At 37.8% G+C, this 72,089-nt stretch overlaps 1 non-coding gene and 1 pseudogene across 1 annotated transcript; one reads left to right on the top strand and one right to left on the bottom strand.

Moving 5' to 3' along the window:
• Nucleotides 1-42,263: 42,263 nt before the first annotated feature.
• Nucleotides 42,264-42,370, bottom strand: LOC141634691 (small nucleolar RNA R71). The gene has a single exon (XR_012539416.1). It is a non-coding gene; the product is annotated as a small nucleolar RNA R71 (small nucleolar RNA).
• A 27,115-nt stretch (nucleotides 42,371-69,485) lies between these two features.
• On the top strand, nucleotides 69,486-70,843 carry LOC141630813 (protein FAR-RED IMPAIRED RESPONSE 1-like; annotated as a pseudogene).
• Nucleotides 70,844-72,089: the final 1,246 nt, after the last annotated feature.

Genomic DNA, 72,089 nt, shown 5'->3' with positions numbered 1-72,089 from the left:
CAAGCAATCTAAGTCTCAGGTCAATGCAAGCATAGTCTATGGGGCAGTGAATATCTCCTTCCGGTCTCAATTCGCCCTAAAGCACAAATAGCTTAGCTTCCGCTCTCACTACGGTTCCCTAATATTCACTACAAGTCTCACCCTTTCCAACCTTCCGGTCCAGGTCAAGGTTTATTACGATTAAATGACTAATTGCGTCGACTCAATTAGACATAAACAATTGAATGCACGATTAACAACATAAACTACACAAGCATTAAACCTAATATAGCGATTACTATTCCTTTATAATCATGGATTCCCTAGTCTTAGCAAAGAAAATTAGCTACGTATCATCATCGTATCAATAACAATAATGCATAGATAATAGAAATTAAACATGATAATAATGCAAATAGAGAGATTGAATTAAAAGCAATAATGAAGAGCAATAAGAGAAGGAAATAATTAAAATAGCAATAAAATGAGATTAAGATTAAGGAATGAAAAGGAGTAATGTACCGATTACAAGTTCCGAATCCAAGGGAAGAGTAAGAGAGATTAAGAGAGTAAAGGGCAGAGTAGAAGTGAGGAAGAGAGACGAAGAGTAACGCAGTCTACTCTGTAAAGTAGCACACCAAATTCCTCTTCCTAAACCTAATCCAATAGCTTAATTAAAAAAGCCCATAAGGAATAAGGCAAAAACATAATTACCGGACAAAACCTCTCGATCTAGTGGAAATAAACCACTCGATCGAGTAACTAAGTATCAATTCCTCTCGATCGAGCGGAAAAACCGTTCGATCGAGGACTTCTTATAATGGCCTTCTCGATCGAGTATGAACACAACTCGATCGAGTATGAACACAACTCGATCGAGTGAAACTTCAAGAGATAAAGCATTCGATCGACTGAAAAGAGGTCGATCGAGCTATAATAGCGCATAAGGCACTTTGACACCTTCCGAAATCAGCTTCCATAAATAGCATCACCACTCTCCAGACTTTCCTTCTCACCTTAGTGCGGCTTCCATAAATAGCATCTAATCTCATCTGCAGCCATTGCTCTACACTGGTTATCACCAGAGAGTTATACACACAATCTGAGAATTCATGAGCATGAGTTTCTTCTCCCATTTCACACATCACACATTTATCTGTATCACTAATTCCCAACTGGAACAATAATTTAGCTGTAGTATTCAGAGCTTTCCTTTGAATCAACCAACCAATCACACTCTACTTAGGCAAAACCCAATTGTCCCACACATCCTTGTACCAATGGACAGGTGGGTGTGAGTCCTTTATGTGACACCCCGCGATAAAGCGGAAAATATAACTAATAAATTAAAGCGGAATTTTATGAGATTTTAAAAACTTTTAGATTTCTAGTTAAATACTAACACGCGGGTGCCAAAATGAAATGAAACAAATACAATAATAGTCAAAATTAGGTTATTACAACCCAAGTCTAGAAGGCGGGGAAATGATATCCCACGAATAAACATATAAAGGGTTTCTAAATTAGAAACTAAGGTCCAAGGGTTTAGTTCTCGCTAGCCCACACGTCTTCCCCACGTAAGCATCTTCACAACCTGTCATTCATGTAAACATGAACGCCACAGTCAGTGGGGAGTAACTCAAGGTTCTCCCAGCCACAATATGTCGAAACGAACATAACAAAGAACATAAACAAACAATCATATTAGATAAAAAAATTAATGAATCGAACCATAACTAAACATGGGATCATACGTGTTTAAACCAACAAGGAATAAAGAAATGATGGAATAAACAGGTAAGGCATAAGCAACAATAAATGGAGGAGAAAGACAAGGAAACAGACACGACCACTTAGCCACGAGCACGTATTTCAAGGATATATGACCAAAGTAACCATCCAAATAATGCAAGACATTTACTACTTCTAGACTCTAATTTCCCCGGGTAGGACTACGATAATGATACGGTCCTAGTCTAAATCTGCAGATTCTTGGGTGTACATCCCGATTCGACGTGCGCCAGCACAACACGCACCCAAGACTCGACTACTAAGGAGACCGAGTAACCCAATCGCCAGAACAGCACGAAAGTGGCGGAAAGACTAAGATAAGACTCAATTGCCAGAACAACACAAGTGGCCAAAATCCGTACTTGCAAGAACAGCACAAGTAGGTCAAACCCATGCTTGCCAGAAAAGCACAAGCAGGGCAAAAATGTATGTCAAGCATATACGATGGTAATATGTCTTTTCTACAAGAATACGACTCTTACAAGTAATTATTTATAATAACCTTTTCATGCTTGTAACGTATAAATAAACATTTCATTTCATAATTATACATGGCGGTTAAATAGAATAAACAAGTACATGGGACGGGATTATTAATGTCACACTCATACTTATGGCTTACATCTCACCATAAGTACGGATGGGAACATCGGTCCCGACGATCATATCGCAACTAGAGGGCCTATGGCTCACCCCTAGTGTCCGATAGGACCACGACTCACACCACCGAACAATACAAGACATTATCAAGGATATGACCCTTCACAAATAATTATTTAACAATAAATATCTCATACTTGTCTTATGCAGATAAATATCTCATTTTATAAATTAACATGCCGATTAAATAAGACATAATGAATGATAATGAATAATTTACGTGATAAAATGTAACTAATAACAATTGGGTCACTCGTAAACTTACACCATTTATGTGAACATTATTTGCGCACATTTAGTCCCCTAATTGAGCCTATTTTGCATACTATTATAACATTCCATAGCCATTTTATCCATCAAATGCTTTCTATTTTGCTTTCCTGGTGCATTTCATATGTTTTGTAGGAAAGAAGATAATTAGGCGGAATTTCCCGTCTTCCATGCATATTTGGAAGCTTATTGATGATATTTGACGGACTAGTATGAAGAGGATGCGAGAACTAAAGACTAATCCTACAAGAATAAGAAGAAAGTAAAGAGAAGGATTCTGACGCAGAACCCGAGCGTCCAAAGGGACAAGACGGCCGTCCAAGATGATAATCCGAGCGTCCAAGCCCCGAAGCCGCTCGGATTCCTCTTCTACAATCCGAGCGGATTTGCAGAAAGATGCTCGTCCACCCCTGCAAGAATCCGAGCATCTTCCCCTCCTGGACGGACGGATTGTGGCGTCTTCAGCCGAGATGCTCATCTCTTCAAAAAGACTAGCATTTCCCTGCTTAAAACTCAAAAATGTAATTACTAATTTAGCCTTAGTTAACCTAATGAAGCTCTACTATATATACCCCACTTGTAAATAATAAAGGTATGAAGTTTTGAGAGTAGAAAGCCTCCACATTAGAAATTCCTCTTAGATTAGATTAGGAATAGATTAGAATATATTACTCTTTAATCTTTCCACAAAATTCACATTAATCTCTCCTTAATTATTGTTCAAGTTTGTTACTTTTGGGTAATTGAAGATTATTGGGTTATTATTGGAGGATTGACAACCCTTCATCAATCAATCAAGTTCTCTTCCTTTGTTCTTTGCCTTATTATTTTGGAATCTCCATAGGTATAATTCTCTTAATCCTTGTTTTAATTATTGCTAATCTTTCTTACTTGTTCATCATGTTTTACCTTGTTAATATGATTGACAACCTTGTTAGCATGTTAAACTTGATAATGAGTGAGTAGTCTCTTTAGCTAGGATTAGTGGGTAATTAGGGGAAACAAACATGGGTAATGATTCATTCTTAATCCAATATGTTTTCATAATTAGTTTGCTTGCTTGTTGAGATGTCAACCTATGCACATGTTATGTTTGATGAAATGCTAAGCCTATGAATCCTTGCATTTACAACCATCCCTTATCTACTCAACTTGACTTGTAAGATATAAACCAACTCGAGTCTTGTTAGACCATGCATAGAAGTTGAATAGGAGGAAAGTAAGTCGACTTGTAGGTGTTGTCGATCTAATCGATTCGGCTCCGGGACCCAACTCTTCCTATGAACCGTAAGACATAAACCAACTCGGTTCCTCCATAACTTTAATTGCTTGCAACTTTGTAAACATGTTTGTATGATCAACTCCCATGATTTCCCTATGACCCCATGACATCCTAGTGCTTTTAATCAATTGTTTACATCCTTCCTTTTATTACTTGTTTTACCTTATTGTTTGCATTAGTCTAGACACAACTACAAACCCAAATCAATCGTGACACTTGCATAAATTGAGATAGATAGACTTAGAACCCAAAGCACACCGTCCCATGGATCGACCTCGACTTACCGCTAACTAGTTGTTTGTTGAGAATTATAAATGTGTTTGATTGGGTGTACAACGACATGCCTACGGCAAAATGGCGCCGTTTCTGGGGACGGTGCTATGTGATTAAGTTCTTACTTGTTTGTCTATATTTATTTGTGCTTTAATCTTGAGGAACTTGTTCCTCAAGGTTCGTTTTTACCATTTTCTTGTAGTTTCCTTGCTTGTAGTTGTTTCCTTGTCTTAGCTATGATGGCTCAAGACTTGGTACATGGAGTATGTGGTGGATCTTTTGAGTATGACTATGGGTATGGGGAGTTTGAGGAGCAAGTCAACACAAACCTACCTTACACCTCATACAATGAAAATCCTAACTACTACCCCAATTTTTCCCACCAAAATCACCTCATGCAATATCCACAACATCCACCCACCCAATACCCACTTCATAATGAGTTTCAATTACCACAATACAACCACTTTCACACCTACCCACAACAAGAAGATGAACCCATTCAAAATGTGATTTTCCAAATGATGAGAGATCAATAAAACTTCTTCAAACAAATGCTAGAGGAAAGCAAAAAGAGGGACAATGTTCTTCAAGGCATTGTTGCCCAAGGTGAGGAATTGGAGATTCAAATTGCCCAAATGAAAGAATCCCAAACAATCACTCCCCACCGTTCTTTGGACATTGATCATGAATGTGAATTTGAAGTAGTAACCTTTGATATGGAAAATGAGACGTGGGAAGAGTCAATCTCCTTGAGCTCTTGTGAGTATGAAAGTGTGGTATTTGATGAGGAATATTTGAGGTTGAGTAAGCCAAATACTCTTAACCTTTGTGAGTACGAGGGTGTGTCATTTGATGTGAACATTGAGATGTTGGATGGAGAATTAATGAAGAATGAAGCCCCCATTCATGATTCATATGAAGATAACAACAATGATGACGAACCTAAGGGATGAACTTGTAACATCACCTTGCTTGAGAAACCTATTCTTGAGACATTTGAGATATCCTATCATGAAGGTGAATGTCCTTTCCCTATCTCCCATGAAGACTACTTGACACCTACCATGGAGCCAATGATTGTTGAAGAGGATATGGTGGACCTTCTCCAAAAGGTCAAGGTATCATACAAAAGCTACTTGGTGGAAAAGCTCAAAGAGAAACTTGCACGTGAAGCTACTTGTGGAAATTTGGCACCCACATTGACAACCTCTAAGGAACTCAGTCATCAATGCCATGAGAATTCTCATTCTACTCTTGAAGGATTGACAAATTCAAATGCTATCATCATCACTAAAATTGAAGAATAAGTTGGTGAGTGGATGTCTACGGATTAAAATGAACCATACTTCATGCCTGGTGTCGACAAGAATCATGGGCTTATTGGTTTAATGCATTGGGCAAGCTCTAGTGCCGTGGACAAGGCGAAAGAAAGAACATATGACAAGCTTCCTTGGCCAAATTTCATGTTCAAATGGAGCAAACCATACTTGTGTTTATTTGGAGCTTGTTCACAAGCTTTTGATCTCCTATTAAGAGCCTTGAGCTCTATGGACAAGAATTTCTACAATTTGAACTAGTTTGGTGGAGTCCTATCTTAAACCACCATTTGTAAGAAATTTCTTGGAATCCTTACTTTGTATAATATTGTACATTTTTGCATTTGTATTTGATTTCTTGCATGAGAGTAGTGAGAGAGAGTTTGCTTACATTTTTATTGAGCAAAATTTCAGAAAAAGATAAGGAGGAATAACAAATTGGTGAAAGGGTATGATTGTGCAAAGAAAAGAAAGAAAAGGAAGGAAAGCAGTGAAAGACGCTCGTCCCGAGGGCCGGACGCTCGTCCAAGGCCCTCTCCAGATTACTGTTCAGCGCTGTCACACAATCCGAGCGGATTGCACCAAAGACGCTCGTCTTCAATGAAGACGCTCGTATTCTACACGGGACGCTCGTCCTGAAAGACACCTGAAGCAAATTTTTGAAACTGTCGCAAAATCTGAGCGGATTTTTGAGAAACCGCTCGTCCAAAGAAAGACGCTCGTCCCAAAACAGAAGACGCTCGTCTTCTGCCTACTCCAGAATTGCTAAGATCCTGTCATGAAATCCGAGCGGATTTTAAGGAAGACGCTCGGATTCTGCAGAGGCAAGACGCTCGTCCCGCATAAAAGACGCTCGGATTCAGGTGTTTTTCTCGAATCATCCGCCCAGGCCCCACCCATATCCGCTCGGCTTCCCCTTTTCTTCTATAAAAAAAACCCCCTTTCTCCCTCATTTCTTCACCTCATCTAACCCTAAAACACTCATCTTCATCCCCAAAAACACTCCCCTCGCATCAAAAGCCAACAAAAACCCCCATTTCCTCAACTTCAACATGATGAATCTCAAAGGCAAGGCTAAGAAATTTGTTGAATCCGCTGGAAGGAAACGCAAGGGTTCATCCTCTTCAACCCTGCAAGAGGTAGTGCTGCCAAGGAACTTCCGTCCCATCATAAGAGGAGGAATAGAGCAACTTGAGTACTTCCAAGAGGTAATCTTCGCCTCCGATGCGCACCGCAAGAAGTTTGTCGAATTGCTGTGTAAGAACTATATGAACCCACTCAATTCATAGATACTAAGGTGTTGGAAGTCCTTGGGATAAGGTACCACACCGAGATGTTCTTTGATGGCTTAGGGATTGGAAAACTTTTTCATGCCCATGAGGAGACGTACCTTAGTCTCACCCTGGAATTTTTGAGTAGCCTTCGTATTGTCACGAACACTAGAACCAATGTGAGCATGGAGTTTAGGTTATGCAACCTAGACCATAGCCTTACACTTGATCAATTTGCCCACATTTTCGGTCTTGTTGTGCCAACCAACTATACCGATAAAACCGCTGATTTCGATGTGGACCTACTTTGGAAGGCTATTTCCGGGAGGGATTTTACCCATCTAAATCAATGCTATACCTTCGTCATCCAACATCCGGTGATTCGGATCACCGAACGCTTTGTGGCCGGTACCATCAATGGGAGGTACGAACAAGATAGGTGTACTCTCATTGATTTAACATTTCTTGAGTCCTATTTAAATGTTCGGGGGACGAGGCGCTATAACTTCAACACCCCCCTTGAGATACTTACAAGGTTTCATGATTTCGCTCAAGGGACCACCCAACTCAAGACCTTCGTAATGGGAGGTCTAGTTACTATTTTGGCCAATTTCCTTTGCCCCGGGTTCAACTCCCATGGGATTTATGCTCCTCTTGAGGGGAGTACTTTGATTGATGAACACGCCGTCTTCATCCACCACCGGTGGTGTAACTACACTCAAGAAGGGAGTGTAGAATGGCTCACAAAAGGGTGCACCTCCATCATTCTTTCGGGTTGGAATATATCGGGCACCGACCCAAGATTGAGCCCGTATTCACCTACGCCAAGCTACCTCCTTGATATCCAAATCATCGGCAATCCCTCTCAAAGGGAAGAGGCACCCCGCCAACAACAAGTAACTCGTGGGATACCGGCAAGGCCTACTCACCCACCTTCCTATGTGCCTATCCCACCATACCCTACTCCTTATACCAAATTCCAACCGGAAATCCCTAATACCCCGGTTATTAATGACTTGATGAACCTCATGAATAGAGTGGACCTCGGGGTACATGAAGGGAGGGTCAACAACTACTTGGCCTTTTATCCCCAGTACTATCAAATGGCTCAACAAGGGTATATTGACCCCAATGGTCCTAAGCCCTCTTGGGCCCAACCACAACATTTGTTCCCTAATCAAGGGGACCAAGCTTGGAATTTTGGTGGCCAAGGTGGAGGATACTCGGGTCAAGGAGGAGGGTATGACCAAGGAGGGTATGACCAAGGAGGGAGTTCTCACCGGTATGGCTACCCCCAAGATGAGGATGATGACGAGTGAAAGAGGCCTACCTCATCACCTCCATTTGTATGATACTTTTCTCTCCCTCTCTCTTTTGTATATACATTGCCTTTAGTGTAGCTTTCACTTGCATTTGTATTATATTTCATATTGCATTTACATTAGTTAGTTCATATAGTATAGTTGCATTGTATTATATTTCATATGATTCATGTAGATAGTTGCATATAGATTAGAATTCATGCATAGTTACTAATGACCAATCCTATTCATTTTTACACTAGAAATAGTGTTTAAATCGGTTTGGGGAGGTTTGATCATAGGTGACCATAGCTTAATAGAAATCATGCATCATATAGTGTAGTTTAGATTGCATTCATTTATTATATATAATATGTAGAAATGCATTTAGTTAGAGCATGCATTCATCCATATCATATTGCATTTGTACTCCAATTTCCATAAAATCAAAAATCCAAAAAACATGTATTTCTTTTTCATTCCTACTCCTACATGTACATTGAGGACAATGTCCAAAATAAAGTGGGGGATGGGGATTTATATTCCAAAATGCATAAAAATTGAAAAATTTCGAAAATCACAAAAATATGTCTTTTTATTTCATAAAACAAAAACCCATAAAAATTTGAAAATTTCAAAAACCAAAAACATGTTCTTTAATTTAGTAGTGTAGAATTGTATATACTTGTGTTTTTATTCTCTTCTCACATAGATACAACACTACATTTGAGGCATTAGCAAGGGAAAATGAAGACCGCATGGTATGATCGTTCTAACCTCTATTTCCCTTCCATTTCTTTTTCATTATTCATATGAGGAGGATGGGCTTACATGTCAAGGAGGATGTGGTGTATTTTTTTTGTTGCGGTTTGTGTATCTATGTGTTGTTAGGAGTTGCATTTAGTTTATATGACATACTAGTTGGTAGAATCATATGCATTAGGTTGTATATATGTTAGTTGCATCATGGCATGTAGTTTGCATGGTTAGAAAAATTTTGCGAAACCGTCTACTTGGGAAGCTTGACAAGTGTATATAGGCCCTAGTAGATGCTTTTTCTTCATAAGACTTTGCTTGTTAGAATACTTGTAAAACACCCTAGGATGTGTCATGTATCCTTTGACCCATGGATTAAGGCCTAGTCAAGAGTACCTTGTGGTGTGATAACTCCTTGGCTGCCGTTTATTCCAAGGTGACCCTTGAAACCATGCAACCATCATTCATCCATGTTCTACCACATTTTGTCATCAAAGGGAATGGGCACAAAAACAAAAATTGTTCAAATTTGAGTTCAAGTATCGAAAAGAAAAGAAAAAATTTGCAATTGCATCAAATGAAAAGAGGAGCAAAAATAGACTCCTAATGCTTCAAATATAAGGCACCCTCACTACATATGGGGTGACTTTGAAAATGTTCAAAAAGAATATGCAAAAAGCTGAAAAGTTGTCAAGTATTGAATCGCCAAACATCAAAAGAAATGGCAAAAGAAAGTGTTCTAAAATGTCAAATGCCACAAGAAATTGGGAGGAAAAACAACAACAAACGCAAACTCCCAAATGAAACTCAAATTCTATCGATCCCTTTATCCATCGTATCCATTTTTGTGCATGGTAGAGAGGGGACGACCCTTCTTCTTGTCTAGGCAAAAAGGGGAATTCCGCGATCCTCCAGTGTTTCTAACACCATAGGGAGTCTACTCTTGACAAAAGCATTTAACGATTGAGGACAAAGGTACCCTAGCTTGACACAACTTGGAGGTGATTTATTGGTATCCTTCTAGGCTTAGTAGTTTGAAGATATTGCATCTATTAAGGAGTGTGTACCCTTGAATTGCTTCCCTTGTAGATAATTTCCGCCACTTAGATGAGGAAAGTGGCTATTCTTTTGTAGATTCATCCATTACATGATTTTGTGTGCTTTAATGATTGGATGTGTCGCCATTTTGGCAAGACCCACCTTGCCTTGCAAGAAGGCATCTTATCTCATGGTTGTCTTGTTGTAAGTTGAAGGGGCGGAGTGAGACCCGCTAATTGTCTCATATTGGTTATATTATTAGGATAGTTTAAATAAAGGTCTAGTTTTTGTCACCTCTTTACTCGAGACGAGTAAAGGTTCGGTTTGGGGATATTTGATGTGAATATTATTTGCGCACATTTAGTCCCCTAATTGAGCCTATTTTGCATACTATTATAACATTCCATAGCCATTTTATCCGTCAAATGCTTTCTATTTTGCTTTCCTAGTGCATTTCATATGTTTTGTAGGAAAGAAGATAATTAGGCGTAATTTCCCGTCTTCCGTGCATATTTGGAAGCTTATTGACGATATTTGACAGACTAGTATGAAGAGGAGGCGAGAACTAAAGACTAATCCTACAAGAATAAGAAGAAAGTAAAGAGAAGGATTCTGCCGCAGAACCCGAGCGTCCAAAGGGACAAGACGGCCGTCCAAGATGATAATCCGAGCGTCCATGCCCCGAAGCCGCTCGGATTCCTCTGCTACAATTCGAGCAGATTTGCAGAAAGACGCCCGTCTACCCCTGCAAGAACCCGAGCGTCTTCCCCTCCTGGACGGACGGATTATAGCGTCTTCAGCCGAGATGCTCATCTCTCCAAAAAGACTAGCATTTCCCTGCTTAAAACTCGAAAATGTAATTACTAATTTAGCCTTAGTTAACCTAATGAAGCTCTACTATATATACCACACTTGTAAATAATCAAGGTATGAAGTTTTGAGAGTAGAAAGCCTCCACATTAGAAATTCTTCTTAGATTATATTAGGAGTAGATTAGAATAGACTACTCTTTATTCTTTCCACAAATCTCACATTCATCTCTCCTTAATTATTGTTCAAGTTTGTTACTTTTGGGTAATTGAAGATTATTGGGTTATTATTGGAGGATTGACAACCCTTCATCAATCAATCAAGTTCTCTTCCTTTGTTCTTTGCCTTATTATTTTGGAATCTCCATAGGTATAATTCTCTTAATCCTTGTTTTAATTATTGCTAATCTTTCTTACTTGTTCATCATGTTTTACCTTGTTAATATGATTGACAACCTTGTTAGCATGTTAAACTTGATAATGAGTGAGTTGTCTCTTTAGCTAGGATTAGTGGGTAATTAGGGGAAACAAACATGAGGAATGATTCATGCTTAATCCAATATGTTTTCATAATTAGTTCGCTTGCTTGTTGAGATGTCAACCTATTCACATGTTATGTTTGATGAAATGCTAAGCCTATGAATCCTTGCATTTACAACCATCCCTTATCTACTCAACTTGACTTGTAAGATATAAACCAACTCGAGTCTTGTTAGACCATGCATAGAAGTTGAATAGGAGGAAACTAAATCGACTTGTAGGTGTTGTACAATCTAATCGATTCGACTCCGGGACCCAACTCTTACTATGAACCGTAAGACATTAACCAACTCGGTTCCTCCATAACTTTAATTGCTTGCAACTTTGTAAACATGTTTGTATGATCAACTCCCATGATTTCCCTATGACCCCATGACATCCTAGTGCTTTTAATCAATTGTTTACATCCTTCCTTTTATTACTTGTTTTACCTTATTGTTTTCATTAGTCTAGACACAACTACAAACCCAAATCAATCGTGACACTAGCATAAATTGAGATAGATAGACTTAGAACCCAAAGCACACCGTCCCATGGATCGACCTCGACTTACCGCTAACTAGTTGTTTGTTGAGAATTATAAATGTGTTTGATTGGGTGTACAACGACACGCCTACGTCAACCATCCTATGAGGTTGGCCCAATAACAAAGGAATATAAATTAATCCAATTATAAGACAAATAACTATGGCCCAACAATAAAACATGTAAACCAACCCACTTATAAAACATGGCAGCATTCTCAAATTACAAACACCATTACCATAAGGGAAAACAAAGGGAGTAAGACGACCCATTACAACCGTGACAAACTACCCGAGTCACCAACCGTGGTTAGCGCTACGTCCAACCAACCAGGGCCGGCATCACAGCCCACGGCCAAATTCTGCCCGACCTCCTCACGACCACTCCAACTCACCCAAATCAACACACATGTAAACCAAAAGCCGGTCATAAGAACAAGCTTTAGACGGATATTATACATATATGTATATATACACACCCATCCCAGCCAATACCTAAGCCAATCAAGCCGCGGCCAGGCCAGGCAGCCGCTGCCCAGACCACACGACACCACTCAGCCTCCCACAAACAACCACCAATGCAGCCACGACTAGCTCCTATGACCACCTGAGTCAGACAGCCACCATCCTATCTCAAAACAGTCCCATCTTGGTTTCTCAAAGACCTGACACAGTCACTCATTTGGAAACGAAATTTAGACGGAAATGTTCTCGTCATTACGACCCGAATCAATCGTTGGTGTATACTACAATAACCACCCACGACATTCAATAAAACGTTCCACAAAACAACCACCAAAACACGCCAAGCACGGTCATGTCGGGACCACCTGCTAAACCATTAAAACCTGACCCAACAAAGACCGTAACAGGTCGCCCGCGGCCACTGTCTCTACTGCTACAGTCGTGCGACACCAGTCCCGCGACCATTGTTATGACGGTCCCAAAAACAGAGGGCGAAAACATCCCAAAACAGTCCAATTTACCCGCTATTTGAGACGGAAAACTCAGCTAAAAACCATTAAAAACGAACCTAACCTGACATCGTGACGGACGTACGCAACCACTATTCAACAATTCATAATCAGAGGACGATACCATCCATTTCCAGCATTCATTCGAGACCAATTACCACACCAAAGATAAAGAAAGGTAAAGAATTAAACTTTATTAAAAAAAGAGTAAGAATATTATAAGTAGGACGAAATTCTCGACACGGTTGTCGAGTAACCTATCACCGTTACCTGTCTTTGCTCTCTTAAACGTCCAAAAGCATGAGCCTTTCTTCAGCCTTCAGCTTAAAAGAGGGAAAAACGAGTCGATTAAGACAAGAAACCGAGTTGTCGTTTGAGACGGTATTTTCGAACTTCTACAAAATCAAGACTTTATTACCTTAAAATAATGAGGGAGGAATGAGGAAGAGAATGGAGTAAGTATTATGTAATTTGGCTGAGAAATGGAGAAGGGATCTGAGCTTGAGTGTCGGCTAAAATGGTGAGTACGACCTCTGTTGATTGTTGTTGTTGTTTTGTTTGGTGCAGGTGAAACCAAAAGAAGAAGGAGAATATAGGGGGTGGGGTTGGGTCACGGTTCACATAATAATAATAATAATAATAATAATAATAATAATAATAATAATAATAATAATAATAATAATAAAAATAATAATAATAATAATAATAATAATAATAATAATAATAATAATAATAATAATAATAATAATAATAATAATAATAATAATAATAATAATAATAAGGGTTTTTTGATAACTAATACCTTTGTATTTCCCTGTTTTAAGAACTACTACCAAAATAATTTCCGCTTAAAAACTACTACCAATAAGTTTGAATTTTTTAAAAAACACTACCAAATCTTATCCAAACTTAATAAAACACAATCTAAGCCATTTATTTTGGAATTTTCATCCTAAGTTGTTAATTGTATCCCTTAAATTAGTTAATTTGATGATGTTTAAGCAACTTTTTTTACATTAATTACGTTAGATAGGTGAATTAGATTAAGCTAATTTAAAGTGATTTTGCCCCAAAATGATTGGCAAACGGTAGTATTGGTAGTGTTAAAGGGATAAAGTTTACAACTTAAGATGAAAATTCAAAAATAAATGGTTAAAATTGTGTTTTATTTGGTTTGGATTAGATTTGGTAGTGTTTTTTAAAAAAATCAAACTTACAGGTAGTAGTTTTAAAACGAAAATTATTTTGGTAGTAGTTCTTAAAACCGTGTAGTACAAAGGTAGTAGTTATCAAAAAACCCTAATAATAATAATAATAATAATAATAATAATAATAATAATAATAATAATAATAATAATAATAATAATAATAATAATAATAATAATAATAATAATAATAATAATAATATATAAATATATATTTAAAGAGATATTTTAAAAGTAGAGTGTAGGATGTTAGGTGGGTGTGATGTGTTGTCGAATTCTGGTTGGTCCGGATTAAAGTATCTACAAAGTGAAATGTAACGGTCTATAGCTAGACGGATGTTGAGACGAGAATTATTATAACAATCATTATTATTATCCGACCAAAAATACGTATACATATATTATTATATAAATCATGCCTTAAAGATATAATTTATTCGTACGTATTTTTATATAAACAAGCTTTTATATAATACGTTTATGAAAATCGTGTTTGACATAAAATTAATTAAATTGAATAATTCAAAAATATATATTAAAGTGGTTAAATGGTTTTAATAAATTTTAAAGGTCAAAATGGGAAATTCGCGGGTGTTACAATCACCCCACCTTTTAAAAAGTTTCGTCCTCGAAACTTGAAAGTAGAAATGGAAGGTTATATAAAATAAAACTGGAATTTTGGAATCGGTAACCAAAACATTTAAAAGGTTACTTATCGTAAGAATTAAAATTCTTTCAAAAGTTTCAAATGAAATTTTCCGACAGAACCAGGTCGAAAGGTAAATCATTGTATAAATCAAAAATCAAAATACTTTCAAAAACAATAACGAAGAGTTTTCAAAAGAATAAGTCTCATTCATGGAACGAAATTGCTCTTGTCGTGCACACAAGAACGCTAACTTTCCAAGTCAAAGACAGACTTAAAACAAAATCGATTCGTCGAAAAGCGTAGAACAAGTTATTAAACGTCTCTAATAACGAGTTCTAACATCCGATCAACATTAAAATTAAAAGAAAAGGTAATATACTCAAATTTTCTTTTGCGAAAAGCCAAAATAGAAATAAAAGTTTCACTTTTAAACTCAAAAATGAGTCAAGTTGTGAAAAGATAGCATCAAACTTTGACAAAAACATCATAAATAGTTCAAAGTTAACAGAAATTGGATAAAATTTAAAGAAATCACAGGTTTAGCAATTAAAATCATGATAAAGAAGTCTATACTCAAGGAACAAATATGGAATTAAACCAAATTTTTACTTTCAATTCTTTAAAATAGGTAAGGTTTTTCAAAAGTAACATCAACTTTTAACAACGAATCAAAACTGGTAGCTTGAAATATTTAGGGATTGTATGAAATGAAAAGCAATTTTAGACAACATAAATACCGGGTACGCTAAAAGAGCCCAAACTTAACCAACAAAAGAGCTATGATGAACTTCATAGGGTAAGAATTGAAGTCAAAACAATAAGAATGTCAAGGGTAGAGTTTTTATAGGTCACTAGCATCAAACTTAAGGGAGGAGCAAGATGAAGCGAGGAAGAGAGGTATGAACGGTAACGCTTATGGTCAAAGAAGAAGATGAATTAGACAACAAGGAACGCAAGGTACTCAAACCTCGAACAACAACATAATCCTAAATGGTTTCGAAAACTTCCTAACAACAAAACTCATAATCACAACACTTCCAAGGATTTCCTCAAAACACTCATGTTACTTCATCCTATACAATTCCATGAAACAAGGTACTCCACTATAAGTGTGATTTCACCACTCCAAATCCTCAAACATCCACAAACAACTTCCTCAAGATCAAGGTCAAAGTTCCAACAAAGCTATACTCATATCCAACTAGCGTCAACCATGGGTTTCTAAAAAAGTAAAACCCTCAATCAAAAATTCCAATACCAAGCTCTAAATTCCCAGAAAAGGTTCCTCAAATACTCCACAAGGTTCTCATTTCAATACAAGGTAGTAACAAGTCAATCCAAAGTTTTCTTTCATGAAAGTCCACTCTACTACCCTCATCTACAACATCATCCCATCATCTCGAGTACCCATTACAACCTCAAAGTTTATAAAATCATAGGACAAATACTTCTCAATACCAAGTCTCTCTCAGCTCAAGAACCCTCATGAGTCAACTAATATCAAATCGCATCACCAATCCATTATGGTCACCAACATCCCAAAATGTTTTCTTTTAAATCCGATATCCTAGAGCTTTACTCACCATCGAGTTCCCAAAATACAAGGTCTTAGTTGTAACAACGCTTTATCACCTCATACTTTCCTCATTTTAACACCATAGATTGAAACTATGTCCTTTAACTTAACATTTGGCGTCAACCATACCATTATCCTTTCTAGTTACTAAAACAAGCGCTAAGACTGTCCAATAATGTAGCTTAGTCTCCCTCTCATACTATACCTCAAGTAGTAATCAAGATCACTCACTTAGACCAACTAATAATTCCACAATTAGCGTTTCTTACATGATAACATATACATTATCAAACTCTCAAAACCAGGGTTATGGGTCAACCACAAACAAACTCCACAAAACCAAATTTTCCAACCAAGGTCAACATTCCTCAAAAGAAAGAGTACCATCAAAAGGCGTTAAGGGAGGATAAGCAAGGAACAAAGGACAAGTTAGGAGTCTAAGAGTAACTTTCAAAGTAAATCAGAAGAGAGTTTAGAAGAAGGATAAGCACCAAGATATAAAGAATAAGGCAAGATACACAAGAATGAGAAACATCTTCGAGGAAGTATAAGCATTTTTCAATAGTTGAACAAATCTTCAATCCTCAGCAATAGGCACCAAATCTTGATCACCACATTGGTAAGTTTACAGTCATTGATCCACGGGCATAACAATTATTAAATGGCAATCAACAAACATGTTAGAACCTAGCAAAGAGCAAGCACACTACAGACTACCACTTTAGGTCCTTAAGTCTACCCATCTCTCATTCATTATTCAAGGTCAAGTTCACATTTAAATTTGGGGTACACGTGTGTGCGTCGGGAGCAACATAGGCTCTGATACCAACTGTGACACCCCGCGATAAAGCGGAAAATATAACTAATAAATTAAAGCGGAATTTTATGAGATTTTAAAAACTTTTAGATTACTAGTTAAATACTAACACGGGGGTGCCAAAATGAAATGAAACAAATACAATAATAGACAAAATTAGGTTTTTACAACCCAAGTCTAGAAGGCGGGCAAAAGATATCCCACGAATAAACATATAAAGGGTTTCTAAATTAGAAACTAAGGTCCAAGGGTTTAGTTCTCGCTAGCCCACACGTCTTCCCCACGTAAGCATCTTCACAACCTGTCATTCATGTAAACATGAATGCCACAGTTAGTGGGGAGTAACTCAAGGTTCTCCCAGCCACAATATGTCGAAACGAACATAACAAAGAACATAAACAAACAATCATATTAGATAAGACATGAGTGAATCGAACCACGACTAAACATGGGATCATACGTGTTTAAACCAACAAGGAATAAAGAAATGATGGAATAAACAGGTAAGGCATAAACAACAATAAATGGAGGAGAAAGACAAGGAAACAGACACGACCACTTAGCCACGAGCACGTATTTCAAGGAGATATGACCAAAGTAACCATCCAAATAATGCAAGACATTTACTACTCTGAGACTATAATTTCCCCGGGTAGGACTACGATAATGATACGGTCCTAGTCTAAATCTGCAGATTCTCGGGTGTACATCCCGATTCGACGTGCGCCAGCACAACACGCACCCAAGACTCGACTACTAAGGAGACCGAGTACCCCAATCGCCAGAACAGCACGAAAGTGGCAGAAAGACTAAGATAAGACTCACTTGCCAGAACAGCACAAGTGGCCAAAAGCCGTACTTGCCAGAACAACACAAGTATGTCAAAACCGTACTTGCCAGAACAGCACAAGTAGGTCAAACCCGTCCTTGCCAGAACAGCACAAGCAGGGCAAAAATGTATGTCAAGCTTATACGATGGTAATATGGCATTTCTACAAGAATACGACTCTTACAAGTAATTATTTATAATAACCTTTTCATGCTTGTAACGTATAAATAAACATTTCATTTCATAATTATACATGGCGGATAAATAGAATAAATAAGTACATGGGACGGGATTATTAATGTCACACTCATACTTATGGCTTGCATCTCATCATAAGTACGGATGAGAACATCGGTCCCGACGATCATATCGCAACTAGAGGGCCTATGGCTCAACCCTAGTGTCCGATAGGACCACGACTCACACCACAGAACAATACAAGACATTATCAAGGATATGACCCTTCACAAATAATTATTTAACAATAAATATCTCATACTTGTCTTATGCAGATAAATATCTCATTTTATAAATTAACATGCCGATTAAATAAGACATAATGGATGATAATGAATAAATTACGTTATATGAAAATTTACGTGATAAAATGTAACTAATAACAATTGGGTCACTCGTAAACCTACACCATCCTATGAGGTTGGCCCAATAACAAAGGAATATAAATTAATCCAATTATAAGACAAACAACTATGGCCCAACAATAAAACATGTAAACCAACCCACTTATAAAACATGGCACCATGCTCAAATTACAAACACCATTACCATAAGGGAAAACAAAGGGAGTAAGACGACCCATTACAACCGTGACAAACTACCCGAGTCACCAACCGTGGTTAGCGCTACGTCCAACCAACCGGGGCCGGCATCAGAGCCCACGGCCAGATTTTGCCCGGCCTCCTCACGACCACTCCAACTCACCCAAATCAACACACATGTAAACCAAAAGACGGTCATAAGAACAAGATTTAGACGGATATTATACATATATGTATATATACACACCCATCCCAGCCACTACCTAAGCCAAGCAAGCTGCAACCAGGCCAAGAAGCCGCTGCCCAGACCACACGACACCACTCAGCCCCCAACAAACAACCACCAATGCAGCCACGACTAGCTCCTATGACCACCTAAGTGAGACAGCCACCATCCTATCTCAAAACAGTCCCGTCTTGGTTTCTCATAGACCCGACACAGTCACTCATTTGGAAACGAAATTTAGACGGAAATGTTCTCGTCATTATAACCCGAATCAATCGTTGGTGTATACTACAATAACCACCCACGACAGTCAACAAAACGTTCCACAAAACAACCACCAAAACACGCCAAGCACGGTCATGTCGAGACCACCTGCTAAACCATTAAAACCTGGCCTAACAAAGACCGTAACAGGTCGCCCGCGGCCACTGTCTCTACTGCTACAGTCGTGCGACACCAGTCCCAAGACCATTGTTATGACGGTCCCAAAAATAGTGGGCGAAAACATCCCAAAACAGTCCAATTTACCCGCTATTTGAGACGGAAAACTCAGCTAAAAACCATTAAAAACGAACCTAACCTAGACCGTGACAGGACGTACGCAACCACTATTCAACAATTCATAATCAGAGGACGATACCATCCATTTCCGGCATTCATTCGAGACCAATTACCACACCAAAGATAAAGAAAGGTAAAGAATTAAACTTTATTAAACAAGAGTAAGAATACTACAAGTAGGACGAAATTCTCGACACGGTTGTCGAGTAACCTATCACCGTTACCTGTCTTTGATCTCTTAAACGTCCAAAAGCTGTTGGAGCTTGTGTCCTCCACAAATTAGTGTGATAACATTTGTAAATCTCTTACAGGTTCACAAGGGTATACTTCGTATTTTATCAGTTGATTAACGATTACCTAATAACGGTTGGCTTGCTAGAAAGTTTGACGTTATTATCATACAGATGGCGGTGATCAAATGGTCCCTAAAAGTCACACCTAAAGGATGTATTTGAGAGATCTGGTTATGGAAATGTAATCACATTGATACCTTATATGACTAAACAGTTAGTCAATGTGTTGATGAGACAATTATTTAATGCCGATTAAATAATATTAGTTGAGACGAATTAACTATCAATTCGTAAATTGAATATAATAAGTTATATTTAATTAATGTATATAATGTGAGCTTGGACGAATTAATATGTTAATTCGTAATTAAATGTAATCGGTTATATTTAATCAGCAAATGATAATTATACGATATTGTCATAATAAATTATTATTGACCCGTATTAATAAATCAACCGCAAGCTGTTGTGTGTAGACTTGTTAATGCGGAATAATATAAATGACAATTTATATTTAATACATTTTTATACATTTTGCATACTACCAAAATAAGAAGATTTAATCTCCTCATTTTGGTTAAGTAGAAAAACAGAAAAAGAGAAATTAATCTCTCTAATTTCGGTTAATATGGGCCGAAAATTTAAAAAGAAAAATATCTACCCTAATCACTTGTGTTACACGGTTTAAAGAAGATCAAGGGGAGAATTTTTCTAACCTAATTTTCTAACCTATTCTTGCCTCTCATCTCAACACAAAAAAATCGAAAACCCTAATTAATTTTACAGAAAATTTGGGGATTGATTCTAGCAAGAAGCAAGGGCATATCTCATATCGTCTTGGGTGCAACTGATAGGTGAATATCATTGCGATATTGTTTTAGGTCGATTTTGCTAGGACCGAAGGTTATTTCTTATTCATCTATGATTTTGTTTATGCAATTTATTTTATGACTAGTTATCATCACAATATATTCGTTATAATCCTTAAAGTTGAAGGGATGCATACAGATAAATCTCACAAGTGGTATCAGAGCCAAGGCCACGAATTTTATTTTGATGATTTTCATAAAATTGGATGTAAACATTTTTAGGGTTTCGAAAAAAAAAAAAAAAAAAGAGCACGGCTGAATTTTTTTTATGCTGAGTTGTTTTTTTTTTTGCAGCCGGTTTTGTTCTTGTTTTGTTGTTTTGATTCCATTTGATTTATTCATATTATTGTTTTAATAGGTTAAAATGATATTATAATGAATTTGTAGATGTGTTGATTTAATAAAATTTAAATTGATATGTAAATGGAATTGCTTAGTTTCATTGATGATAAATTATTTTTTGCTATATTGTTTTTGGCATAAATGGTTCTAAATTGTTGTTTAGAATCATGTTTCATGAATTTACATGTTTAAATTATAAGATGAATATGCCAATCTTGTTAATAGCAACAATAAACGATTTTGTTCACCAATATCATGTTTTTGCAATTAGGGAATAATGCCAAATTGATAAAAAAAAATTTGGGGCTGTTTTCATTTTGTTTCCATCCGAGACACAAAAAACATTAGGGTTTCTGTTTTTTTTTGTTGTTTCGTTTTTCCAGCCGAGAAAAGTAAAAAAAAATTTTTTTTGTTTCTGTTACTGTTCACGTTCAGCAGAATTAAAAAAAAAAAATTTTTTCTTTCGGTTTTTGTTGAAAAACCGAGAAAAGGTTTTTTTTATTGGGTTGTTTCGGTTTTTTTTGCCGAGTATAATTTTAAAGAAATTTTGTTTTTGTTTTTGGCCAATAATTATAATTATACATTTTAATGTATGATTAATTGTAATGAAAACGTTCACATATAAAGATACCTAATTATTTTAAAGCAGTTTAAAATATTCATGGATTAAATTCATATTACAAGTTTAATATGAATTAAGATTGGAATTAATGTGATTAATTGTGGAATTGTCACATAATTTGATCATATAAATATGTGGTTTGGATAAAATTAATCTACATAATTAAAGAATTATGTCTTGTATGTTTAATTTATTTAGTTGATGCATTTTTTTTGTTGAATGAATCGTTGAATGGATTTATTTACGTATTTTAACAATCGGTTGTAATTTGTAATACCTAGTGTGGCCTTAGTCAAATTATGTTTTCGTAATGATGGGAACATAATTTTTAATGTAATTTGAGATCTCGCATCTTCGTTTTGGTTTTCTTTATTTATTACGGTTTTGAAATTAGAATGTAAATAGGTTTATTATGTAATTTTTAAATTGTAATTTTTGAGAAGACTAAAGATGGAGATTGGAGCTCACTCCCGCTACATGGATCAAGATGGAACATCAAGACAAGCTTCTCGGGTCCATGGATGGATTCCAAAGTTGTATTTATGTTCATTTTGATAGGATAGGCCACACTAGGACTTTATTTTGTTTCACGTTTTACCGTTCTTATTGCTTTTCATTCACATGCTAGTTAATGCATCATGTTCCGCCTAAAACAAAACCACCTACTAAAATGCATGAAAATTGACACATATAGGTTGTATGTTAGTTTTCATAGACGTACAGATGTCACATGTTTTTTAAGCCATCACCCTAGTTTATTCATTCATGCATGCTAGATATTAGTTCACTTAAAATGAATTAAAATAAAGTTGATGGGATTTTCCTCTAAAACGGAAATTGAGATTAGTCTTTATAAGGGCAAACAACTATGAATCCCTTCTTCGTCGGTAGGCATAATATGACCCCTTCTACGTTGGGTAAGTAGTTTGTGTTGACTTAGTTTATCTCAACATTATAGTCCGAAGAGTTTCTCGTGATTATGATGGACTAAAGATAGAATTTACAGAAATTTATCGACCAAGAATTCTAACAGTAGAATTAGCCAAAAGGTTGGCTTATCAATTTACAGATAATTGAGTCTTGGGATCATTTATATAATTCTTGAGGAAGGTCAATTGTATAAATGCATGAGTCTTCGCGTTATAACAGTATTGCATAGACTTAAATTAAAATCGATGCACATGCTTATTATTTATTCTTCTTTTCGCAGTGTAGAACACTTTTATATTACTGTTACAACAAATGGCTGGAAATAACGAAATCCCAATGCCAAGTGCCACACTTGGACGCGAGTCCTGGCTGAAATTTTTATGGACAACATGAATCGGACACGCGATCAAGAATGATGGGTCCAACTTTGCGGACTGGGAGGCAGCACTACGGAATGTTGCCATTGCTGACGGTAAGCTCAAGTACTTAACTGAGCCAATACCGGTAAACCCAGGCCCCAAATGCGGGGGTTAACGAGTCACTTGCTTATAGTGATTTCGTTATGGAAGCGGGTGCGATAAAGAACGTACTCATCTTTGCAATGGAAACCAATTTGCAGAGACGCTTCATTGCCCAAGGTGCGAACAAGATTTTCACCACGCCCACTAACGAGTTCTCAAAAGTACCGAGAATCGTTACTTATGAGCATACATGTCACTTCTTTGATGCGAAACTCCAAAAGGGCCAACCGGTTAGCCCACACATTCTTAACATGATTGAGAATGTCGAGAAATTGGAGGCACTTGATTGCAAAATCAGTAAGAGCATTTTCATTGACCGAATGCTTCATTCTCTTCACGATGGTTTTGCCCTTTTCAGGGCGAACTACTACATGAATGACTTAAAGAAAAGTCCTCATGAGCTACACTCACTTCTTGTACAGACCGAGAAGGATATGAAATTCAGTGGGAGCATGAAGCAGGATGTTCTCACGATTTCCAACAAGGGTAAAGGTAAGGGCAAAGCTCCAGGCGACCTAACTGTAGGCAAGCCAAAATTCAAGAAACCGGGAAACGGTAAGAGTGGGCCTGGTGAGACTAGTGGCTCACAGGGCAAGGCAAAGAGCAAGGGCGGTGACATTGAGTGCCACTATTGTCACAAGACTGGACATTGGAGGAGGAACTGTCCCGTGTACCGTGAGGACATTAAAGCAGGCCGCGTCGTTCTTGTTGGTATATCATCTTATATTCATATGATTGAGATTAACCATGCAAGTTTTGGAACTTGGGTACTTGATACTAGTTGTGTTTCTCATCTGTGTAATCATTTGCAGGGCCTAAGAAACATCACACCTCTCGGAAAGGGTGATGTGGAGCTGCGAGTCGGGAATGGAGCTAGAGTTGCTGCTGTCTCGAAGGGAACATATGTAATCCAACTCCCTAGTGGTTTTGAGTTATTTTTAAATAATCACTATGTACCCAGTTTGTCTAAGAACATTATTTCAGTTTCCGTACTTGATAAAGACGGATTTTCATTTTTAATAAAGGATAATAGCTGTATTTTCTCTTTCAATGAAATGATTTATGCCAAAGCGGTTTCCATGAATGGAATTTACATCTTAGATCAAACCACGGAAGTATTACACGTGAATAATAAGAAATTAAAGGTTGGTGACAAAGATCAAACCTATCTATGGCATTGTCGAATGGGACACATAAATGAGAAACGCGTAAAGAAACTCGTCGATAATGGGACTATTCCCGCATCCGAATTTTCTACATATGGCACGTGTGAATCATGTCTCATTGGCAAAATAACTCGAATTTCCTTCAAAGGTGTTGGAATGCGCGCTAGTGACCTATTAGGACTCATACATACTGATGTTTGTGGACCTATGTCAATTACCGCTAGAGATGGCTATAGATATTTTATCACTTTCACGGACGATTTGAATAGATACGGATATGTCTACTTGATTAAGCATAAAAGTGAGTCCTTTGAGAAATTCAAGGAATACCAGAACAGGGTTGATAACCAACTGGGTAGAAAGGTTAAAGCACTCCGTTCAGATCGGGATGGCGAATATCTTTCAGATAAGTTTGATCAACACCTCAAAGACTGTGGAATCATTTTGCAGTTAACTCCACCTAGAACACCTCAATTAAATGGTGTGTCTAAATGGAGAAATCGAACCTTACTTGATATGGTTCGATCCATGATGAGTCACACGGTAGTGCCTGATTCATTATGGGGTTTTGCTCTTTTGTCAGCTGCTCTTATACTTAACCGAAGTCCGACTAAAGCTGTCGACAAGACTCCATATGAAATGTGGAAGGGAACGGTCCCTAACTTGTCCTTTATTCGGGTTTAGGGCTGCGAGGCTTATGTCAAGTGGAGACACGAGGATAAGCTCGGCCCGCGATCGGTCAAGACATACTTTATAGGTTATCCAAAAGGAACATTTGGTCATTACTTCTATTCGTCTACCGAACATCGAGTTTTTGTTGCGGCTAGTGCGACGTTCTTAGAGAAAGAATTTCTCGAGAACAAGACAAGTAATAGAACCTTCGAGCTGTCAAAGATTCCAGAACCAACAACCGAGGAACAGATGGAGGAAGATGTTCCTCCAACTGATGATACGGTTAATATTCCTGAGGAACCTAGGAGGTCGGGTAGAGTCTCTAATCCTCCGGACAGATACATTGGTATGGTCGAGGAGAATGACGTTTTGCTCCTAGAGAGTAATGAACCCGCTACCTATAAAGGTGCTATGGCCTGTTCCGACTCAAAGTTATGGCTCGAAGCCATGCAATCTGAGATGGACTCCATGTATGAGAATGACGTATGGGATCTTGTTGATTTACCTAATAAGGTAAAACCTCTACAGTGCAAATGGCTTTACAAAATAAAGCGTTATGTAGACACGCAACCAGATACCTATAAGGCACGACTAGTGGCAAAAGGTTTCACTCAAGTGCACGGATTGCATTATGATGAGATTTTTGCACCTGTAGTCATGCTACGTTCCATTCGGATAATCTTAGAAATTGCCGCATTTCATGACTATGAAATTTGGCAAATGGATGTGAAAACCGCCTTCTTAAACGGTTATTTGGAGGAAGAGTTTTACATGGTGCAACCCGAAGGTTTCATAGATCCTGAACATCCTAAGAAAGTATGCAAGCGTAAGCGTTCCATTTATGGACTAAAGCAAGCTTCTCGGAGTTGGAATCATCGTTTCGACCAGGTGATAAAAGAGTATGGTTTCACTCGATCGGTCGAAGAACCATGCTTATATATCAAGTCAAGTGGGAGCAAGATTGTTTTCTTGATATTGTATGTCGATGACATACTCTTGATTGGGAATGACATTCCTCTCCTATCTTCGGTTAAAGAATGGTTGAAGAACCATTTCCAGATGAAAGATCTGGGTGAGGCACAATGCATTTTGGGAATCCGTATCTACCGAGATAGATCACGACGGACGTTATCACTTAGTCAGGAGTCTTATTTGGATAAGATTCTTGAGAAGTTCAGCATGACCAACTCTAAGAAGGGGAACCTTCCAATGACGTCTGGGATGCAGTTGAGCAAGTCTCAGTCACCCACGACGCCTGAAGGGATTGAGCGCATGAGTCGTGTTCCTTATGCATCTGCAATAGGATCAATCATGTATGCCATGATATGCACACGTCCAGACGTGGCATATGCATTGAGTATGACGAGTCGGTACCAAAAGAATCCAGGTGAAACACACTGGATAGCTGTTAAAAATATCCTCAAGTACCTACGGAGGACCAAGGATAGGGTATTGACTTATGGAGGCGATACTAATCTAAGCGCAATCGGTTACGCAGATGCTAGCTTCCAAACGGATTGAGATGATTCAAAATCTCAGTCCGGGTTCGTCTTCACTCTTAATGGTGCTGCGGTCAGCTGGAAGAGTTCCAAACAGAGTGTTGTAGCAGATTCCACCACTGAATCCGAGTACTATGCCGCTTCGGAAGCAGCTAAGGAAGCGATATGGATGCGTTAATTCTTACAAGGACTTACAATAGTTCCTAGTTCAAATGACCCGATCACCATCTATTGTGACAATAGAGGTGCCATCTTCAAGGCTAAGGAGCCAAAGTCTAGCAACAAATCTAGTCATGTACATCGGAAAGCTCACCTGATCCGTGATTACGTGGAGCAAGAATAGATAGTGATTGACAAGATAGCTTCGGATGATAACATCGCGGACCCTCTCACTAAACCGTTGAATTTTGATAAGCATGAAGGGCACGTTATTTCCATGGGAATTAAACGTGTTCCTGAGTTGTAGTAGTTGATTATGGATTTGATACATTATCTTTTTGATATACTATTTATAACTTCATCGTTTTTATAATATTTTGTTTTTCATGTGGATTGTACTGACAACATTGAACGCCACAAAGTGAACTGAATTACATTATATTTTGTTTGGTCCGTAATCGCCTTAATGAGCTGATAACTCTGGCTACTATATTGTGCAGTCGATTGATGGTGGGTTCAACGAGCCATAAGTCAAACGGTTGACTGATCGATCACAGATGCGAGATTATAACGATACCTCGTAGGACAAATTTTTGTGGCAACGTAATGGAGTCCTAAATGTTTAATAACATTCGGTGCTAGGTCGTGGATAGGATATCCATTGTGTTCCTAGAGTCGATTCTTTTGACTATCGACTGTCTCTTGAGATTAAGGCGGTTTTTGGGTGACTTTGGTTTCTTTCTCACGGTCTGCCGTAACTGGAGGCTAAGTAGATTTTTTCTGGGTCATTTCATACTGTGCTTATATCTGCAGGATTCGAGTTGAGGAAAATATCCAACCTTTATCAGGTATAGTTATTTCTCAGGGCCACTCGAGGAGTTGTAACTGAAATGCATGGCCATGCTCGAATGATGATTCGTTTATCAGTTAAGTTACTCTCTAGTCGGGGAAACCACTCTTGATACAGATCAATTGTAAAATACGACCTTTGTGAATACAGATTTGCAAATTGTTTTACATTGAGTGGGAGAAATTTTAGGATATGAGAATCGGTTATCGCACATACACTTGTGAGGACAAGTGGGAGTTTGTTGGAGCTTTTGTCCTCCACAAATTAGTGTCATAACATTTGTAAATCTCTTAAAGGTTCGCAAGGGTATACTTCGTATTTTATCAGTTGATTAACGATTACCTAATAACGGTTGGCTTGCTAGAAAGTTTGACGTTATTATCATACAGATGGCGGTGATCAACTGGTCCCTAAAAGTCACACCTAAAGGATGTGTTTGAGAGATGTGGTTATGGAAATGTAATCACATTGATGCCTTATATGACTAAACAGTTAGTCAATGTGTTGATGAGACAATTATTTAATGCCTAGGTTAAATAATATTAGTTGAGACAATTAATTAATCAATTAATTCGTAAATTGAATATAATAAGTTATATTTAATTAATGTATATAATGTGAGCTTGGACGAATTAATATGTTAATTCGTAATTAAATGTAATCGGTTATATTTAATCAGCAAATGATAATTATACGATATTGTCATAATAAATTATTATTGACCCGTATTAATAAATCAACCGCAAGCTGTTGTGTGTAGACTTGTTAATGCGGAATAATATAAATGAAAATTTATATTTAATACATTTTTATACATTTTGCATACTAACAAAATAAGAAGATTTAATCTCCTCATTTTGGGTAAGTAGAAAAACTGAAAAAGAGAAATTAATCTCTCTAATTTTGGTTAATATGGGCCAAAAATTTAAAAAGAAAAATATCTACCCTAATCACTTGTGTTACACGGTTTAAAGGAGATCAAGGGGAGAATTTTTCTAACCTAATTTTCTAACCTATTCTTGCCTCTCATCTCAACACAAAAAAACCGAAAACCCTAATTAATTTTACAGAAAATTTGGGGATTGATTCTAGAAAGAAGCAAGGATATATCTCATATCGTCTTGGGTGCAACTGATAGGTGAATATCATTGCGATATTGTTCTTAGGCCGATTTTGCTAGGACCGAAGGTTATTTCTTATTCATCTATGATTTTGTTTATGCAATTTATTTTATGACTAGTTATCATCACAATATATTCGTTATAATCCTTAAAGTTGAAGGGATGCATACACATAAATTCCACAAAAGCATGAGCCTTTCTTCAGCCTTCAGCTTAAAAGAGGGAAAAACGAGTCGATTAAGACAAGAAACCGAGTTGTCATTTGAGACGGTATTTTCGAACTTCTACAAAATCAAGACTTTATTACCTTAAAATAATGAGGGGGGAAGGAGGAAGAGAATGGAGTAAGTATTATGAAATTTGGCTGAGAAATGGAGAAGGGATCTGAGCTTGAGTGTCGGCTAAAATGGTGAGTACGGCCTCTGTTGATTGTTGCTGTTGTTTTGTTTGGTGCAGGTGAAACCAAAAGAAGAAGGAGAATAAAGGGGGTGGGGGTGGGTCACGGTTCACATAATAATAATAATAATAATAATAATAATAATAATAATAATAATAATAATAATAATAATAATAATAATAATAATAATAATAATAATAATAATAATAATAATAATAATAATAATAATAATAATAATAATAATAATAATAATAATAATAATAATAATAATAATAATAATAATAATAATAATAATAATAATAATAATAATAATAATAATAATAATAATAATAATAATAATATATAAATATATATTTAAAGAGATATTTTAAAAGTAGAGTGTAGGATGTTATGTGGGTGTGATGTGTTGTCGAATTCTGGTTGGTCCGGATTAAAGTATGTACAAAGTGAAATGTAACGGTCTATAGCTAGACGGATGTTGAGATGGGAATTATTATAACAATCATTATTATTATCCGACCAAAAATACGTATACATATATTATTATATAAATCATGCCTTAAAGATATAATTTATTCGTACGTATTTTTATATAAACGAGCTTTTATATAATACGTTTATAAAAATCGTGTTTGACATAAAATTAGTTAAATTGTATAATTCAAAAATATATAATAAAGTGGTTAAACGGTTTTAATAAATTTTAAAGGTCAAAATGGGAAATTCGCGGGTGTTGCACTTTAGCCATTGATACTCAGAGTTAATAGATCAGAGATTCCTCTAGCATCAGCCAGCCATTGGTTACCCTGAAAGCCATTTGCCAATATACCCCTAATTTTGCATATGTTCCTCCATTCCAGTTAGAATCTGGAGGAGGTTGATAAGAATTCCAGTTTGCACCTTTCATATAGATATGATCAACCCAAAGCACCCGCAAGCGATCCGGCTTTATATAAATTCAATTTACCAGTTTCCCAACAGTTGTAATATTGCACACCCCAACATTCTTTATACCTAATCCACCCTCCTTTTTACTACAGCAGACATTGTCCCAAGCAACCACAGGAGTCCTCTGATACTCAGCTGCACCATTCCACAAGAAGTTCCTATAGAGGGCTTCAATTCTTTTAATGACACCTTTTGGTAACAGGAAAATAGAGCACCAGTAGTTGTGTAAAGTATTAAACACGGAATTAATCAAGGCAATCCTCCCTGCATAACTCAAATTTCTGAAGGAAATGTAGATTCATATACATACTAACATACTCATATATGTTAAAATTAATTTGTCATAAAATTAAAGATGGATTTTATGCATGCAAACATTAATTAAAGAGATGGAAAAATCTATATCTCACCATGTGATTTTCGGATTTATGGGCACAAGTGAGTTCACCTACTCACTTGTTCTTGAGCTCTCCAAATGGAAGAACAAGGACTCAAAGGTAGAATCCCTCCCAAAAGCATATACCCAAGGAATACATCTTAATAAACCAATACTATTTAGATCTAGTAATAATATTGGTTTTACCATAAAAATGACACAAAATAAATTGCATTTTGGCTCTTGAAAATTTCAGTCAAGAGGTGATGTTTTTGTGAGATTTTATTTCTCTAGAATTATCATAAATTGTAGAGAGTTCTTTTGGAGGATTTTCTTACACTAGAAAAAGATGGGAAGAATGAATCAATGAATAAAGAGAAGAGCTCTCCTCTCTTTCTTGTGGGAGGCCGAAAAAGAGAGCATTGGGTAGTATGCCTAATGCCTCTTGTTTTTGCTCTTCTCAAAAGCTTAGGCTTGCAAGGCTAGTACTTGAATATCATGATTGTGTTTTCCACTCAAGATAAAAACACAATATATATCTTACACTACCTCCTCATTTTCGGTTTTTAAGCATAAAATGGAGAACCCATTTTATTTTGTAATTTGTCAAATTTGTCACATGTAACATATTACATGACATGTCACAATGTAATGTATTTTTAACATATTAAAAATCAACATACTCATAAAATATGTCATTTACAAAATCGACTAGTAATTCGTAATTACTTGTACCAAAAATGTTTCCAAATTATAAACTTCAACATTCTGTATTTATAATAATTTATTCATTCCGTTTCAATTGTTTCTTTAAACAATAATTTCATCCAAGTAATAAAATAGTTCGATTACTTAGACCGTGTCTTATTTAATCATATTTACAATAAGATACGTAAATTATACTCACAAAATCATCCGTCAATTTTAAGTAATTTAATTAACTCGTATCGGTATACGATTAATTAAATAATCAATTAAGAGTATTTCCCTATAGGTATGACCTAAGGGGATCAACTGATCACCACCGTCGCACGACAGTAATGTCAAACTCTAGTCAGCCAATCATTACCGATATGTGTGGACCAGTTGACTTGTAAAATATTACATCCCACATGTATTCTTAAAATGAGATTTAATAATGATATTTAAATCATGTGATCGCACTATTGTTGAGGACACATTTCCCAACAATCTCCCACTTGTCCTCGACAAGTGTGCGTCACCAATTCTCTTGTCCTATTACTATCTCCCACTCAATGCAAGGTGTCTTTCAGGTCGTACTTGCAAGTGATCATATCAAGAGTGGTTTCCTCGATCTGGAGAATAACTGATTGACCGGATTTATCTATCATAGATACATTCCGAGCGTGGCCACGCATTTCCAGTTCATTACTCCTCGAGTGGCCCTGAGATATTGTTATAACCCCGACAAGGGGTGGACAATTCCTATCGCACTTATTCCCTTCGACTAGCCACACCATCATAACCCAAAATATGCCCATTTGACCCCATTTACGAAGGTCGTAGTAACACAAATCAAAGTTAATCTGAAATCGTGCCATCTTAGGTGAATAGTCTTTAGTCAAAAGAATCGACTCATTTGAATACTATAGCAGCTCTCGCCACGACCAGGCTATATAAATTTGCCAGAACTCTATAAGCGGTCATAAGGCCCGACAAAACGTTCTTAACAGTCTGCCTATGTGATCGACTAGTCATCTCACATGACTCTATGGCACTTGAACTTGCCATCAATCGCATCACACTCTAGTCACTTCGAGACGTCACCTCATACAAGTAACTATGGGCAAATACAATGTTAATCCGTGTTCACTTTAACGGGGTTCAATTGTCTCCACAACCCGTTTGGATGTAACAAAGTATAATAAAAGAGTTTTAAAATAAAACTCGAATGACAAATGTGATTATCACATATGAATAGTCAATGCCTGATTACTATTTCATATTCTATAATCTAATTTGATCTTGTACGTAGTTGTTCATTTCAATTCAATTGAAATGACATGACTCATCATGTTTAGCCTTTGAGAAGGCTTTGGTTAGTAGGTTTTATCAACTTCTTGTACCTTACTCAACCTTACTACATACTCGTTTTCCTTTGTAATGTATACATTTGCATTACAAAACTTTCCGAGTACGTGTCGAGATCCAATCAAGACATAGGCCCTCTAGCCTAAGAATAGCTCCCACTTTGTTTTCACGATGTGCGGGACTCATCTTTCTTGCACATCTGATGATCGCAAGTGTACTCAATTTCCGTTATAAATATCTCTCATTGTTCTTTATTGCCTAGAACGATTCTAGAAAATCTACTTCTTAATTAAGATTGCCACAATGGTATCTTAACCATCCTAATGTGTTTCGATTATGGTTTTGTCGGAAACCATGCGCAATCTCAATTGTCAATTGTCACTTGTGTAACACCCTTACACAATATTGCATCATAAACACTTTGCTTTACTTCCTTAATGCTTCTGCAAGCACTTAAGGGTAATCTTTATAGCTCATTTGGTAAAGATTACTTAAATTCGATTTTGAAAACAATTCATCATACTCAAAGCATATGAAGTGTTATACATCATTACTCATTTAATTGATCCGGCAGCGGAAGCAAATGGAATCAATCAAATATGTTCAATTTAATTGAACTGGTCATGGATCTTATCAACATAAGACTTCTTATTGACGCTAATATCACGTGGATTTATCTTTATAAATCTGTATATTAAAGATGTATTATAATACTCCAAAAGTATTAAATCATTCGCAATGATCAATATGTCATCCACATATAAGACTAATTAAAACTTCCGTAACTCCCACTAAACTCCATGTATAAACACAACTTCTCGACTTATTGAGAAATGTTTTACCACATGATCAAAATGTTGATTCTAACTCATTGATGTCCTACTTAAGACCCTCTCTTAAGTTTCACATTATCTTAGGATTGCAAGAATCTACTAAACTCAAGACATGTATTGAATACATTCCTTCTATTGAAGAAGTGGGTTTTAGATTTACTCGCTATGTATTTCATAACCTCATGATGAAACACAATCCCTAAGAAGATCCAAATAGACTTAATCATTTCAATTAGTGCAAAACCCTTTGCAACCAATCTTGCTTTGAAATATCTCTTTATTAGTGCAAAACCCTTTGTCACTAATCAAGCCCTTTTGTTTCGGATTTTCATGGCTCTAAGCCTTGTATTGAGTTGTGACTTAAACACTCTTATGTAAGTCATATGTTCATTACTTTCTAGAGGTAATCAACTTGAATCAACCAATTTCTTTTGTAAGTTATAAGCTCTTTACTTTCTTAAAAGTAGCATGAATTCATCATTTTTAACAAGTGACGAATTTAACCTCCTAGGTTTTAAAGAAACAATATTTTACACAAAACGTCTCATGTAGCCAAGAAAGACCAGTTTCTTGCGACATAACATTCTCTGTGGCATTTTTTGTGGCTCTTGAATAATTTCTCCCACTCTGTCTTCTAAAATAAACTTGTATTTTAGAAAGACAGCTTCACGAGCCGCAAACCCGTCGTACTCGTGAGAAAAGAAAGGGAAAAATGAGTATTTGTTTCTTGTGAAAACTTACAAATATGGTACCCTTACGATTTAATATCTCATATGATTTAGTGGAACATAATTTAGACAAAATGATAAAATCCCCAAGGGATCAAGTAACTCAAAGTAACTTGATCGAAGTCCAAACCATATCGAATAGCGTTTGATTTCTTATCCAACCACACATTGTCCCATAATGTGTGTTAAGAGAGATTAACTTGTGATACTAAATCACATTTGCTTTGGCTTATATCAAAGTCTTCACTTTGATAATCCCATCACGACTAAATCGTGATTTCTTTAGCTCTTTAAACTTCTTTAAAGATTTTCTATTTACCTTATTAAGTTAACACATTAGCGTCAACTTGAATCGTTGGTAAAAGAGAATGATCAACCTATTATGGATCAATGATTTATAACCTCGATCTCCTTTTCAACCAAAAGGTACGAGATATCTTGCTTTGAATACAAGATACGCATATACCATTAATAATCTAATGGTTTCAAGAGTACTCGATAACTCTTTGCGTTCATCATTCCAAAATCTTAAGGTTTAATCTTGGGTTACCAATTTTGAGTCTTGCATCATCTTCATGATATATTATTCTAGTTTGGTTTAGAATATACTCACCTTGATAATGTGCTAGCCATACATCAAATCGTGGTGTATAGGGTCACAAAAGTGAAAACCTCTTTTGTATCTTAACAAGTTTATATTCTTATTTAGAGTTTATGTACTTAATAGTCATAATTAAGTACAACTTTAAATCCAAAAACTAGATTGAGTACACAATTACTCTATCTCTCGACATTATTGTTGCTAGTCGTCATATTCTAATCATCCTATGTATCAAGTACAATGATGAAAACCTCCACTGGTTTCTAATATTGACGAAGTGGTACTAGCAAAATTTATGTTTAATCAAATAAACATTTAAAGAAGAAGGTCCCATTAGATGTCCCACAACTAACTTGTTGATTCTTCAATAATTTGGGGCAGTTTCCTTTCTTGTGTCCAACATTTAAGACAATGGAAACTTTATTGGTCGGGATTGATAGGTTTAGTATCGTCATTCCTCAACGACTTTACTTTTAACATTACCTTGTATCAATTCCATTATTATCTTTACTTCTTGAACCTCGTCCTCATCTTAACGGTTTAAGAGAATGCTCCCACTTATTTCAATGAGTCTTTGCTTTGAGAAGCAAAATTGAATTCATGAAGATTACTCTTCATTTGTTCGTTTTAGTCTTAAAACTTTCATTGAAGTGGTTGCGTTATTTTGGTCAATTACGAATTCTGAAAATCTAATCACCAAAACAATTTATCGCTTCAAGGTACTTAATTCAATTAAGCATATGAAACATAGTCCATTGTAAGTAGAAGTGTTAGTCAAGAATCAAAAACCTGTTTGATAATGAATAACTTTAATCTATACTCTTTACAAGAGATCCTTATCAATGATTCATTTGAGGTTTTAGAAGCAAATTCATATTTGTCTTTAATTATGATGTTTTAATGGAGATTCGTTATCAAAATCGAAATGATATCGTATATGCATTGTGGTAAAGAAATAGAACAATATAAAAACGGAATAGTGGAAAACTTAACATTTATCGTTTTATTAATACTTGGAAAAACAAGTATAGCATTTACATAGTGACCTCTACCCAACTATGATAAATGATTCCAAGACCCAAATTCATATCGACTTAGGCACGGTGGGGCCGATACATCCTTTATCAATATAACTCGGTGGATTAACGTTTAATCGATTCTACTTTTAGAACTCTTGGTCGATAATATTACATTAACAATTATCTATAGCCCAAAACACATTGACAAGGGCACGGTGGGGCCGATACATCCCTTATCAAATACTTTTGTTGAGTTCAATCCAAATTTCGAATAAATGTGTCCATGATCCAAACCCACATTAACTTGGGCACGGTGTGGCCGATACATCCCTTATCAACATGAATTCGGTGGATTAACATTCATCACCCACTTCCCCTACGTAACAAGGTTTGTACCCCGGTGGGGCCGAGCGCACTCCCTCGCGAAATAGGTTTTCATGGTTTCTACTATTTGGTAAGGCTATGTCTCAATTAATTGTTTTAGCGAGAGGTCATGTCAATTTATTATCTATCACGTTTTAAGTGAACTAAAGCGGTGAACTACAATAATTCTAATTGACACGGTCGATAAACTCGATAAAATAACAATGCATGTTTAGTTATGGCGATTTAGCGATGCATGTGACATAAAATAAAATGCAAGCATAAAGATAAATAAATCCTAGTATGGCCTTTCCCAAAATAGAAAAACTATTTAACTAATACATATTCGGAAACCAACTCCATTGGTCCCTTAAACTTCGGTTGTGGCACGCATCTCGAGGTAACACCGTCTTTATGTATCGCCATTCTTGAAGAAATCCGTCTTTGGGAACTCCGGAATGAATAAAATTACATAATAAATTACATAATTTCCTATTATACATTTGTAACTAAAATAAAATAAATCTATTAAATTACAAAACGGTGATACGAGATCACAATAAAATTACAACCGAATCGATATTCCCATACATTTCGGGAAATACCAATTAAATCTAAGGCCATACTAAGTAAAATTACATAATTCAAAATTACATAAATTAAAATTATGACAATCATAAAGAAAATTCAGCATTATAATATGTATGAACATGCTCAATTTTATGCTAAATCGCCTTTTAATTAGCCAATATCGTATATTACTCGGTTTTTACGGATTTGCGTGATTTCAACATTTTATAATCACAAAAATACATAAACTCATATTTATGCATAAGTTAATTATCCTAACCTCTTAGGACTCAAAATATAGTCTTCACTAATAATTTGACCATAATTAACCCATATTTTATAAAATTGTTCATAAATGGACTAAAAAATTACAAAAATAAGCCATAAACTTCAAATAAATCACAAAATTTCAATTAAATTCAAAATTTGAAATTTAAATTCATGAACATTCTGGAAAAATTCAATGAAACTCATAATGTTCAAAATTTTAGGTTAAAAAATTTCGAAATTTTTCCGGAAAAACAATGTTGCGGTTTATCGAGTTTAATAAAATAATCATAAAAACATGGAAAAATTATTTTCATTAACTTTTCAATTTTATATCTGAAAAATATAATAAAATGCAACATTAGACGTTTTTCCTAAGTCATAGATTATGTTTTATTAATTTTCCACTAATAATGTCACTATTTATGCTATTTTTCTTCAAAAATCCATAAATCCTGCAAAAAGACTTCTTTATAGCCAATTATTTTACACACATCTTGTAAAATTGCATGTGACAACATATTAATTTTCTATGACCAGATTCGAAATTTAACTCATATTAACCTATTTTTCACTTAAATCCGAATTTAATAATGAGAAATTCATTTTTCGAGCATAACAAGTCCAAAAATTATGAAAATTTACAGGTTATCTCAAAATAATATATGTGACAACATATCCAAAAACCAAGTGAAAATTCGAAGTATAGCTAATTTTAGACCAAAAATGACATTTTTACTCATAAAATCACATTTAAATGCCATTATTGTAAATTATGAACAATAAAAATCCGAAAAATTAACCAAAATATCCTAAAACATTTTAGGACCAGAAATATTAACATGCAAGGATTGATTTCGTGATATCTCATAATAACACAAATTTTACAAGTTTTATTTGTTATTCTTATAACTCGGAAAAACTTTTAACCGATTTGCATGCAAACAACCGTGGCTCTGATACCAATTGAAGGAAATGTAGATTCATATACATACTAACATACTCATATATGTTAAAATTAATTTGTCATAAAATTAAAGATGGATTTTATGCATGCAAACATTAATTAAAGAGATGGAAAAATCTATATCTCACCATGTGATTTTCGGATTTATGGGCACAAGTGAGTTCACCTACTCACTTGTTCTTGAGCTCTCCAAATGGAAGAACAAGGACTCAAAGGTAGAATCCCTCCCAAAAGCATATAGCCAAGGAATACATCTTAATAAACCAATACTATTTAGATCTAGTAATAATATTGGTTTTACCATAAAAATGACACAAAATAAATTGCATTTTGGCTCTTGAAAATTTCGGTCAAGAGGTGATGTTTTTGTGAGATTTTATTTCTCTAGAATTATCATAAATTGTAGAGAGTTCTTTTGGAGGATTTTCTTACACTAGAAAAAGATGGGAAGAATGAATCAATGAATAAAGAGAAGAGCTCTCCTCTCTTTCTTGTGGGAGGCCGAAAAAGAGAGCATTGGGTAGTATGCCCAATGCCTCTTGTTTTTGCTCTTCTCAAAAGCTTAGGCTTGCAAGGCTAGTACTTGGATATCATGATTGTGTTTTCCACTCAAGATAAAAACACAATATATATCTTACACTACCTCCTCATTTTCGGTTTTTAAGCATAAAATGGAGAACCCATTTTATTTTGTAATTTGTCAAATTTGTCACATGTAACATATTACATGACATGTCACAATGTAATGTATTTTTAACATATTAAAAATCAACATACTCATAAAATATGTCATTTACAAAATCGACTAGTAATTCGTAATTACTTGTACCAAAAATGTTTCCAAATTATAAACTTCAACATTCTGTATTTATAATAATTTATTCATTCCGTTTCAATTGTTTCTTTAAACAATAATTTCATCCAAGTAATAAAATAGTTCGATTACTTAGACCGTGTCTTATTTAATCATATTTACAATAAGATACGTAAATTATACTCACAAAATCATCCGTCAATTTTAAGCAATTTAATTAACTCGTATCGGTATACGATTAATTAAATAATCAATTAAGAGTATTTCCCTATAGGTATGACCTAAGGGGATCAACACCACCGTCGCACGACAAGAATGTCAAACTCTAGTCAGCCAATCATTACCGATATGTGTGGACCAGTTGACTTGTAAAATATTACATCCCACATGTATTCTTAAAATGAGATTTAATAATGATATTTAAATCATGTGATCGCACTATTGTTGAGGACACATTTCCCAACAATTTCTTGCCCCTATTCCCTTGATTTTTTTGAGCAATAGTATATTTTTTTAGCAATAGTATATTTTTTTAGTTTATTGTTTAAGTAAATGTGTTCAAAAACTTTATACAAAACAAAAGTCAAAAACTTTAATATAAAACTCAAAGATTAGACAAGTCTATGAACTGAGAAGAGTTTCAAAAACGTGAAATTATGTAAAGACAATTAACCTCCGGATTAATTTGAGAAGATTTAACAAACTTGAAAATATTTCAAAAAAAATTCTAAAAGTTTTAGACAATTTAGAGAACCGCGTTGCTACTCATGGGGGACAAGCGGACATCTTTAGCGCCCTATTATCCTACCCGACTCGAGTCCAGAAACCGGCTTGTGTATTAAAAAAAAAAGAGTAAATTAACAATTACTCCCTTTTATAAACCACTTTTTTTAAAATCACTCTTTTATGAAAACTTTTTAATGATTTATTTCTATAAAATGTTCCCAGGTAAAAAATTGCACCCATTTGCACTTTTAGTGGGAAATCTTTTTTTATGACCGTTTTGCCCCTATAAATTCATCTTCTTCCCCATTTGTAAGACATGTGTTCTGGACAACCACCATCTCCATCTTTAATTGCGAATTCAGAATCGAAACCGAGTCAGCCATTCACCACCAACAACTCGTCTCTCCGTCATCTGCACCACCAATTCGCAGCAAACCAGGTGAAAACACCATAGCCACGACGCACGACAACTCCGAGTCGCTAATTTTTTGCCACTCGACATCATCAATTACCATCAACATTGTTCTTAACCTAGATTCTCCAGAAATAAAATTGTTCTTAACCTAGAAAAATTGAGGGGTTTATTTGGCTAATTTTCTAGGTTTTTTAATTGATCAAATCAATACAACTCACGAACAAATCCAAATTCAACTTTTTAAATCATTGATGTGACCATAATTGGCGCATATTTAGCCCCCGAATTAGCCTTGTTTCCATGCTTTTTAGTGCTTATTTGGGTCATTTCTTATCTTTAGTTCTTTGTTTTTCATATTCTTTGAGATTTTGATCCCTTGGTAGGAAAGGAGTAAGAATCTTGCATTTTCATGGCAAAACGAGACTAAACTGATCGAATTCAATGACCAAGCATCAAGGAGAGACAAGATTAGAAGGCCTTTGTACATATTATAGTAGAAGAGCAATGTTGAGAAAAGATCCTTGAGTCCCCAAGGAAATCCCCAAGGAATTTATGAAGAAAAGGGAAGAAAAGAAGAAGATTTGTTGCTGACTGACAATCCGAGCGGATTGTCACCAATCCGTCCGTCCCGCAAAGAAGACAATCCGAGCGGCTTCGCCACAATCCGCTCGGATTCCCCCTCCACAATCCGCCCGGATTCCCCCGAATCCGCTCGGATTCCAACGCCGAATCCGCCGTGTCCGACCCTATTCCGCCTTGGATTCTAGCAAAGACGGATTGTCTTCTCCAAGCTACGAAGAAAGAAGCCCTTCTCTCGAAAAATACCGGCTCCTCCTTGCTCAACTTAAAAAGTGTAATTACTAGTTTAGCCCTTAGTTAACCCTAATGCATCCTCCCTAATTTCCACTATAAATACCCCATTAGTCTAATTAGAGGAGCATGTTCTTCTTATCAATAATTAGTGTAGTTAATATCAATAAAATCTCTCTTTAATATCGTAATCAAGTATTAATCAAGTTTTAATCCAAGTTTTAGTTCTTTAATCTCTCTTTTGTTCATCCTTTATTTTGGGTAATTGAAGATTATTTGGGTTATTGTTGGGAGATTGACAACCTCTCAATCAAGCATTCAAGTACTTCTTTTATCTTTGCTTTATTATTGGAATCATTAGTAGGTATAATCTCTTAATCCTTCTTTAATTATTGTTAATTATTTTCATTTATTCATCATGTTTCATATTGTTGGTATGATTGACAACCTTGCTAGCATGATCAACATGATAATGAGTGAGTAGTCTCTTAGCTAGGGTTAATGGGTGATTAGGGGAAACCATATGGGGAATGATTTATGCTTAAATTAATATGCTTTCATGTTTTATTTGCTTGCTTGTTTTGATCTCAACTCATGCACATGTTATATTTGATGAAATGCTAAGCCTATGAATCCTTGCATTTACTATCATCTTCTATCTTTTCAATGAGACTTGTAAGACATAACCCAACTCGAGTCTCATTAGACCATGCATGTTGTTGAGTAGGGAAGATTAAGTCGACTTGTAGGTGTTGTACAATCTAATCGATTCGGCTCCGGGACCCAAACTTTCCTAGGATTGTAAGATATAACCCAACTCAATCCATCACAATAATAATTGCTTGCTTATAATTTGAGAACATGTTTGTATGATCATATCCCATGATTCCCCTATGATCCCATGACACCCTAGTGCCTTTAATCAATTGTTTACACCCCTTTAATTCATCTTGCTTGATTATTTTCATTGCTATTTTAGTTTAGTAACCTTCTACATCAACCCAATTTGTGACACCCCTTAGACACCACTAGTTACAATAGAAATCTCATTTCAACTCCCGTCCCTTGGGATCCGACCTTTACTTACCTCTTTACTAATTGAAGAGTTGTTTGTGGAGCTATAAATTGTGTTTTGATTCGACCGTGACCAACGACCACATCTTAATTTGTGAACACTTAGCGGGATCGCATCAAAAAATGGCGCCGTTGCCGGGGACGGTGTTTGTTTGATTTAGATTTCTTTCTATTGTTATTAGTTGTGTCTTTCTTCGCCTTGAGGAAGTAAAACTCCGCAAGGTTTGTTCTAATTGTTTTCGAGTTGTTTGATATTTTGCATGTCTAGAAGGTTACAAGGTGATTTGTTACCTTTTGACCGTGAAATCGAAAGAACCTTGACGAACAATAGGAGAGTTGTTAGGAGGAATTTACGAGGTATTAGTGAAGTTGTCCAACCCACTAGTGAGTTTGTCAATCCTTTCGCAATAGAAGGAGAAGAAAACCCATTACACAATACCCCACAAAATCCACCTACAATGCCAAAATTCTCGTCACACTCCGTACCCACCGAGGAGAATCTACCAAATGTTACTCCTACACCGCAACATCTAACCGGAAATTTTATTGCCAAGTCCGCCTTCATCCAATTAGTTGAGAGGAGCCAATTCGGGGGGATGCCTAGTGAGGACCCTCATTCTCATATGGAAACCTTTTGCGACTATTGTGATGCTATCTCTCAAACGGGCGTGACTCAAGACCAAATTAGATGGGTCTTATTTCCTTTTTCCTTAATCGGCACCGCGAAGCAATGGTTGAAGGGCCTTGATAAGGCCACCCTTGAAATAGATTCTTGGAAGAAGTTGGCTCTAGCTTTCTACAAAAAATTCTACCCACCGGAAAAGACTAACATGCTAAGAGCTCAAATTACGGGTTTTAAGCAAAGGGATGAAGACTCTTTGTATGAAGCTTGGGAGCGGTTCAAGGGAATTTGTCGCTCATGTCCTCACCATGGACTTAGCGAATGGTTTTTGGTGCAACAATTTTGGAATGGTTTATATGAAGATTCTAGGAACATTCTCAATATGGGATCAAATGGAATGTTCACCGAAGTTGATGACAATCAAACATGGAACAAGATTGAGGAAATGGCGGTCCATAACTCACAATATAGTAGACCTCGCAAGGCTACTAGAGGAGGAAAGCATGAAGTGGACTCCGTTACTCAATTGGGTGCTCAACTTAGTGCTCACATTGACACAATCAACTTGAAGTTTGAACAAGCTATGGCTAGACTTGAGGAAAACTCAAAATCATCAAAGCATCATGTTAATGCCATGACGGCATCCTCATCAATCCCAAGTGGGATATGTGAGAATTGTGGAACTTTGGGACATGACCAAGGTGAATGTAGGGGAGCAAATGAACAAGTGAATGCTTTCCAAGCATACAAGAGTGGTACCCCTTATTCCAACTTTTACAATGAAAACACCAAATTCCATCCAAATCTCTCATACAAAAGCCAAAATGTTCAAAACCCTCAAACAACATACACTCCACCACCCATAAAAAACCAAAATCAAAGACCCTTTTACAATCAAAACCAAGGTTACCAAAATCAAAATCCATACAATCACCAAAATGACCAAGGCTTTGATGTCCAAAAAGCGGTCCTCCAAATGCAAAAGAATCAACAAGAATTTTTCACTCAAATGCAAAAAGATAGCCAAGCAAAGGAAACCACCATCAACAACATTCTAGCTCACACCAAGATGTTGGAAACACAATTGACTCAACTAGCATCTTCAAGCTCACAAAGACAAAAGGGGCAATTACCACCTCAAAGTAATCCCTCTAGACATGAAACGGTTAGTGCCATTCACTTGAGAAGTGGTACAAGGTATGAAGCACCGAAGAAGCAAGTTGAGGATGAAGTTGTGGAAGCTAGTGAAAAGGAAGAAATTGTGCAAAACTCCAAAGATGGAGAATCATCAAACGAAGAAATTTCAAAGAAAAATGAAGACAAGGCCAAGGAGAAGGAGCCCAATGTGATTAGACTCCCTTTCCCAAGTCGTCAAGCCAAGCCCAAATTTGATGATCAACTTGGAAAGTTCATGGAAATTGTGAAGAATTTAGAAGTCTCAATTCCTTTCACGGAATTAATCAATCACGTTCCGGCCTATGCGAAATACATGAAAGATATCCTCACAAAGAAGAAGTCGATCCGGAAGCTTGAGACTATCGCCTTCACTAAGGTGAGTAGTGCAATACTTCAAGGGAGTTCACCTCCAAAGTTAAAGGATCCGGGAAGCTTCTCAATACCGTGTACCATTGGCGACACAACGATCAACAAAGCCTTATGTGATCTAGGGGCTAGTGTGAGTGTCATGCCGTACTCGGTGAGTAAAAGGTTGGGGATGGTAGAGCTTAAATGCACCAACATCACACTCCAAATGGCCGATAGATCGACTAAGACACCGTTAGGGATATGGGAAGATGTCCTCGTGCGAATTGGGAAGTTTTTCATCCCGGTGGACTTTGTCATTGTTGATATGGAGGAAGATTCCAACATTCCAATCATCCTAGGAAGACCTTTCCTACACACCGCTGGTGCGGTAATTGATGTGAAACATGGTGAGCTCACTCTAGAAGTGGGAGATGAAAGCATAACTTTTAATCTTGACAAGACTATGAGAGCTCCTCGTTTGCATGAGCCATGTTTCATGATTGATCATTATAGCCGAAAAGATGAAAGGAAGAAAACGGAACTCCAATGGAAGAAGAAAATTGAAGATGCTCCATTCAAAGAGCAAGTGAATTGTGACAAGGAGAGCTTGCAAAGCTCATCAAAATCAACCAAGGAAGAAGAGGATGGCCTCATTGGCCAAGAGAAGAAATTGGGAGTATTGTCTCCATCTAAGCAAGAGATTTTCAATGATCAACTCAATGAAGTTTGTGGTCTTTGGGACGACGAATTTGAAGGGCTTTTTAATCCCTATATTGGTAATGCCATCGATCAAGACCAACAACAAGGGACAAGGTCTATTGAGAACCTCTACCATGATAATGAACAAGCTTTTGATTACTTCTTCAAGGTGTTGAGCAACATCAACAACACCTTGGACATGCCCCCTTGACATCTCATCAAGAATGAGAGTTTGGTGGAGTCCTCCCTAAACCACCACTTGTAAATATTTCTAACTCCCTAACTTACATTTCAATTCTTGTATTGCATTTTTGTCATCTTTGGATTTTTATTTACTTTGATCAAAATAATTGTCATGTTTGAGAGAAGTGAGGGAGGGACTAACGATTTCAATTGATGTGTAGTGCTTTTAGCTTAGTGTGGGGATGGCAATTGCCTAGGCTATCCATGCCTTAGTAGTGCCCCCACAATGATGAACACAAGACTTGAAGAAAGAATGGAAGAACGGTATGGGAAATGCAATGTGCACGGATAGAACTGAATCCGTGTACACAGGGGAAGAATCCGAGCGGATTCCAGAGAATCCGCCCGTCTTACAGAATCCGAGCGTATTGCAGAAAAGACGCCCGTCCTGAACTGAGCTAAATTTTGAAAAATTCTTGATCGTGGATCGAATCCGGCGTCCCGTGAAGAATCCGCCCGTCTTGAAGAATCCGTCCGTCTTGTAAAAAAGACGCCCGTCTTTGCAGCTGAGGAAAACAAGCAAAATTTTTCTGGACTGAAATCCGTCCGTCTTTAAGCAAATCCGCATGTCCCGTGTTCAGCAAATCCGAGCGGATTGTCACAAATCTGCCCGTCTTTAGGCGAGTTTTGCAAAGTTCAGAAAGAGCAGAATCCGCACGGATTGGGCAGAATCCGCACGGATTGCCCCTGCAGATTCGAAAATTTCGGTCTCTTTAAAACCCCTCCCACCTTCATTCATTCATTCATTCATTCATAAACACTACCCACAACATCAAAACCCTCATCCTCTCCATCACAAAAACAAAAACCCTCAACAACTTTCACCAAAATCAAATCAAACCATCCTTCCAATAACAAATCAATCACTCCTTCTTCAACAAAAAAAAATCAAAACCAAGCACAAAATCTTCAACCTTTGAGTCGATTTTTGATTTCATAAAGGCAAAGCCTTTCACCTTCAAATCGATTTGGGCATACTACAAATTGAAGATTTTTCATTCTTTTCTTGGTTAGTTCATCAATGGCAAGGACTAAGGGAGCAACAAAGGCAACAAAGGCACCAAAGGCTAAGGCACTTTCACAAAGGCAAAAGGCTCTTCAAACAAAGAAAGCATTGGCTATGGTGGTAGCAACACCAAACTTGGAAGTGCAACAACAACAACAACAACCTTCTATGGGAGCAACAACACCTTCTACTCCGGTAATTGATCAACTTTTACATTATCCGGAGGTAACTTTTATTTCCGATACCCATAGAAATACCTTTGTCAATTTTGCTATGAAGTCATTACAATCCACCAAATTCATATGTGAAGATACCTTAGAAAAATTGGGTGTTCTTGAACAAACAAAAGCCTTTTTCAATGCCATGGGGTTGAAGAAATTGTTTGAAACAAGGGAATTGACATACCCCTCCCTTACCTTGGAATTTTTAAGTTCTTTGAAAGTCACCAAAGTTGAGAATAGGGAGAATATCGAGTTTCGTCTAGCTAATGTTAGTAGACGCATTACCTTTAGGGAATTGGGTGAAATTTTGGGTCTTAGTGATGAACCAAGTTATTTTAAGAGTTATGGAAAGTATGACCCCGAACCTCTTTGGGAGGCAATCTCCGGGAAGAAATTTGAGGATTTTCATGCGAGTCGTGCTCTTTTGGTCCACCATCCGGGCATAAGAGTATGGCACAAGGTCGTGGGTAACACCATAATTGCTAGGAAAGATACCAACCATTTCACAAGACTTGATTTTATTCTCCTTGAATCGGCTTTGAATATCGGAAGAGTGCACACCAAGCCTTATAATTCGTTGAGGCTCTTGGTAGATAGATGGCTCAACATCGATTGTGGGAAGAAGGGCACGACCGTTATTGTCAATGGCGGCCTAGTTACACTCCTAGCCAAGCACTTTGATCCTAACTTCAATAAGGATAACAAGTACAAAGCAAAGGAGGGTGGCCATCTTGTTGATATGCATACTATGATTCACAAGTTCAAGTGGGTTGCCCATAACCCCCTTGACACTAAGTATGGATGGCTCACTAGTGAAGCTATATCGTTCACCTTGCCTTCAAAGATTTGCCGTCTAAGCGTCCACCGGACCAATTATCTACTTCCCCTTTCCAAAGAAGCCGAGTATATCATTCAACAACAAAAGGGTGATCTTGAAATGCCCTCCTCTTCCATTGTCATACCACCTTACCCCTTTAAATATGAAGAGTTCAAGCCGGAAGGAGTTGAAGTTGGGAAAGACTATGTGACTCTTCTCATGCAAGCAATGCACAAGCAAGCCTATGAAGATCGGAAAAATGCCTACTTGGCTCAATATCCACCCCTCCTACATTTAGCTAGGCAAGGACTACTTGATCCATCTTGTCCTTTGCCTAGTTGGGCGGATAGAGAAGTCTTATTTCCGGGTGCATCTAGGGTCGTTTTGGGTGACAATGAGGTTGTTGGAAATGATGAACAAGTTGATGATAATATTGAGGAAGAAGCAAGTGAAGGAGAAAAGGATGGTGAAGATGATGATGAGGAAGATGAGGAAGAAAGTGAAGAAGCAAATGACAAGGAAAGTGGCAATGTGACCACTTCTCATGAGGGAAGTGATGATGATAGCATGATGGAAGATTAGCAAGCCTTGGAGACTCCTACACTCTCATGGTTTGTCTATTTCTCTCTTTGTATTTTATATAATTTTGATCATTATTGGAGTAGTCCTAGCCCCATTAGAGGACTCACACCTCGGTACCATTGAGGTGTTCTCATTCTATTGTTCCCGTTTTCAAAATCCAAAATGACAAATTAGTTTCATGCATAGCATAGTGTGTGCATGAACTATACCCATCCTTGGACATTAGCAATAGTGTCTCACTCGGTTTGGGGAAGTTAATGCATACCCAACGGGAGGTAATCTAAATTATCCTCTCCGTCATAACAAAAACCATGCATCATGTAGTGTAGCTTAGTATAGATTGCATTTAGTATAGAAATCATGCATCATCTTTGCATAATTTCCATCATTTTGGCCATTGAGGACAATGCCCATATTAGTGTGGGGATGGGAATTCTAACATTTAACTCTTATTCAAAAATCCAAAAAAATTGAAAAATTTCAAAAATCATAAAAATTTGAAAATTGAAAACCCAAAAACATGTTTATTTCCTTTTGTAGTCTTGTATATATTGTCTTGTATATATTGTGTTTGTTCTATCCTTGTTCACATTGATTGACTATGCCACATCCGAGACATGAGGATATTGAAGACCGCATGGTATGATCTTTCCAATCTCCTTTTTCCTCTCTATGTTAATGACTATGTGGATTTATTTTTATTGATGCGGTATAACAATGTGAATTTAGGACTTGCATTTAGTTTATATGTCATATTAGTTGATAGAATCACTTGCATTAGGATGTTTATATTAGTTGCATCATGGCATGTAGTTGCATGTTAGAAATGTTTTGAAAAATGCCTATTTAGGAACTTTGACAAGAGCAACTAAGCCATTATAAATACTTGTTCAACTTAAGACTTTGCCTATTAGAATGGTTTTAAAACACCCTAGATAGTGTCATACTAGTGTCTTTTGACCCATGACCCAAGGCCTAGTCAAGGGTTTGCATGTGAGTCACCTATCCAACCCCGTGATGCGATGTGGACTTGGTTAACTTGTCTAGGTGACCTTGTTTGACCTTGTGGTAAGGCAACCCAAAAATATTTTTCTATCAATAAGCTTGAAGTGCTCATTTCAAAGAAATTTTGTCATGTGGAAGTAGTGTAATGCCAAGAAAACCTCAAATGTTATGAATTGTTGAAAGATGAGAAAGTTAAGTTGTTTTGATGGAGGCGTACCACTTCGATGTGCTTTGGTGTGGGATCCATTGAATTGGGCCCCCATACGGTTGTGAATTCGGCCGCCCAGAGACAGAGTGACTATCACCCCGAAAAGCTATTGTCTAGAGGTTAACCGGTTGCCTAATAAGCGATTGGCGAAAGCAAAGGACACTAGCCCGGAAGGGACAAACCCCATCTTAAATTTTTGAAATGTGAAAGTGAAATGAGGACAATTTTGAATACTAGTCATATCCACCCGTTGTGAATAAATATTTGAGCATTTCATTCCCAAAAAGCCTTTTGTCAAGCCACTTGGTCAAGCTTGGGATGATCCATGACCTTTACTTTTGTAGAGAATTCGAGACTTGTCATGTCATATGCCACTAGCATCATAGGGATCATCATTCCACCACCATCTGATCGCTCTTGACGAAAGCATTTGGAAATTGAGGACGAAAGTAGTCTAGTTTAACACCATTTGGAGGTGATTTAGTGCCATCCTCTTAGACTTAGTAATTTGTTGAACTAGTATTTGTGAAGGATTACATGCTCTTAAATTTGTTCCTCTTTAGTGCCTCCGCCACTTGATGAGGGAGTGGCTATTATTTTTGTAGATGCATCCATTATGTGTTTTTGTGTGGTTAAAGTTTGTATGTGTCGCCATTTTGGCAAGACCCACCTTGCCTTGCAAGAAGGCATCCTACCTCATGGTTGTCTTGTTGTGAGTTGAAGGGGCGGAGTAAGACCCGCTAATTGTCTCATATCGGCTATATTATTAGGATAGGTTAGTATTGGTCCTAGTCTTTGTCACCTCTTTACTCGGGACGAGCAAAGGTTCGGTTTGGGGATATTTGATGTGACCATAATTGGCGCATATTTAGCCCCCGAATTAGCCTTGTTTCCATGCTTTTTAGTGCTTATTTGGGTCATTTCTTATCTTTAGTTCTTTGTTTTGCATATTCTTTGAGATTTTGATCCCTTGGTAGGAAAGGAGTAAGAATCTTGCATTTTCATGGCAAAACGAGACTAAATTGATCGAATTCAATGACCAAGCATCAAGGAGAGACAAGATTAGAAGGCCTTTGTACATATTATAGTAGAAGAGCAATGTTGAGAAAAGATCCTTGAGTCCCCAAGGAAATCCCCAAGGAATTTATGAAGAAAAGGGAAGAAAAGAAGAAGATTTGTTGCTGACTGACAATCCGAGCGGATTGTCACCAATCCGTCCGTCCCGCAGCAGCACAATCCGCTCGGATTCCCCTGAATCCGCTCGGATTCCAACGCCAGAATCCGCCCGTCCCGACCCTATTCCGCCCGGATTCTAGCACAGCACGGATTGTCTTCTCCAAGCTACGAAGAAAGAAGCCCTTCTCTCGAAAAATACCGGCTCCTCCTTGCTCAACTTAAAAAGTGTAATTACTAGTTTAGCCCTTAGTTAACCCTAATGCATCCTCCCTAATTTCCACTATAAATACCCCATTAGTCTAATTAGAGGAGCATGTTCTTCTTATCAATAATTAGTGTAGTTAATATCAATCAAATCTCTCTTTAATATTGTAATCAAGTATTAATCAAGTTTTAATCCAAGTTTTAGTTCTTTAATCTCTCTTTTGTTCATCCTTTATTTTGGGTAATTGAAGATTATTTGGGTTATTGTTGGGAGATTGACAACCTCTCAATCAAGCATTCAAGTACTTCTTTTATCTTTGCTTTATTATTGGAATCATTAGTAGGTATAATCTCTTAATCCCTCTTTAATTATTGTTAATTATTTTCATTTATTCATCATGTTTCATATTGTTGGTATGATTGACAACCTTGCTAGCATGATCAACATGATAATGAGTGAGTAGTCTCTTAGCTAGGGTTAATGGGTGATTAGGGAAAACCAACATGGGGAATGATTCATGCTTAAATTAATATGCTTTCATGTTTTATTTGTGTGACACCCTCACATATAGCGTTAAATAAACACGTAAAATCTACAGAAAAACTGACAGGATATGTTTGTAATTGGTTCAACTAATTAAAACCTGTAATTTTTAAAAACTTTTCTAAACCATTCACAAACATTTCCAAATGTAGAGTGCCAAAACCTGCAAATACTAACCAACTAATTTACATAACTATGCTAAAGCTGCGAGAATAAAGAGATACAAACCAAAGAAAAAGAGGGAGACATATGTCCCTTCAAAATATAAACACAACCAAAAGATTACAGGTGTACTACAAAAAATAAAAGCCAAACTAAGTCCAAGGTTCTTTTGCTCACTAGCTCGTCCGTGTACCCCATCTAATCATCATCAACCTATCAATCGCATTTTATACAAACACGAAAGCCACAATTCAGTGGGGAGTAACTTCGAGTCCTCCCAGCCACGAAATGTCATATTTAATGTAACATGTAGTGTAACATGTAAACAACATGATAAATAATTTAATTATCAAGTATTCTAACATATGAACACTAAACTGACCAAATTAAACTATCATGTGAATCATATAACAAATAATAATCCAAACTTTATCAATTGTAAGCGGCTTACATCTCACCTATTACAATTCATAAAATAACCATACAAGAAAGGGCAATATATCAAAGACAGGCATAAGTTCTTAGCACGGTCAATAGTCACTCTGTAACTCGAGTCTATACCACGAGGTAGGGAAGGTAATCGAACCGGTATCTTGGCTCAGAGGTTCTATCAAAACATGGCCAAGACACAACACAACCCTAGCCTAAAATCTGCGCAGACCTAGACATGCGGATACACACCACCGCACCCAAGACCCACAATTTTTTTAAAACAAAGTGAGTACCCTAAGGAGTCCACCAAAGGGTTGACTAGTACTTAAGCTGACCACTTACTATCAAAATAAGTAACGAGGTCATGCCCTAACTTGGATATAAACCCACCAAGTCAGGAACACAAAGGCTATTAAGTAGTGAACATATACTCGTCAGAGACTATAAAGACCTATCTATGACGAACACAACAACCTGCAAGAAGTATTCAATACCAATACCATTTCTAGTAATATTAACAATATTAAAGGTTTCAGGGAATCTAGGGCCGTTTCTACAATATAATAAACTACTCAAATCAACCAACAACATATGTGAAATAAAAACATAATAAATGGCCTAAAACAAGAAAAAGGCCGATTATCCAATTCATATAAAATTTCATCCAACCGATTTTTACCCGCAACCCCACCTGCGGCAGTGCGGGTTAAATTGCGGCTGACCAATCACACAATTGACTGACATCGATTCAGTCAAAGGGACCAAGGCTCAGTTTTCGGCTTAATCATCAAAACATTGCAATTATCGCTATAAAATTCATTTTCAGCCTATTCATTACAATTTCATATCATAACCTATCCTAACATGTGCAACTACCAATATAAACATAATTTTTACCATCAACATAATTTTTACTACTAATATGATTCATTTCAAAAGATTACCCATTTGTTACTTATACTAAATATAACATTAATAAACCAAACGACAAATAATGCATGAAAAACCGCTAAACAAGCAACGGGCCAACCGGGCCAACCTGTAGGGCCTCTTTGTGGGCTGCACAGGCTCTGGCCGCCGCCACCCCAACCCTCCATTTCTCCATTTTTGTTCAGTTTAACATCGTCTGAATCATCAATTAATCATTCCCAATTCATTTCCATACTAATATGTGAACTTAAACTAACAAAAGACATGAATTAGACATGAAATTAACCCATATTATCATGTGAAACAAACCACTCAATTAACCATCACAAAATCAAACAAAAAGCAAAGAATGTGACGATTATTCGTCGAGTAACTCGAAATATGTTACCTTTAGCAACAAAATGAGCAATTAGCACCTTGAACCCAAACCCTAATCTGCCAACTAACCAATATCTTCAACTATATACGAGTCTCCAAACTCGTCCTCTAAATCTTCACCTAAATAAACAATAAAAACACAACAATAAGCATAAAAGTCGAAATTATGCCCAAAATCAGCCAAAAATGACATAATTAAAACTGAAATTAAAATATACTAGGATGTAGATCTTGAAGAGAGGATTCCGAAAATATAAATTTTGCGAAAATCGGACTAGAAACGAAGAAATTATGATGAATTTACCTTAGAAATCTTAGGTTTTGTATAAAAATGGTGTTTATGCTAGAAGGTTCAAGGAGAGAGTAGGTGGAAATGAAAAAATCAGAAGGAAAGGAGGGAGGGAGGTGAGCCGTGGGAAGGGAAAAGAGGAGACGGGTTTTTCGGCGAAATTTTATGAGTCGGTTTTGGCTTTCGATGATAATTAGAACCGTTTGTCGATTCTGCAAATTCCGACAAGTCCAAAGTTCTTAAACACGAGATTACAAGAAGATTGAGTACTCATTTGACCCATTTCCAAAATCGTTTGCCCAATTTTCAAAAGAGTTGTCAATTTTTCCCGATATGCCCTTATTTCGAATTAAAAGATTTTTACACGGTTTAAACTATTTTTAAACTTTTCGAAACTATCAAAATAAATACTTTACTTCAAAATATAATAGAATTATATTTCTTTGAATTATTTTTACTTCAAATACATTAATATTAAATTCAACTTGATTAATAAATTACTTCCGCAATATAATAATGGTCCGAAATTACGGGGTGTTATAATCACCCCTCCTTTTAAAAAGTTTCGTCCTCGAAACTTAGAAGGAGAAATTATAGTATACAACATCTTAATAATAATATCATAAGAAAAATTTAGGTATCTTTTCAATGAAACGGTGATACTCTTGTTGATCAGACAAGAACATCCACTTTCATATCAAGATATATAAATATTCCTACACCAATAAATGAGAAAACCCATTATTAGGACGTCTCCAATAACGAGATTTAACACTCATTAATGTTAAAACCATTGAAAATCATAAAAGCATTTTCAAAATTTTAGTTTAAAGTTCTATAATAAGAATAATATCTTTACTAATTATGATTAAATACAAATTAGTAACGCGAAAAAGAGTAAGAAAAAGGAATACCTTACGAGAATAATTCAGGATATTTAGCTAACATAGAAGCTTCAGTCTCCCAAGTCTCTTCTTCGACATTTCCACAACGCCAAAGAACACGGACTAGAGGTACAACTTTGCTCCTAAGTTGCTTATTGGCTTTTTCAAGAATCCGAATTGGCCTTTCTTCAACCGCCAAGTTAGGCTCCAATTCAAGAATCTCTTCCTGGATGATATGGCTAGGGTCACTAATGTACTTCCTCAACTGAGAAACATGGAAGACATTGTGAACCTTGCTCAGATTTGGGGGCAATTCTAAACGGTAAGCAGCAGGACCAATCTTTTCAATCACCCGGAAAGGTCCAATATACTTAGGGCTCACTTCCCTTTTACGCCAAACCGTTTCACCCCTTTCATAGGTGACACTTTAAGGAATACTTGATCATCAACCTCAAAAGAAAGTGGTCGACGACGGACATCAGCATATGATTTTTGACGGTCCTGAGCGGCTTTCATCCGCTCCCGAATGATTTTAACCTGTTCAACGGACTCGGTCACCAAATCAGGTCCTAACATTGGAACATTTTGGGTTTGATCCCAACAGACTGGAGTACGGCATTTTCTACCGTACAGAGCTTCATATGGTGCCATTTTAATGGAGGCTTGATAGTCATTTATTGTAAGAGAACTCAACCGAGGTAAACATTTCTCCCGTGAAGTTTGGAAATCTAAGGCACGAGCACGAAGAAGATCCTCAAAAGTTTGAATTGTTCTCTCAGTTTGACCATCAGTGGCGGCGTGAAAAGCAGTGCTCATCAATAGTTTACTACCCAAGGCCTCCTGTAATGCAGTCCAGAAACGAGAACAAAATCGAGGGTCCCGATCTGAGACTATATCTTTAGGAATCCCATGATAGCGCACTATCTCATCCACATAGGCACGAGCTAGAACTTCTAATCTCCAGGTCTCTTTGATGGAAATAAACCGAGCACACTTAGTCAATCGGTCAACAATCACCCAAACAGCATTCTTCCCTGAGGAAGTCCTGGGTAAAGCCATCACAAAATCCATGGAAATAGACTCCCATTTCCAAAGAGGAATATCCAAGGGTTGAAGCAAACCCCCGGGCTTTTGATGCTCTATCTTTACTTTCTGACAGGTGAGGCATTTACTGACATACTCCACAACTTCAATCTTCATCCTAGGCCACCAGAATTGCAATCTCAAATCTTTGTACATTTTGGTACCTCCCTGATGAACGGAGTAAGGAGAGAGGTGTGCTTCATCAAGAATTCTTTTTCTCAAATTAGCTGCCTCCGGAACATAGATTCTACAATGATAACGAAGATACCCATCATCATCAATCTTACAATCTTTTGCTTGTCCAAGTTGAATTTTAGCTCGAATGGATTTGAAAGTAGGATCATCGGAAAGGCAAGCACGGATCTCACGGTAGAAGTCAGGTTCGGCTGACATGGCATCAAGATGATTAGAGCCCCTTTTTACAAGGCTTATTCCTAATTTTTGAAGTTCTAAAGCAAGTTTAGGAGGTAATTCCCGAAAAGAATTCAAAGAATGACAGGATTTTCTGCTAAGAGCATCAGCCACCACATTAGCTTTTCCTTCGTGATAAATTAGGTCGGCATCATAGTCATTCACCAATTCCAACCATCTTCTTTGTCTCATGTTCAGCTCTTTTTGGGTAAAGAGATATTTCAGGCTTTTGTGGTCGGTGTAGATGTTGCAATGGACTCCAATGAGGTAGTGTCTCCAAATCTTTAAAGCATGCACCACCGCAGCTAATTCAAGATCATGAGTCGGGTAGTTAACTTCATGAACTCTAAGCTGTCGAGAGGCATACGCAATGACTTTCCCTTTTTGCATCAAGACACAACCTATACCATGCTTAGAAGCATCACAGTAAACATCAAAGTCCACTCCTTCTTCAGGTAAGGTCAACACCGGAGCGGTAGTCAACCTCTTTTTCAATACCTGGAAGGCATTTTCACACTCCTCAGACCACACAAATTTAGACTCTTTCTTCAAAGAATCGAGTCATCGGCCTAGCAATCTTTGAAAAATCCTTCACAAACCGCCGATAGTAACCCGCCAAGCCAAGGAAACTACGGATTTCAGAAACATTGGTCGGACTTTTCCAATCAACAACGGCTTCAATTTTGGCAGGATCTACCATAACACCCTCTTTTGAAATGACGTGCCCAAGGAAGGTCACTCTAGGTAACCAGAATTCACATTTAGAGAATTTAGCATACCATTTTTCACGGCGCAGAATCTCTAAAATAACACAAAGGTGTTTGGCATGTTCTCTTTCAAATTTAGAATAGATCAGGATGTCATCAATGAACACCACAACGCATTTGTCAAGGTGTTCTCTGAAAGTACGGTTCATCTGATCCATGAATACTGCTGGAGCATTGGTCAATCCGAATGGCATCACTGTAAACTCGAAATGACCATATCTCGTACTGAAGGCGGTTTTAGGAATATCAGCTTCTCGGACTGGAATTTGATGATAGCCCGAACGAAGATCAATTTTAGAAAAAGTGGAAGCACCTCGGAGTTGGTCAAAAAGATCATCAATTCTAGGAAGAGGATACTTATTCTTGATAGTAACCCGGTTAAGTTCACGATAATCTATGCATAACCGCATAGATCCATCCTTCTTCCTTACAAAGAGAACAGGAGCACCCCAAGGTGAAGAGCTAGGTCGGATAAAACCTTTGGCAATCAAATCATCCAGCTGAGCCTTCAGCTCTTTCATTTCAGACGGTGCCAGCCTATAAGGAGCTTTAGCAATAGGGCCGGTACCAGGAATAAGATCAATAGTAAATTCAACTTCCCTTTCAGGAGGAATTCCCGGTAGCTCATCAGGAAAAACATCGGGAAATTCACATACTACAGGAATGTTCTCTTTAGGAGGCAGAGAAGAAGAATCTAAAGGGGTCACCATACACAAGAAGGCTTGATGACCCTTTTTCATCGCCTTAACAAACTTCATAGCAGAAATTAATTTAGTACCGGTTTGTCTTCTAACCATTTGATAAGACACACGGTGACCTGAAAGGCTTGTAAGAATTATTTTCTGGTCCCGACATTCAAATCGAGCATGATAAGTATGTAACCAATCCATGCCCAAAATGACATCAAATTCTTCAAGCGGAAATTGGAAAAGATTTGCTGGAAATATAGATCCCGCAATAGAAATAGGGACTTCCGGATAGATTTTAGAACAGGAAAAGACATCACCAGAGGGTAAGGATATAGATGTGCTTTCTCCATATGATGATTCAAGTGATAATTTATCGGAGAGTTTTATTGAAATAAAAGATAAAGAGGCACCCGTATCAAATAGTACCAAACAAGGAACATCAAAAATAGAAAATGTACCAAAGAATGATATCGGGGTGTGCCTCGGCCTTCCTTCGGCTCATGACAAAAATACGGCCTTTCGGCCTCACTGGGGCAGCAGGAGTAGTAGGAGCCGTCACCTTCTTCTCCGGGCAAACATTGGCCTTGTGGCCCGGTTTGTTGCATGAAAAGCATATGATAGGATCAACGAAGCATTTACCAGGATGTGCTGGTTTCTTGCAGTTATAGCACACTCGGTCTTTAGCACCTTTATTGTTGTTAAGAGCTAAAGATTGACCACCCCGGTTAACTTGCACAGTAGAAACAAATCTCCTCTTGTTTGGGTCAGAGGGAGAAGAGATGAACCTGGGTGAAGGAGTATAGGGCCTAGAAGATGGATATAAAGGCCTTTTGCCAAGATTGGAACTGGTTGCACGAGCTTCATTTTCAATGTCTTTCAGGGAATTCTCAGCCCATAAAGCATCATTGTAAATTGAAACAAAGCTGGTGGAGTCACGACAGACCATGCTTTTGATTTTAGGAGAGAGCTTTTCAAGATAAAAGAAGGCTTTTTCATTGTCATCCTTCACCAATCTAGTAGCATAATGAGCCAACTCGTTGAATTTATCGAAAGGCCTCAAACAGAAGGCTTCCTTGCTTTAATTCCATGAATCCTTTCAACTTCTGCTATTTAAGTTCTTGCGGATAGAATCGGGCCTCCACTAATTCCTTGAAACGTTCCATCAAATCCTGTTCGGATGAAACGGTAGGCCCAGTCATGGACCACCATCGATCTGCTTCTCGTACTAGGAAGTGAGATGTCAGCTTCACTTTATGTTCCTTCTTAACATCATACAACGTAAAGCTTTTCTCCAACTCCCGAAACCACCCCGTAAGAGCAACTGGATCAATCTCTCCACCATAAGTGGGAGTGTTGATTCGGGTTAATTGATTAGCCACCCAAGTATAGGTGCAGGAGTACCCTCGGGAGGCGGGGGAGGAGGAGGAGCTTGTTGATTCTGCTGATTTTGTTGGTTTTGGAGAATTTGAGTAAGAACTAGTAAAATAGCATCATCAACTCTTCTTGGCGGAGCCATCTTACAAAAGAGAAAATTTAATTAGTACCTATCAATTAGCAATCACAAACAGACTACCACATAAAATCCTAAATCTACCCATCCTACCCATCTCTCAAGTTTATTATTTAAAGGTCAAGTGATTTTAAGTGGGGTGCACAAACGTGCGTCGGGAGCAACAAGCTCTGATACCAACTGTGACACCCTCACATATAGCGTTAAATAAACACGTAAAATTTACTGAAAATCGACAGATATGTTTGTAATTGGTTCAACTAATTAAAACCCGTAATTTTTAAAAACTTTTCTAAACCATTCACAAACATTTCCAAATGTAGAGTGCCAAAACCTGCAAATACTAACCAACTAATTTACATAACTATGCTAAAGCTGCGAGAATAAAGAGATACAAACCAAAGAAAAAGAGGGAGACATATGTCCCTTCAAAATATAAACACAACCAAAAGATTACAGGTGTACTACAAAAAAAAAAGCCAAACTAAGTCCAAGGTTCTTTTGCTCACTAGCTCGTCCGTGTACCCCATCTAATCATCATCAACCCACAATCGCATTTTATACAAACACGAAAGCCACAATTCAGTGGGGAGTAACTTCGAGTCCTCCCATCCACGAAATGTCATATTTAATGTAACATGTAGTGTAACATGTAAACAACATGATAAATAATTTAATTATCAAGTATTCTAACATATGAACACTAAACTGACCAAATTAAACTATCATGTGAATCATATAACAAATAATAATCCAAACTTTATCAATTGTAACCGGCTTACATCTCACCTATTACAATTCATAAAATCACCATACAAGAAAGGGCAATATATCAAAGACAGGCATAAGTTCTTAGCACGGTCAATAGTCACTCTGTAACTCGAGTCTATACCACGAGGTAGGGAAGGTAATCGAACCGGTATCTTGGCTCAGAGGTTCTATCAAAACATGGCCAAGACACAACACAACCCTAGCCTAAAATCTGCGCAGACCTAGACATGCGGATACACACCACCGCACCCAAGACCCATAATTTTTCTAAAACAAAGTGAGTACCCTAAGGAGTCCACCAAAGGGTTGGCTAGTACTTAAGCTGACCACTTACTATCAAAATAAGTAACGAGATCATGCCCTAACTTGGATATAAACCCACCAAGTCAGGAACACAAAGGCTATTAAGCAGTGAACATATACTCGTCAGAGACTATAAAGACCTATCTATGACAAACACAACAACCTGGAAGAAGTATTCAATACCAATACCATTTCTAGCAATATTAACAATATTAAAGGTTTTAGGGAATCTAGGGCCGTTTCTACAATATAAGAAACTACTCAAATCAACCAACAACATATGTGAAATAAAAACATAATAAATGGCCTAAAACAAGAAAAAGGCCGATTATCCAATTCATATAAAATTTCATCCAACCGAATTTTTACCCGCAACCCCACTGCGACAGTGCGGTTAAATTGCATGCGACCAATCACACAATTGACCGACATCGATTCATCAAAGGGACCAAGGCTCAGTTTTCGGCTTAGTCATTAAAACATTGCAATTATCGCTATAAAATTCATTTTAAGCCTATTCATTACAATTTCATATCATAACCTATCCTAACATGTGCAACTACCAATATAAACATAATTTTTACCATCAACATAATTTTTACTACTAATATGATTCATTTCAAAAGATTACCCATTTGTTACTTATACTAAATATAACATTAATAAACCTCAAACGACAAATAATGCATGAAAAACCGCGAAACAAACAACGGGCCAACCCGGGCCAACCTGGGCCTGCCGTGGGCTGCCCGGCTGCCGGGCCTGGCTTTGGGCCTGCTGGCCGCCACCCCCAACCCTCCATTTCTCCATTTTTGTTCAGTTTAACATCGTCTGAATCATCAATTAATCATTCCCAATTCATTTCCATACTAATATGTGAACTTAAACTAACAAAAGACATGAATTAGACATGAAATTAACCCATATTATCATGTGAAACAAACCACTCAATTAACCATCACAAAATCAAACAAAAAGCAAAGAATGTGACGATTATTCGTCGAGTAACTCGAAATATGTTACCTTTAGCAACAAAATGAGCAATTAGCACCTTGAACCCAAACCCTAATCTGCCAACTAACCAATATCTTCAACTATATACGAGTCTCCAAACTCGTCCTCTAAATCTTCACCTAAATAAACAATAAAAACACAACAATAAGCATAAAAGTCGAAATTATGCCCAAAATCAGCCAAAAACGACATAATTAAAACTGAAATTAAAATATACTAGGATGTAGATCTTGAAGAGAGGATTCCGAAAATATAAATTTTGCGAAAATCGGACTAGAAACGAAGAAATTATGATGAATTTACCTTAGAAATCTTAGGTTTTGTATAAAAATGGTGTTTATGCTAGAAGGTTCAAGGAGAGAGTAGGTGGAAATGAAAAAATCAGAAGGAAAGGAGGGAGGGAGGTGAGCCGTGGGAAGGGAAAAGAGGAGACGGGTTTTTCGGCGAAATTTTATGAGTCGGTTTTGGCCCGTTTCGATGATAATTAGAACCGTTTGTCAGTTGTAAATTCCGACAAGTCCAAAGTTCTTAAACACGAGATTACAAGAAGATTGAGTACTCATTTGACCCATTTCCAAAATCGTTTGCCCAATTTTCAAAAGAGTTGTCAATTTTTCCCGATATGCCCTTATTTCGAATTAAAAGATTTTTACACGGTTTAAACTATTTTTAAACATTTCGAAACTATCAAAATAAATACTTTACTTCAAAATATAATAGAATTATATTTCTTTGAATTATTTTTACTTCAAATACATTAATATTAAATTCAACTTGATTAATAAAGTACTTCCGCAATATAATAATGGTCTGAAATTACGGGGTGTTACAATTTGCTTGCTTGTTTTGATCTCAACTCATGCACATGTTATATTTGATGAAATGCTAAGCCTATGAATCCTTGCATTTACTATCATCTTCTATCTTTTCAATGAGACTTGTAAGACATAACCCAACTCGAGTCTCATTAGACCATGCATGTTGTTGAGTAGGGAAGATTACGTCGACTTGTAGGTGTTGTACAATCTAATCGATTCGGCTCCGGGACCCAAACTTTCCTAGGATTGTAAGATATAACCCAACTCAATCCATCACAACAATAATTGCTTGCTTATAATTTGAGAACATGTTTGTATGATCATATCCCATGATTCCCCTATGATCCCATGACACCCTAGTGCCTTTAATCAATTGTTTACACCCCTTTAATTCATCTTGCTTGATTATTTTCATTGCTATTTTAGTTTAGTAACCTTCTACATCAACCCAATTTGTGACACCCCTTAGACACCACTAGTTACAATAGAAATCTCATTTCAACTCCCGTCCCTTGGGATCCGACCTTTACTTACCTCTTTACTAATTGAAGAGTTGTTTGTGGAGCTATAAATTGTGTTTTGATTCGACCGTGACCAACGACCACATCTTAATTTGTGAACACTTAGCGGGATCACATCAATCATGTCGAAATATTCACCACCTTATCAATAGCAACCAAAGAGACATCAAAAGTACCGCCGCCAAGTTAAAAACCAACCCATTCTTTTTACTTCCAGCAGCTTGCTCTTAAGTATCGTTATCTGTATCGTAGCAATGGAATCGTTGTCTCCATCATCGTACCACCATTACTCTTAATTTCCTGGAACCAGTAACAAAATTTGAATTTTGGAGGTTAAAGAAACCCTAAAATTGAATTAGGGGTTTAGGGCTTTTGAGTAATTGGAGTGATGTTAAAGCATGGAAGTAAGATATGGAGGATGGTGGGCAAGTGAGGGAAGAATCGCAAGTGTTGATGTTGAACGCCAAAGATGTAAACGAATAGCAAGAACAACATGATGGAATATATATAAAAACATGAAGGACAATTTCGTCATAAATTTAGGCTTTAAAACAGAAAATTTGAATTTTGACGGAATATGACACCGGAATGTGAAAATGGTGGTAATATTTTAGGTGAGAACATTTTATGCTACTAAATTATTAAAAAGTTTTCATTATTTTTAGAAAGTGATTTATAAAAGTTACTCAAATAAATATTAAAATTCAGAGACTTAATTATTTACGAGTAAAATTTTAACATCGTTCATAAAGGCCTAAAGTTGCAGATTTTTGTCAAGCTACCAAAGTATGTGTCTAACTCGGTAAATTGTCTTCCTCTCCTGTCCGGAGCAAGACGGTCTCAACCGCCTCACTAGGGGTGTTAACGAGCCGAGCCGAGCCTGAGCTTGGCCTTGCTCGGCTTGTGCTCAAGAACCAAAACTCGAGTTCGAGCCGAATTCGAGCTTACCCGAGCCTGAAAAAAATGCGCTCGTTATAAAGCTTGCGAGCTTTAACGCGAGCTCGAGCCAAACTCGAGTCCAAATCGAGCCGATATAATTTTTTTTTTTCTATTTTTTTGTTCCGATATTTTCAATAATAAGGTTCGAAAGTTATATGTAAAAATGTTTGGCAAATCAGCGAGACATTTGATACGTGTGATACAAAAATATAATCATGATAAAATATTTTATAAAATATGACCAATATCTTATGCAATCACACAAGTTCGAGCCGCTCGCGAGCTTTTCGAGTCGAGCCAGCCTTTCTCGGCTTGACTCGTTAAGCTTTCGAGCCGAGCTTGCACGAGCCGAGCTTTGACCGAGCCGATCTCGAGTTGCTTGCGAGCTGTCTCGTCTCATTAACACCCCTACGCCTCACTTGTACCAAGGTTCTTTTGTTTCTCTGCTTCCATTTTCACATTTTGCAAATTTATTCTTGGATCACGTTTATGTTTTGTAGCCTAAATTAATTACTTTCACTAGACACTTGAATTGTGATCATATGAATAATACACCTCCTATATGAATGTTATGTAATCGGGGTATTAAGAGTCAAATATTGGTATAACTGGCTTATACAGCTATTCTCCGTCGAAACCCCGTCTCAATTACCTTTGATTAAAATACCCCATCACAATCCCAACAAAAATCTCTCTAGGGTTTCTCCTATGAGAGTGTCCTTCTAGGGTTTCTCCTTTAGTTTTTCTCCTTCGTTCTAAAGGTGAATCTACACGTTTTTTCATGGCCTTTCTTGTGGTTAGCAACGGTGACTAGGGCGTGAGCAGTTGTTCTGTCAATAAAACATGAATAGCAGGAGAGCAGGGAAGGAAGTCATGGAATCGGCGGATGATTTTGTTTGGGATGTGGGAGATGAGGACAGAGATACAACGAAGACTGAGTATATCGTCGTGGGGAGAATCTGTACGCTAAAGACGATTCATGCGAAGGCGGCGGTTGATACAACGATAAAGGCTTGGAATACGAGAGGTACAGTTATTGGTAATATTATCGATGCGAAGAATAAGATTTTTATTTTTAAATTTGCTGATGAGAATGATAAAACTAAGGTTATCAAAGGCCAACCCTGGCACTTCGATAAGTTTATTTGGTGCCTGAATGACCCAATTTGTGATGTTAAACTCACTGATACACCCCTTTTCCATGTTCCTCTGTGGGCAAGGGTTTATGACCTACCTATACGTGGGCGTTCGAATGTTGAAAACGTGAAACGCATAGGTGCGCAACTGGGATAGTATATTGGGATGGACGAAGCTCCTGTACCAGAACTTGAACGTGCTATACGTGTCAGAATTCTACATGATGTACGTAAGCCTCTCCGAGATGTTGTGCACATTCGTATGGTTAATGGGAAGTCTGTGGAATTTGAAGTAAAGTACGAACGGCTGCCTACTTTCTGTTATGGGTGTGGGGTTTTAGGGCACGGGGAGAAGGATTGTGATGACGGCCCATATGATGATGGCGAGTTAAAATACAGCGAGAAACTTAGAGCTTCCCCCTGGAGAGTAGTGAAGACAGTGTCAGAAGGGGGATTGCAGATGGCAAGAGCGCTAAATCCGGTCTTTGACAGGGAATATGAGGAGAGGGATCAGGAGAATATCTCTAATGTGATCCTGAAGCTTCAGAATATCTCGATCAGGCACAAGAAAAGCAAGGCTATGGTACCTCAACCAGTTAGTGATACGGGTGATACGGGGGTTCGTTGGTCGATGAGGGTGCACAAGGGGAGAGGATGGAGGGGTTCAATGTGGGAGACCAGAGGAAGGAGGGTTGGCGTAAAGAGTGGGGAGAGACTAATGGTGGAGGGGAGAATGGGAAGGGGCAAGCTGGCAGGAGGATGGAGACGGTTGGGTCTCGGGATTATATTCAGGGGGAGGAGACTGGGAAATCTAAGAGGAGAGGAGGAGGTTTGAACGAGAGTATGGGGGGTGGCAGAGAAGGGAAGAAGTGGCAACGTCTGGAAAGACCTCCTTCAAGTGGTCAGAGAGGTGGGGATGTGGAGGCTAGGGTTTCACTAGATGTGGATGTAGGAGAAAAGCGTCCCCTGGCGGCTTTGGGGGGACAAGATGGGTTAGCTGAAAAGAGGAGTCGACTAAGCATGGATGTAAGCTCATCTGAGGCGGTGGTTGAGGACACTCAACCCCGCCGGGCATCATGAAAATACTGAGCCTTAACTGTAGGGGACTGGGCAACCCGGCTGCGGTAGGCGGTTTAAAAAATCTTGTCCGGAGAGAGAACCCAGATTTTATTTTTCTTTGTGAGACGAAATTAAGTGCTGTGGAAATGGATGCTGTTGTAAATACCATGACAGAGTATGAAGGGTGGGCTATTAACAGTGTAGGGAGGTCTGGAGGGCTTGCGAGTTGGTGGCGTAAAGAGGTAGAGGTTAGTTTCAGGTCGGCAACGGTTCATTATATGGATTGGGATGTGAAGCTTGGGAGCACACAATAGAGGTTGACGGGATTTTATGGGTGGCCTGCAGTTCAAGATCGTCACCTATCTTGGCAAAAGTTACGCATTCTAGCTGAAGATAATGTGGACCCGTGGCTATGCATCGGTGACTTTAATGAAATCCTCTTTGGGACGGAGATGAAGGGTGGGGAGAGACCGCAATGGCAGATGAATAGTTTTAGGGACGCGGTGAACGACTGTGGACTTAGGGACCTTGCTTTTGAGGGATACGAATTCACCTATGATAATGGGCAAGCGGGGGCTGACAATAGGCAAAGTCGTATTGATAGAGCGATGGTAACGGAAGAATGGGCGGATAGGTTTCCTTACGCTAAATTGCATCATTTGGAATCGGGCTGGTCTGATCACGTACCAATTATGGTCCGGTTAGACAGTAGGAAGGCCGAAGGGGAGAGAGGGAAAGGCATCTTTCGTTTCGAGCAAATGTGGGTCGGCGAGGAGGAGTGTGAGGACACGATTAGGCGGGCTTGGGATCCGGGTGATGAGGCAATGAATAACTTACAGTCGTGTGCTAAGGAGCTGTCGAAATGGAGGGGAGCTAACATTGGTAATTTGGTAAAAGAGATAAAGATTCAAAGGAAGAAGCTACTGCAAATTAATGCCAAGGAACGAACCGAGAGTAATGTGAAGGAGCGTCGAGAAATCAAAAAGAAAATAGATCGGCTCATTCAACAGGAAGAACAATTCTGGCGACAACGATCAAGGGTCCTATGGTTGAAAGACGGGGATAGAAATACGGCATACTTCCATAGAAAGGCGAGACAAAGGAAACCGAAGAATTATATAAAGAACATTACGGATGATCAGGGCCGCAAATTCGAGACACAGGAGGGCATTAAGAGGGTGGTTGTGGATTATTTTGCCAAGCTGTTTGAGACGTCTAACCCGGAGCACGCTGGAGATGATTTTCAAGGGGTGGAGGGCAGAGTTACGGGGGAGATGAACAACATTTTACGTGAGCCATATACGGGAGATGAGGTTCTCGAAGCGCTAAATCAAATGCATCCTCTAAAGGCTCCGGGACCAGACGGTATGAATGCTTTATTCTTCCAAACCTATTGGCATATTATTGGGTCATCGGTGATTAGGACATGCCTACACATTCTGAATGGGGGAGGGATAGCGGATGAGATGAATTTGACCCATATTGTCCTTATACCGAAGAAAAAAGACGCGAATCATATGGCGGATTTCAGACCCATAAGTCTTTGTAATGTCTTGTATAAGATCGTGTCGAAAGTGCTTGCGAATAGATTAAAACGTTTCCTTGATGATATTGTTTCGGAGAACCAAAGCGCGTTTGTACCGGGCCGTCTCATTACTGATAACATTCTGGTAGCTTTCGAACTTTTTCATTACGTGAAGAACTCACGTAGTGGAGGGGGGCACATGGCCCTGAAGCTCGACATGGCTAAGGCATACGATAGGATCGAATGGGATTTCTTGGAGGGCACGTTGAGAGCTATGGGTTTCGATGAGGGCTGGAGTAATAGGGTTATGGCCTGTGTGCGATCTGTGTCTTATGCGGTTACGGTTAACGGGTCACATACTGAGGTTTTCAAACCACAACGAGGCCTTCGACATATCCCCGTATTTATTCATTTTATGCGCTGAGGTTTTTTCGGGTATGATTCGTAAGGAAATGGAAGCCGGTTCTATTCATGGGATTCGTGTTGCACCGTTGGCACCGATGGTGTCTCACCTGTTTTTCGCCGATGACAGTATTATTTTTACAAAGGCAAGCGAGAGGGAAGCAAGGGTCGTTAAGGGCATCATCCAGAGGTATGAGCGGGCATCCGGACAATTAATTAGCCTCGAGAAAACTACGGTGTCTTATAGTCGAGGTACTTACAATTTTAGGAAGCATGCGGTTGCTTCGATTTTTGGGGTCCGTGTTGTGCGTGAGCAAGGGAGGTATCTAGGTCTTCCTACGGTAGTTGGCCAGTCGAAAAGGGAGCTAGTACAGGTAATTCGTGATAAATTGAACAAGAGGCTTCAAGGGTGGAGGAGTATGATGCTTAGTAAGGCCGGGAGGGAGACTCTAATCAAAGCCGTGGCACAAGCTATCCCGAACTATGCTATGAGTGCCTTCAAAATTCCGGGGTTTTTTTGTGACGTACTTAAGAGCTTATAGTCTCTAACTTCTGGTGGGGCTCCGTGAATGGGCGCAAGAAAATGTCGTGGATTGCGTGGGATAAATTGTGTCGGGCTAAGGAGTATGGTGGGCTAGGATTCCGTGACTTTCGACTTTTTAATAAGGCCTTACTGGGGAAGCAAGGGTGGAGGTTGATGACGGAGGATACCAGCTTGATGGCGAGAGTCCTTAAGGGTAAATATTTTGCTGACCGTGACTTCTTAGGGGTGGAACTGGGGTCAAATCCGAGCTATACTTGGCGTAGTATTTGGGAAGCTAAGGACGTGATTTTGTTAGGAGCGAGGAGACGAATTGGGGATGGATGGAGCACTAAGGTGTGGCTGGATCCTTGGATCCCGAATACCCAATCGCGAAGAGTACTATCTCCTCGACACGACAACGATGCGTCTATGAAAGTAGCAGACCTGATGACTAATGACCGGACTAGTTGGGATGATGAGCTCTTGCGTGGGATGTTTTTGCCTTTCGAGCAGGATCGTATTAAAGCTATCCGCATTTGTGATGCCCAGGCTGTGGATGATTGGTGTTGGGACCATACAAAAGATGGCCAATACTCAGTCAAAACGGCCTATCATTTACTCACGGGAAGGGAGGATGCGGCTGAGGCGAGGAGCAAATGGTTGTGGAAGGTGATTTGGAGGACACCAGTTATCCCTCGGGTTAAAATATTTATGTGGCAGATGTGCCATGATGCGCTCCCGACGAGGCACAATATAGCTCGCAGGCTAGACTTAAGGGACGAGGAATGTCCGTTCTGCTCTTTCAATTCGGAGACTTGTCTCCATATTTTTAAGGGTTGTGGGTGGGTTACAGGGGTATGGGAAGGGTTGGGTTGATGGAACAGGTGGAGGTGCGGGCTGAGAGGGTGAGGGAGTGGGTGGAGGGAGTTTTGAGGGAGGGAAGTGAGGAGGAGAGGATGGTGTTTAGTCTTACTTGTTGGGCGATTTGGGAGTGTAGGAATGCAGCTATTTTTGAGGGGAGGGGACGTTTTTGTGAGGTGGTGACAAGGAGAGTGTATGATATGTTGAGGGAAATAAATGATACGGGGAGGGAGAAAGGGGTCGGGAGGCCGCATCTAGTACCCGGAATGCAAGGAGTGTGGAACTCGATGTTGGATTGGGAGGACGGGAAGGAGGGAGTCTTGGTGGTGGGCGTTGGAGGGGTCCGGGGAGGGAGTGGTGAAAATTAATACGGATGCAGGGGTGATTGAGGGTGTGGGAACGGGTCTGGGAGTGGTGGCTAGGACTCATGGCGGTTCATTTGCTTGGGTTGTGACGATGCAGGAACGCTTAACTTTTGATGTGAAAAGGGCGGAAGCAGAGGCCATTTTTCTTGGGATGAAGGAGGCGAGGAGTAGAGGACACACGAGAATCATTGTGGAAAGCGATTGTTGGTCAGTTATCAAGGATCTGCAGGACAAGAAAAAGGGAAGAGCGGATATCTTTCGCATTTACGATGATATTTTGAGTTTATGTAATAGTTTCATTTCGGTTGTTTTCTCATTTGTTAGACGAGAGTCGAACTGTGTGGCTCATTTGGTAGCTCATTCGAGTCCGTGGATTGTGGGGAGGCGGTTCTGGTCTGATGAGGCCCCTCAACACATTGTCGAAGCTATTTCCAACGATATTAATAATATGATATAACCCCTATGGGGTTTTCCCTGCAAAAAAAAAAAAATACCCCCTCACAAAGAATATAAAAGTAAACAAATGATTGACACGAGTTCTTGATGGTGACTATCTGGCTATGGAATCTCCATTGGGGGATTAATTTGTAAGGGTTTTGGTATTATATTAACTCAGGATCATGTCGCAATTGTGCAGCCATGATCATTTTTTAGAGTATGGTTAGTAATGCTGGACTTGTTATGCTCATGCCCCTTTTCCCTTTTGCCAGTTATGATGTGGAATTGAGGATTGTGCTTGATCTATGTAGTTGGTTTAGAGTTGGGGTATTTTGCTAAGGTGTTAATGGTACACAAGAATTTTTCTAATGGTAGTTGTTAAGATTGAGCTTAACTTGTCAAGTGTGCTGATAAGTGGGTTCTAAATGAGTAATATATAAGTGAAGTGTGGTATATTTAAGTTAATGAAGTGTGAAATGTTTGCAGTATACCACGAATCTGGGTCTGTTTTGGTATTTTTTTTTTTTTTTTTTTGGTGTTGACTGTAAGATCCCTCACCGACAATTTAATCACCTTCTGCCATCAAGGCGAATTTAATGGGTTGACCCCTCCCAAGTTTGGCTTTCATTCGCAAGAGTCAGGAATCGAACCCCTGACAATTGTTTAAGAGATGAGAGCCCTTACCACTCACACCAGCCAACTTTGGTGGTCTGTTTTGGTATTTAGTACTTCGTATTAGTTTGTTTTTCTAATAGTATTTGTGCTCATGTGTATTTGCAAGATTTCTCGAGCTTAATAGTCTTTTTCAAGTTTGTGTATACATCTCTTGTTGCTTTGTCGCAGTTAGGTGTTGTACCTTTTCCCCATCCATTTTGGACTCTTGTTGAAACCTTTTATATTGATTGTTATCATCATACTGAATAACAGTGGCCTTGTGCACCAAATTTAAAACTTTCTTGTAGAGGAACATTGTTTAGGAGTTTATCAATCGATGGATGGTCACCCTAGTATTTCTAGCTGTGTGGTTGATCAAGAAGAAGATGTTCATCAGGGTGAAGATGATGACAAGAATACAGTTGATCTTGTAAATGAGGTACATGATCAAGAAGTAGGAACTCTTAGCTCAGCAACAAACAATCTTTTACTTGAAGGTGACATTGACCTTGGCCCAGACAGTGACCTTCAGTTTGAGTCTCATGAGGTGGCATATAAGTACTATCAAGAGTATGCCAAATCTATGGGATTTACGACTTCCATTAAAAACAGCCGGCATTCAAAGAAATTAAAAGACTTCATAGATGCGAAGTTTGCTTGTTCCAGATGCGGGGTCACCCCAGAATCAGATGCTACCAGCCGACGGTCAAGTGTTAAGAAAACAGACTGCAAGGCTAGCATGCACGTCAAGAGAAATAAGTATGGAAAATGGGTTATTCATGAATTTATCAAGGAACATAACCATGAGCTGTTACCAGCTCTTGCTTATTATTTTCGTGTTCATGGAAACGTAAAACTTGTTGAAAAAAGTAACATTGATATCTTGCATGCTGTTAGTGAACGAACTAAAATGATGTATGTGGATATGTCAAGACAGTCTGTTGCCTTTCAGAATCTAGGATCGTCTAGGGACATGTTTGCTTCTCAGCTGGATAAGGGAAATCGCTTGGTTTTAGATGAAGGGGATGCTCAGTTTTTACTCGACTACTTTATGTGCGTAAAGAAAGAGAATCCAAAATTCTTCTATGCAATGGATTTGGATGATAAACAGTATCTTAGAAGTTTCTTCTGGGTTGATGCTAAAAGTAGGAGTGATTATATCAGTTTCAGTGATGCTGTCTCTCTTGATACCTCGTATGTAAGGACCAATGAGAAGTTGCCACTTGTTCTGTTTGTTGGAGTGAATCATCATCTCCAGGCAATGTTGTTAGGATGTGCCTTAGTTTCAGATGACTTGACGTCAACATTTGTCTGGATAATGAAGACATGGCTCCGAGCTATGGGAGGGAATGCTCCCAGTGTAATTCTTACCGATCAGCATCCTTCTGTAAAGTCTGCCATCGAGGAAGTCTTCCCTAATACACGCCATTGTTATCATCTTTGTAATGTTCTTGAGAAAATTCCTAGAAATCTTCCGCATGTCATTAAGCGTCATGAAAATTTTGTTGCAAAATTAAACAAGTGCATATTCAAGTCATGGATAGACGAACAATTTGAATTAAGATGGTGGAAGATGGTTGGTAGGTTGATCTTCAGGAAGATGAATGGTTTAGGTCATTGTATGAAGATCGTAAGAAGTGGGTTCCTCTCAGGGGCGGAGCCAGGAATAAAATCTATCTAGGGCTAGATTTATAGACTATTGAAGCGTATTGGTTAAAAAAATTCAGACCGTGCATATTCATGTATGAGTTTTCGGGTTTTGGGACACTCGCAAAGTGAGTTTTTTGTGTGTATTTTGTCCAATTTTTAGCTAAATAAAATAAAAATTATAATTTTTACGTAAAAATCGCCTTATTAATTTTATGGAACCTCGGAAATAAATTTTATGGATTCGCTACCGTGATATAATTTTCTACCGAGATAGATAGTAACTATTTTAATTAATTTTGCATGATCATTACGATAAAAATCCAGCATGTTAAGACAAAGCAATATTAAAGAGTAGCTAAAAAGAAGGTATCTAAATTGGGTGCCACCGGGTGACGCTCAAATTGGGTGCCACCCTCTCACAACCATTCTTAATTGAAGGGGACCCCTTACACTTTTTTATTTCTTAAATACATAATGTTTGGAGTTTGTCGCGAACGAATGTTAAAAACTAGGAAAAGTATTATGTCTACAATTTGGAAATTGCGTAAATCAAGTTGGAGGTAGGTTGGCATTTGAATAAAAATCAAAACAAAATGTACATTTGTGGGAATCGATCCCCTGCCTTCTTGGTAGGTGACCAACAAATCTACCATCTATGCTACAATTTGGATATGCAATATCTATGCTGTGGTAGGGACAATTGAATTCTATGGGACAAAACCATGAAGGTTTTTTTGAAGCTCAACAGATATTGCATATCCAAATTAGCCTATTTTTACTAGGGCTATAGCCCTAGATGAATTGATAAATAAAATGCAGTGCATAGATATTGCATATCCAAATTGTAGCATAGATGGTAGATTTGTTGGTCACCTACCAAGAAGGCAGGGGATCGATTCCCACAAATGTACATTTTGTTTTGATTTTTATTCAAATGCCAACCTACCTCCAACTTGATTTACGCAATTTCCAAATTGTAGACATAATACTTTTCCTAGTTTTTAACATTCGTTCGCGACAAACTCCAAACATTATGTATTTAAGAAATAAAAAAGTGTAAGGGGTCCCCTTCAATTAAGAATGGTTGTGAGAGGGTGGCACCCAATTTGAGCGTCACCCGGTGGCACCCAATTTAGATACCTTCTTTTTAGCTACTCTTTAATATTGCTTTGTCTTAACATGCTGGATTTTTATCGTAATGATCATGCAAAATTAATTAAAATAGTTACTATCTATCTCGGTAGAAAATTATATCACGGTAGCGAATCCATAAAATTTATTTCCGAGGTTC

The sequence above is a fragment of the Silene latifolia genome, chromosome Y, assembly GCF_048544455.1.
Source record: "Silene latifolia isolate original U9 population chromosome Y, ASM4854445v1, whole genome shotgun sequence".
NCBI lineage: Eukaryota > Viridiplantae > Streptophyta > Magnoliopsida > Caryophyllales > Caryophyllaceae > Silene > Silene latifolia.
Note: the sequence above shows the minus strand (reverse complement) of the source record. Positions and strands in the feature narration are given on the sequence as shown.